At 38.4% G+C, this 72089-nt stretch overlaps 2 protein-coding genes across 2 annotated transcripts; one reads left to right on the top strand and one right to left on the bottom strand.

Moving 5' to 3' along the window:
- Positions 1-4234: 4234 nt before the first annotated feature.
- On the bottom strand, positions 4235-5870 carry LOC132073666 (forkhead box protein D3-like). Its single transcript, XM_059472854.1, has one exon. The coding sequence runs from the start codon at positions 5763-5765 to the stop codon at positions 4920-4922; it is 846 nt and encodes a 281-aa protein (XP_059328837.1). The 5' UTR covers positions 5766-5870; the 3' UTR covers positions 4235-4919.
- Positions 5871-12686: 6816 nt separating this feature from the next.
- PPP1R3A (protein phosphatase 1 regulatory subunit 3A) lies at positions 12687-40306 on the top strand. The gene is made up of 4 exons (XM_059472419.1): positions 12687-13504; positions 34008-34066; positions 34173-34309; positions 36523-40306. Exons 1-4 carry the CDS (start codon positions 12711-12713, stop codon positions 39010-39012), a joined length of 3480 nt encoding a protein of 1159 aa, XP_059328402.1. The 5' UTR covers positions 12687-12710; the 3' UTR covers positions 39013-40306.
- The last annotated feature ends 31783 nt before the right edge of the window (positions 40307-72089 follow it).

Genomic DNA, 72089 nt, shown 5'->3' on the forward strand with positions numbered 1-72089 from the left:
GAGCCATATATAAGAAGGTAGCACAGTAGAGCCATAGGGAAACTTGAGGTGGGAAATTCAGATTGGAATGAAAGACAACAAAGGAACAAAGAAACAGAAAGACAGAGTAAATGCTAAATGACCATGAGGAGGATGAAAGGCTGACGTAATTAGTGCTGATGACCAGATCTCGGTTGTACTCGGAACAGGTAAGACACAGAGGAGTCGTTCAGGGACATCATATCTAATGTCCTGTTAAACATTTAGGACATTTTAATCTGTGTAAATACAGACTAAAAGAGTTTTAAAGGCCTCAGGAGAGTCTGACCTCCAACTTTTTTTAGTCACATCATCTATGCCAACATATCACAGGGGTAGGGTGGTCCATGGCTTCTATGGTGGCTTTCAACCATTTCAGTAGCCTGTCCGAGGACATTTCTCGGGATGGTGGGATGCACCTGGTCAGGAGTCAGTATTGGCTAAAAGTTTCAAAACTTGGTCTATGGTACAAAAATTGTGTAGTTTGACTCATGTCTGCAGGGTCCATTTGTCATGACACTACCCCTTACACAGAAATAATTAAATTTGTAAGTGATTATTGCTATTTCGTGTGTAATATAAATAAGGAACAGCTTAAAACTTTTTTTTCATATTTTTAACATCGACACATCAGATTATACCAACCTAGGAAGATCCTAATTAAAATTACACTACCAAGAAATTAAAAGAATTAGCTACAGGAAGGCACACTTAAATCAGTCTGTGTCCTTTATTGATCCCAAATCGTTTTGGTGTGATTGGAACATTTTCATTTTCGTAACCTCATTTCTGATTAGACCATCTCTCAAAGAAGCTTTGAGTGTTTCCCTTTTTTTCTTTTTTTCCCTCACGGTGTCACTACAGGCCAAACCTGACAAATTCTTTTTGTGTCCATGTGCATGAGCCTCGGCACACTGGATGAGGCATTTCTCTTCTACTGCCTCCAAAGGTCAGCTTCTCTAGCCTGTTCAGGGGGCACAAGACATGGATAACTGTTGGGTGAGCATAAGTCAGTGTGCATAAGTGAGTGGCTAGAGGGCTTGTAGGCCTCCCTTTCTACAAAGCTTTCATTTGTGCCCCTGGACAGTGGCTATTTTCAATATGAAAGAGGACAAGTCTCAGAGTCAGAAGTCTTGCTGGGGAGCAAATGTATCAGAAATTTGACTGTGTACTAATATTCTGTGCTTATCAAGCAGAGTTATCTTAAAACTTAAGTTTTAGAATAAATATTTGTATAATCTGGTGAAGGTCAATAGCAAAGTTAGTGTTACTATCTGGCTTAAAACTGTTACCTATGTATTGGTACCCAAATTAAAGTTCTCATGTTCAGGTCCAATTCTCTTAGTGCTCCTCATTAAGACATAGTTTATTTAAGGTGTTAGCAAATGTTCAAAATTTTATGTAGTGCAAAAAGAAGATGAAAGAAATTGACAGTTTTTATTTCTGAGAGCATTTTTGACCTCCATCCCAGCTATTTATATCATACACTGGCATTGCATCTGTGGATTCCTAAAGTAGATCTGTGTAAAAAGATGACCTATGTCTTATTTATGGGTATAACAGAGGATTATAGTCAAAATGCTAAAATTCTGTCTTCCTGACATTGTTATCAACCCCAGTAATACATTTCAGCTGGAAAATGCTGAACTTGTCAACATTCAGTCTTTAGATATTGTGTTCTTGTTGGATTTTCTGTAATTCAGCATGTGTAACTGTTGGTTTTGCTTCTTAGGGAGTCTCTTACACCATAAGTACTGCCTCATAAATTCCTGTACAAGCATGTAATTAATCTGTTTAATTTTCAAGAACATTTCTGTCTTCTCATTAAATGGTAATTTCCTGTATCAGAAATCCAATGTCCTTTCTAATTGGAGAATTATATTTCAAGATCAGAAAATTATTTCTTTTTCTATGCTAAGTGTATTTGGGGGTTTAGATTCATGTAAAATACACAACTTGATTTTCTTTTCTTATTTCTTTGAAATTTTTACTTCAAGTTGTTTTCAAATTATTACTTTGACATTTTCATCACAAAATTACATACTAATCCTACTCCTTCAGCTGAAATTTAAAAAACCGCAGTATTATGATTGCAATGTAAAGCTTTCAGACACTAGGGCAGGGAAAAATGGCATGTTGTCTAAATAATGTATTCACAACTTGGCCCTTACCTCAGTTGAAGGCATTAAAATATTGCCTGTAGATGTATAAAAAAATCTGGTGTTTTGCCATATTTCATATTTCAAAGGTCCAAGGTGGACCTTTTTTCTATATTAATTAAAAGAATGCAATGAGGAAATTATGGGTATTTTTTGTAAAATAACTTCAAATTCTATTGGAATTTACAGGAAGAAATAGTGTTTTCTCTTTTATGGCAGTTGCAGCTTGCCTTGGAGATACGGATTTGCCTCTTTCATCTGCTGCAGGACAAGTTGTTGAAATCGAACTTATCAAGTTGGTCACTTGCTGCCATGTTGCTTTGTGTTGTGGCAGGATTCTGAACACTCAGAGTGGAAAGCCAGGGCAATGGGAGCTCAGCTGCTGGGCATTGAGAACAAAAAGTGCTAAACAGTGGTGTCACAAACCTGTGTCCAAAGGGAATGTGTACAGTTGACCTCTGACTTGTAGTTCTGTGCTTCAAGATGTTCCTCATCTCTCAGGTTATTTTGGAAATAAATTATTTTATGGCTTCAAAGGATAATAATATAATAGTGATTGAGTAATTTTGTCTTCAGAGCAGGGTTTGAACTATGCACAGTTAAAAAGCAATGGATACCCACTGACTGATGAGGATAAAATAAATAGTTACTTATGACTTTAAAAGAATCCTCCTCCTATGTGGCATGCAGTTGCTGTGCAAACAAACAGAAAGCTAAAACACATTGAATAAAACAAAAAAAAAAAAAAAAAGAAAGCATATGGACAGCTACATGATCATAGTGGAAATATTTAAGATGGGAGTTTTCAAGCTCTGGTATGTGTACCACTAGTGGTATGAAAACTATTTCAAAGTGGTCTTCAAATAAAATCTGAGCATCTCAGCAGAGGAATGTCTCCTTCATATGATTTACTGTTATTGCATTCCCACAGGAAACTGAAACAAAGGTCTGGAAGCATAAGTAAGGACTGATGCATGCCACATTTCCACCATCACCACTAATCTGGTAAAATACAATTCCTTTTCCCAAGCAAACTAAAATGGTTACTTCAGGCATAAAGGAAAACCTGGTAAGTGATCGGCCACAATAGCGCAAGCAGTGTGTCATGTTGTACACTGTAATACCCTTCTCCAGCTCTTACACAGCAGGGAAGATGTTGTTGAATGACATCGTGTCATTCTGGGAATATCCTCAGGTGCACTTCACAAGCTTTTCCCAAGTAAGCCCAGTGAGAAAAAACAGGAGCATCTTGTTCTCATGTGAAATTTTAAAGTAATTTGCCGACCGCTAAAGAACTAAGAATATTAGATTTTATCCAATACATAAACTATAGCAGGCAGAGGCTTTTCCCACCTACTACTCACCAAACCCGCCCTGACTCTTATCCCTAGCTTTCATTGTCATCTGGTTATAATTGCCTGACATTCATAATTTGTGCTCCTTGGGCTTCTCACAGGTCCTTGATCAAAATGTCTAAGCTCTTCGTCCCAGCTCCAGTTATCTCTGTTTCCTCTAGTCAGTCTCCCCATCCCACCTCCATCCCAACTTCTCCACCTTTGTCCAGTTCTCAGGTTTTGTCCACATGCAAGGGTATTTCATGACTGAGGCACTGCAGTGCCTTCATCTTCAGTTTTGTGAGCAAGTGTGTCAAAGGAAGTTCTTCTAGTTTTATAATTTAGCATAGCTGGGTTTTTTTCACAATAATGCTTGTTACACTTCCCTGTGTGAAACTTGAGAAGTTTCTGCTGCCATGAGGTTGCTGGATAGATGCATTTTAAAAATGTATTTAAGTGAGCACTTTATAACATCATACACTCTCTAGCTATGTACATAAATGTGACTAGGTAAACTAAAATATAGATATAAGCCTAAAAAATAGGTGAAAATATCTGAAAAATGAAGATTTCTTAAATGGACTATACCCAGCTAATGGATAAACTCATGATTAACCATGTTGCCTTTAAGTAATCATTTCAGTATGTTAATTAATGTGTGGCTGTGCATTTAAAAAGCAGATTTGAACTTAAAAACATATTTTAGAAAATATTACAGTCCTATTTCACTTGGAATATTTATTAATCTGCACAATTATTCAAACAAGAACAAGTATACAATTTAACAGTTAAAGATACATAAATATACAGAGATTTTTTTATCAATACAATGCATCAGAATTAATAGTGTTGATTGAGTACTAACCAATTTATCATATTAAATGAGTAGAAGAATAATTCAGTATTGCCAGCAGTATGGGATGTGACAAGTATAATTTCAAAGACATTCTCAAATGACAAAGGAAAAAATTATTAATCCTTCCTATTCAATATAATGTAAAAGTAAATATATGGTTGTACATATTTGAGTATATAGTTATAAATACACATACATGTGTATTAATTTGAATCCAATAGAGCAGTAGTATACAGTAATATGATTAATACAGAACAATTTAAAAATAATTTCATTAGGCAGTCATTGCGAATGGATTTGCTTTTATACTGAAGTAATCTACACCTGGCCATTGACCAGCAGAATTATTAAAAATTCATTGTTATGGTTTCAATGCCAATACACTTAGGTAATAATCATGGATAATCAGTGGCCTATGGTGGACAGCAGTAAGCAAGCTTTTCTGCTGTCTTTAAACATATACAACACTAAAAATTGCACAACATCTATATTATATCTTGACAGAGTCCCACGCTGCCTGTGAAGTTATTCAAGCACTTCAAATACTTTCTACTACTTACAGATGTGTCTGAATGCTTCACTTTGTTGTTGTTTTTGAGAAAAGAATAAAAGCGAGTTAGGTAAACATGGCTGAAAATTTAGGAAAATATTCTGCTGCATAACTGAAGTGGCAGGAGATCCATAAAACCAGTCCCCAGAAGTGCTATGGGGTTTATCAGTCTGTAATTGAGGTGAAAACTTGCCTATGATTAAGTGACTGTTTACATTCCACTTTTGGTATTCATGCACAAACTGCAGTCTGTCAGCATACAGAAGTTTCCACAGCGGATCCAGAAAATAATGTGTTTGGTAAAGCATATTTGGTGCTGGGCAGGAAGGATAGTGTCCCCATGGTGTGAAATAATTCCCAGCAAGGCAGTGCTCTATCTCCTTTTGGTGCCCTCGCTTTCGTGACCTTCGGTGTTGCCTGAAGTCCCCGTGGACAAAGTCTTTTAAGTTTGATGGGTGAATACTCCAGTAGTTTCCTTTGCCATCCTCACATCTTCCCACCTTGATGAAACAGTCATTTAGTGAAAGGTTGTGCCTTACACTGTTCCTCCAACCTCGACCTTTGTTCTTGTAAAAAGGAAAATTATCTTCAATATATTTGTAGATAGCAGCTAAATTCAGTTTATTTGTGGGGGAAGAAAGTATTGCCTTTGCAATCAAAGCTATGTATGACAGAGGTGGTTTATCCAGAAGTCTTCGTTCATCCACAGTCACAGGAAGACCCTTTTTGGCATGTATGTGAGAGCTGGGAATTTGGGGTTGAATCCCTTGAGCCAGTTTTCCTTCTTCTTCTCCTACTGTACAGATGTCTAGACTTCCTTCATTGTTTTCAGAAGAGTCTTCATTCATTATAGCAGCCTGAAACCCGGCATTTATTTTAAGTGTTCTGATAATTTACTGCAAGTAGCCAGTTGAATAATTCATCCACTGAATATAACCAGCAGGAGAAAAGAAAGTTGGACTTCAAATGTGCTGCTCTTACATACCCAGATTTCTATTTTATACTCTGTTAAATCAACATACTTAACAACGAAAACTGAACTGCCTATGTTTACTAAAGTCAAGGTTCAAGTCTTAGCTGAATGAAAAAAAAACCCTAAAATAATTATACTATGTTAAGTACAAAGATAAACAGACCATGACGTTAGCCTCTCACTTCATTATAATCTGAGAAAGCACCCTTAACTGTTCCCTATTGAAACATAATGATTAATGAGAAATTTATAGATAGAGTTGCGAAAGGATCAGACTTTCCAGTGATATCCAGAACAAACTGAAACCAACATGTTGGTTCCTGTGTTCTACACTTAGTCAAACATGTTGTATTTAGTACAATAAACATTTGTTTTACCTGCTAATAGAAAGTACCGTGTGAAAGGAAACTACCTGCCAAATTTTATAGCTGCAGTGTAGCTATTCTTGGTGAAATTGAATTAAAGCAAAAAAAAAAAAAAAACCCAAACACAAGTTGCTCCCCTTTTTTTCTTATTAACTCTCTGATAGCAACTAACTTTCATTCTGAGTGTGCAAGTGACCAGTTCTGCCAACCCAAGAAACCGCTTGAGGGAGCAATTACCACTCAGAGTCAGAGAGTTCTGTGCTCCGTCACCCCCAAAGCACAAACTGTCACTTGAACTTTGACATAGCCCTCAGCCTCCTGAGGCCTGCACTGTTAAGGAGAAGAAAATCATCTCATCTTGGAAAAGGTTGCCCTGAAAAGTTGTGGATAGTCCCTCCCCTTAAGTTTTCAAGGCCGGGTTGGACTGGGTTCTGAGCACTCTGCTCCAGTGGAAGGTGTCCCTGCCCATGGCAGTGGGGTTGGAACCCCAAACCTTTCTATGATTCAATGATTCTATGATGTCATGAGATTAGTCTAGAAATGTTATTAAATATGTTGAAATTTGTTCTAAAGTAAAATGAAATGTGGTGAAAGCTTTGAAAGAGGATGTATCTACTTTTGCATCACTTTCAATGTCCAAAATATGTATTTTCAAATGAAGTCTGTGTTTTGAGCTATCGGAATGGCATCAAAGATTTAACTTTACAAGGCTGAAGTTGATGCTGCTGTTCAGGTTCTTTTAGGTTCTGAAAATGACCCTTGGTTGCTCCTTTCAGATGCTAGTTCTGTCAAAAAGAGAGGGACATGAGGGTATCTATTAAAGTGATCCCTTTCCTCCTGATCTTGAAGATCATGCCCTGACTGATCGTCTTGATTGGGCCCTAGTAAGCCTTGTCTCAGGGCTTCAAAGTGACCAACCAATGTTTCAGTTGGCAGCCTGATGTTTTTAGATTAGAAAACAAGACTCATAATCCAACGCTACAGGTACTATGGGCTGTCTGATATTTCTGTGCCAGAGTAGAATTGCCACCTGCTTGCTTGCAAGATTTATTAGAACACTTTTTGAGTAATCACTGTGAATGGGATGTACCTGGTATTTTAACAGTCTTGGCTGTTCAAAAATCCTAGTGATGATATGATGAGCTATTTAACAGGTTTTTTTCTTGGTCTTTAGTCTCAGCAATCATTTCTTTTAAAGGCATTCATTTGACCTGCTCTATCCCTACTAGAAATTTTCTCCCTGGAACATCCTAAAGTTGCCCTCATCTTTCTGCTACTGGTAGTTTTTCATAACCTTCTGATGACTAATTTACCCAGTTTTTTCTCCTCCTCTCTTATTTGCAGCTGAATGGCTGTCAAGTCATAGCAGAAATTATTGAGATTATCTCTGAAATGTGTGATCTGGCATGTTAGACTATTTATTACAATCATGCCATTTCTGCTGTTTCTACTTTAAGCAGGTTATACCTAAAGGGGTTCCTAAAATAACAACATAAAAAACTGGATTTTAATTCAGAATACCAGATTCTCTATATTAGGTTCTTTCTACTGAAATTTATGTTTTTATGGAACACTGCAGTTGTAGATTGGAGAAGGAATGCTGCTCATTATGATTGCGTGTTCCTTTACACATAGCTCCAAGAAAGAAACACAGAACCAACCATATGTTCTGCTATTTTAGTAGTGACTTTGTAAATTGAAGGATTGTAAAGAAGGACAAGGCATAGAACCCAGATTTGGAGTGCCTACAAATATACAAATTAAATTAAGAATAAGGAAAACAATATTTATTAGGGTTTTCAATTTTAAGGAGAGGCTTTCAGAAACTGAGGAAACAGAAGTTATTAAAAGGAGTCTGAAGAATTAGAAATTTAAATGAAGTAAATGATCAAAAGTCAAATGCATGATACTTGAACTGAAATCCTATAAAAGAAGAAAAATTGTGCTGAAAGGTCTCCATATCTGAACAGATGAACAGTTCTTTCAGTAAGTGAAGGAAGATCCTACAGGGAATGAAAGACAAAAGGGTGAGCAAAACCCCCTACATTTGGAAGGGCTGCATCTCCAAGATCACAGTTTTTGGTTTTCAGATATGCCACCAAGGAAGATATTAATCCCAAACTCCTGAGTGTCTTGTTTGTTTCTTCTTTCTGCATATTATTTCTGAAGTTAGCTTTTATTTTCCTCTGAGTCTTATCATTACAGATGAAAATTCCTCCCTTTGCCCAAAACAAGATGCCAGCTAAAAAAATAAGACAAGTTCCCTGTTTTATCCTTATTCTTTGTGGGAACCCGCTTGCCACTGCTTGAAATGTTTACAAAGCTCTTACATTAGAGAAACAGCCTTTACTAGCTCAATGTCCAGTTTTCTCTGAAAAGAAGAATGAGAGACAGGGACAGCATACTGTGTATTCTTACTATGCAAACTTTTTTCCAATCTGAGGAAGCTCATCCCTCTTCAAATGTCTGCACATACCTTACTAAAGCATCATTTTTGTTGCCACATTCTCTTCAAAGCTGCTAAACCACTGCATGGTTAGAAATCTGAGATTTCCCACAAAGCACCATAAAAATAAGGGACTGGCTTTATCAGCCAGACTTGTTCAATAGTTTATCCTGTAAATTTGTCAATAAATGATGTGTTTTGGAAAGGATAAATGAGGCTAAAAGAGCATTTGGAAATTCTGTTCCAGTAATGTAATCATAATAATCCTTTCACTGTACAAGGAGCGTTTTATCCTCTCCTCTTAATTTAGGTTCAAGAGAGTTTTTCAATGTCTTAGTATTGATTGTATGAATCCAGGTATCCCCTTACAATAATTCTAATGTTTCTTTTTCTATATATATATTTACAAAGCTTGCAATTTTTCTGCTTGGTACTGGGAAAACAAGCACATGTTATAGGAAGTGGTCTAGTTTCTATTTTGGGTCACAGAGTAGACCAGTTGCAGTCATAGGACAAAGTTTTGTTAAGAAGTCTGACAGTGCATACAATCTGTAACAAAGAGCTGAAAACAACTGAGGGCAGCTTTTGTCCTCATTCAGCCTTTATTACTAAAATTTAACTACAGTCATATGGGATTTAGAAATAAAATATTGCTCAAGTGTAATACTATCTTTTCTTTCTTAGTTTGACATGCTTTAATGTAGAATTAAAGAATTAATTGTTGTTTCAAAATAGCTCTCAAAATATGCCATCAATGTTTCTTTCTAAAGTTTATAACCTTTAAACTATTTCATCTACCTCTGGTTCAGCACTTTTGACCATTCAACAGTCAGCTAGAACAGCCTTCTCTGCAAGGAGAAAATATATTTATGCCTTATCCTAATAGATTTATTTAATAGCAGCGCAGAAGGTAATACATCTCATACCATTTGCTAAAGAAGTGCAGTTTTCTAGGGCACTGGGGAATGCACTGTTTGGAAGCCAAGTGGAACCAGATTTTATACTGCTCATCTTTAGTCCATGCTTAAGACATAATTGTTTTCCACTTGTTGCAAAGGTATAGCCTCTTTTCTTCCAGTTAAGGCAAAGAAAGTGCAACTGGTTAGTGCTAATAATATATATGACAAAAACATTTGACTATAGTTCTGTTGTGTGTTTAATTAGGTCCAAAGCTTGCTAATTCTGTAATGTTTTTCCCTCTAATGTTTACTATGCTGTTCAATAGAGCAGCTAACCCATGTAGAGCTGTCTTATTTTCTACACATTTTTAATTCTATCTGTTGTTTCCACCGTTATTTAAACAGTGTTTAAGGACACATGGAAACTATTTGTCTTGATTCAACATTTGGTTTTGATGTGTTCAGAGGAATGAGGCTTCATTAAAGAAGTTGTCCCATTAAAATGTTCTAAAATGACCTGCTGCTGTTATTCTTTGAAAGGAAATGGCTACTCTGTTGCCTGATTTAGGTATTTTAGAACACCATTTTAAAATGCAGAGAATAAATTATATTCTTTTTCATTAATTTTTTTTACAGTGTTAATGCAATCTTTATAGGTAGATGTGTGCTTGATTTGGTGAAAGTCTCTCTGTATATTTTTGATAAAAATATGTGGACTTCTAGGAAAAGTTTAACTCAGTGCAAACTGTTCAGAAAAGAGCTAAATTAAATGGAGAGCAGATGCAAACCTCTGCCCCTCTGCACTGAAGAAGATGAAGCTAGTAGATAGGACATTGTTTTCAACTAGAGTGTGGTCTCCCTCTGTTCCCAGTTGTGCTTGTTGGTCTCCCTCATAGCCATTGGTATTTCTTTCTTGTACAAAGGCAGAATCTTTTCCCTCTTTCACATTATTTCATGTACACCATTTTTCTGTTTTCTATTTTAACTGCCCTTACTAAGTAAATGCTCTTTCTCTAACTGGATAATGGCACAAGTCTGGAGACTTTGTCCATCAGTGTTCACTTGGATGTCAATCACTTAGACTAAACTAATAACTACACCTTTTCTCACCTTTTCTTCCCATCTCCCATACTTATTTACACCCAGGACAGAAGTAAAGGATTTGAACTGAGTGAATACATGATGGATAGAGATGTACAGAATAATAGCCATTAATTAATGTCACGGACAGTAATTGATTTAAACAAAAATATGTCTTTTATACGTCTTTGTCTTCAGAACATTCTGCAACCTATCATTCCTTCCTAAGTAGTCCTTGTCACAGCATGATGGAATTCAGTGGTTTGTTTGCTGGCTTGGGCATAATATCTAGTCTGACAGCTGCTGAAGCCTCTGGAGAGGTTCTCCTTGACTGAATTAGTGCTGCACTGGGCCAAGACAAATCACCATTTGGTTTCACAAGCATTAAGAATAGAAAAAATTGCAACAACATTAATCAATAAATTAAAACTCTCTTTAACTAGTTTTTAACTTATTTTCATGCAGTCTAGAGGCAAAACTAGTTTCCACAAGTTTTCTTTTTGTTAAAAAATACAGCATTGTAAAGCACTAGCTCAAAGTCAGTAATATTAGTGGAGTGTAGGAGTTGTGTAGTGTATGGTGAAAAGCTATTTTTAAAATATCTTCTGATATTCCTTTGTCTCAAAGTATGATTAGGGAATTAGGAATGTTTTTGCAATAGCAGGTGGGATGGCTATTGAAGGTTTTGACGGAGCATTGGTAAGACCTGGAGATGGAGGTGATGCTTTATCAGAAAAGATGATTTGTGGTAAGATGCCATTTACCTTATTGTCTGGAAATAGACATACCTAGATGAGCTTTAAAGTTACCAGTGGAACTATACCAACAAGAGGAAAGATTCAAAGTTTCCTAAATGAAGAACTAGGTTTCTAAACTGTACTGAAATCTGTGATGATGCTACTAATGCTGTCAGCCTCTGTCATGGTTAATTTCAAGAGAGTCTTGCTATATATCCTAACCTGTACTATGAGATTATGGTGTCAGCTTATCCTTTGATATAGTCAAGAGAAATGGGAAACATTAAATTATATGATGGAAAAAGGCGACATTTTGAGATCAAGATCTTTGTTTTATAAAGACTGAATCTTTCTATGCATGGAGTGCCATGAAAGTGAAAGTCAAATGCTATCTGAAAAAGTTGGTTAAGAAGCCTCTGTTTCGTTTCATATCATGGGAAGATGTCCTGCACAAAGGTTGAACACACGTTTAGTTCTTCCTTCCTCCTGTTTGTAGCTGTGTGAAAGAGGTTTATATTTCAGAAGTGGCTGCTAAAGTTAATTCTTTCAGTTGCTTTTCTGTCCATTTGCCTGGATGATGCTAAATGCACTTTAGCACAAGATAATTTCATAATCTAATTAATGGTGGGCTCAGCCATATGTACAATGGAACATCACAAGTTCATTTCCAGTGTATTCACCTCAATGTTTTACTGCATTCCTGGTTCATTGAAGTGGTGACAGCCACATCTTAGCTAGAAGAAGCTGACATAGTCCTAGTATCTGGCTCACTGGGTCAGAATGGTATAAAGTTGGGGCAGATGATGACATTGCATTTTATCTGAAAATATTGCAAAAATGGCCCTGAAAATATATATAGGAATATTTTATGAATATAGTAACTTTTTATATTAGGATGTATAGTTCATATTGTGAAGTATACTTCCTAATCAGAAAAGAATAGCTCCTCATTAGTGCAATATGACAATTTTCTTGTGCAACATAAGTTGATCAAGTTAAAATAGCTCTGTGCAATTTATGCAAAGAAGACAGTCTTTAAATGCTGTTCTTAGCACATACAGCCACATAAAAATAGGAAATACAATATTTCAAATGTAACACCAAAATTGTAACATCTAATACTGTCAGATGGAGAAAGGCCAACATAGCTCGCACACCATAGCATCTATTAATAGACCTGACTCCCTTTTGCCATGTCAACTGTAACATTAATCCTTGTTTTAAATCATAGTATCTCAAATAGCAGCTGCTACTAGTTGTATAGTTCTCTTTCAGTTTATATCAGAGAGCCCAATGGAGTCTTTTGAAGGATCTCGTCAGGTTAACAGGGCGAACTTCCTACAAGTCCCCACGGGAAATGATTGCACTTCAGACGATGAAGATGTTAATATTGACATTAAACTTCGTTTTTCCCCATGTCCCCGAAGACGGAATTCTTCAGCTTCAGAGGAAGAGGAGGCAGATACTCCCACCAACATCTCAAGAAAAGTTTCATTTGCTGATGCATTTGGGTTTGATCTTGTGTCTGTTAAAGAGTTTGATATCTGGGAATTTCCTAATACAGGACAAGAAAATTATGTAGAAGATGAAGTTTTCCCTCAGGATGAATTTTTTTTCTCCCAGCATTTTACATTACCTGCTTCTCAAGAAGAACTTTTACAAAGAGTGCGAGAGCAGAAAGTAGTGCTGGAGTCAGTCGTGCTCCTGCCTGGAGTTACCTGTATGAACGGCATTATACGAGTCCTCAATGTATCCTTTGAAAAACAGGTGTATGTTCGAATGACATTGAATAACTGGCTCACTTACTATGACATCCTCGCAGAGTTCATGCCTAATTCTTGTGGTAGTGAGATGGATCAGTTCTGCTTTAAGATTTCTGTGGTGCCTCCTTTCCAGAAAGATGGAGTTAAAGTGGAATTCTGTATCCGCTATGAGACATCAGTTGGTACCTTCTGGGCAAACAACGATGACAAAAATTACACACTGATCTGTCACAAGAAAGAAACTGTGCCCAAGGTGGATAATAAATCCCAGAAAGAGGCTACAGATAGGAGCCTTAAAGGCTGCTTAAAGACAACACAAAGCAGGTGAGATTGCACCTTAATTTTTGGTAATTTAGAATATAGCTGGCTATTTCTGACTTTCTATGTGTGCTTACTTGAGTCAAGACTGCCCATGTTATTTTCTTCTATTTTACTTTTGTTTTGTAAATGAAAAATTAGACCAAGACTTGTTTCAGTAAAGTGTTTGTATATATCAACCAGTGATTTTCTGCAGACAGATTAGCTTAGATAATAATATTATGCATGGCATTCATTTGAAAAGCAGTGTGAGGGTCTATAAACCCTCTATGCACTGTGTACCAATTCTGATCTCTGTAGTTTAGAAACTGAGCTGATGTCAATGGCATGGTTGTTCCAGACTAAGGTAGCTGTACAGTTAAAAAAATTTGCATCCATTTCCTTTGTAAGTCAACAAAAATTTAAAAGCAAAACAAAAGCAGGGTTTTCACACAATTTATTTCATGGTTCTTTCTCTACATGCAATTATTAAATCAGAAAAGGTACTGGTGGTTCATGAAGCAGAAGTGGATAACTTAGGGAAGAATCCAGAAATTAAAATAGCTGGTACAAACTTTTCTGCATGTGACTGGGCTATTCTGCAAATTGTATATTAGGGCTATAATTTCTTTTCCCTGCCACTGGTTCATGCTTCTGTTTCACAAATGGTGAAATGAAGTATGTTTTATAAGGCAGAATTGGTAATATATTAAAGAAAAAATGTTCAGAATTTATCTTCTATATACCATATTTTTCTGATTAAATTTAGACAACTAATATGTTAATTATAAAGTGGCAGTTGTTAACTTATACTTTAATAGCATATAAAGAGAGACACTTGAGAATAGTCACTTCTGTTCTCCTAATGTTTTTAATTATGTTCTTTCTGTTAGCAAAATAATGTTGCATGCAAAAATCTAATTCTCATTTGTTTTCCTCCCCAAATTTACTATAAATCATTTGGACTTCTGCAGAATTAAATCTGTATTTTACCTGCAATGTCCTTTTCAATACTCAGATGTCAGAACTAAGTTAAAGTTGTGGTTTTGAATTTTTGTTGGGGTTTTAGTTCCCATACTCTTTCCAAATAAGACAGTGCTGTTTGATTTTGCTGGTGCTCTTCCACTGGCCTGAAGTGGTAGGGAAGGGGGAACAGAGCAGCAGTAGTGGTGAGAACTTAAGGAAGAGGGAGACAGCCAGGGCTTCCTCTGTGCCAAACCTTCGTTCCCAAAACCAGACTTGCTGTGCTGGGAACTTCTGCCAGCCCTAATCACACATTAGCCCTGTGAGGAGAGCTGCACAGTAGAGCTTAGGGCTTGTATCAACACCACAGGGTAGGAGCCACCCCGGGGCTAGCCCAAGGTCTGGTTCATAGCCAGTCCACAAAGCTCTCCTGACAAGTGTCCTTTGGGCCAACTCTGGGGCCCTCACGATGATACTTCCATGAAGGAACGTCCCAGTATGTTAGAGCAGAGGGAACGATGCTTTTACATGTCCTGTGCTGAATTCCTGACATTTGTGTCTGATTTTAAGGAGTGTCACATGGCCTGTTCTGGATAAGAAGGATAACCTGAGATGCTCTGCAGAAGGGCTGTGATATCAAACACCATAGGCATGACTCCAGCCTGAGCTGAGCTAGCCCACAAGGAACACATGATGGACATGGAGAGCTGAGTCTCAATTTAGTGAGCCCTGGGCTACCAGATGGTTTCAGGAATAACCTGAAAATTTAGGTACCATTGACGTCTAAGGTCAAATGACTTCTACAGGTTTAATTCCCTAAAGTTTCTCATGACAGGCATAATGCTAGCAAAAGTTGTAGAAGCCTTCCTTCTGGGGAATATTCTTTTATATGGATATACTAAATGATTTATGTGTAAGTCAGGCAGGGCGATTTTAATAAATGGGAAAGAAGATAATGTGCCTTCTTCTCAATATAAAATTACTTTATCTGTAATCAGACTTTAAAAGTTGTCTCCCTCTATGTTAGACTGAAGAGGAATGCATCTATGTGTATGTGTTTATACATACATGTATATATATGTATGTATGTATATATTTATGTGTATATTTGTTCATATAGACATATATACACATGTATGTTTAAAATATTTAAACCAAAGTGGTCAAATTCTTGTCTACATTAGGATATACTACACATTTCTGTCAAACAATTAACAACCATGCACTTTCAAGACTCTCTTCAGTGGCAGGAAAATGTACAGAGACCTTATAGAAAATGCAAAAATGAGCTGCAAGTATCTTTGGAATATTGTTTCAGTGGTCACCAAGGCTTCTGACAGACAGTTCTGTCAGTATGTAACCCAGGACTAATTTTATGCTACAGGGACTTCTTTGAATTCACAAGAGTCACAGCTTTTGCCAGTGCAAATGAGGTCAGCATCAGGGTCTTTTGTTTCAAAAGAACTAAGATGCCAACTTCCATTGCTCACTTGTTTTTCAGAGTGTCTTTGTACATGTTGCCCCTTTGAGTGAGGAGGAACACCCTGCAGACATCTGCAAAAGTACCTCATTATTCTCCTTCAGACCCTCATTAAAACTCCTTTGCTTTGATATCCCGAAAAAAGCACAAGAAAAACAAACCCCCCAAAACTGGCAAAGGGAGGCTGCTGATGTGCTGTTACTCCTTCATCTTGCATTGAGCAGTGCTGCCCATTTACCAGCTCTCCTCCACCAGCCCGTCTCTCTCTCTCCTCCTAGCTTGGATTTTAAACTCTGCAGCATTTCTATGTGCTATGCTGGCTGCTTATAGAACATTTAGCAAAGTGGGGGAGTCATCGAACATAACCAGCTTGTCCTTGGAGTTGCAGCATTACAAATAGATAGAAGTAAAAGCAATTTTATCTATGATTCTCACAATAAAGTGACAGGTAGGGAATATTGCTATCCATACCCATGAGTTGGACATCCTAAATTAAAGATTTCTTTATAGCAATCTGAACAAAAGGATAATTTTAAAGGACACTCATTTAGGGCTCAGTATCAAATTTAGAAACTTGTAATAACATTTTAATTTTTTTTTAACTCCGGGCTCTGAGATATTTATACTTTCTCTTAAAATGTGCAATTTACCTCTGCAGTTATAAAATGAGGCAGGACAGGATCATGGTTTTTAAGCAGAGAGTCTGATCCACTTTAGGGCATACTTGTGTGGCTCATTAAATGTCATTAGCAAGGATTAGTTGTGTTAGTTAACTGAAAGGAATAATATTCACTTTCAGAGGAAGTTACTGGGGAAACACAATAATATGACTATTTCAAGTTACAATTAAGAACATGATCCAGGACTAAGATGAGTGAATGAGGCTAATAGGCTGTTCTGACACCATTATTAAGAAATAAATTTTAAAAATGAGCTTAACCCTCAAAAGTTGCACCTGAAAAAAAATTATAGTAAAAAGCAAAACTGCATCAAATAATTAATGCTGAAACCTGTCTATATTTGGATATTTAGAACCACATCACTTAAAAGTCTGCCTCTTCATTTCATGTATCATTTGCTTTTGCTTCCGTGTCTAGGTATGAACCAATAGTCTTCTCTTAAAGTTTCATAAAGTATTTGGTACTAGCTATATTTTAACCATCTGAAATTATTTCATTATAAACTTTAACAATTTTTATGATATTCAAAAGTCTTCAAAGGATGCACAGGGACAAAATACAGTTTGGGGAAATAATGTTTAAATTAATTAACTTATGCTTGGGTCTGTATGAAAGTGTTTGCTTAACTTGTACATAGTCATAGATATACTTTAGGAGAAAAATTGAGTCCTAAAATTGTAAGACTCACTGGAAGAGGAAAATCTTCTACCAGTAAACAGGCCTAATTTCCATCCTATTTATAAATATAAATAAAATATTTACACATAAAATTACATATATATACATACACATACAAGTCAGAAAAATGTAAATTAATTGCATCAGCTCCACTCTTCTCTCTTTTTTTGACTCTCATGCTTTTAGGATATGGATAGTGATTCTGAACGTGAATTCTTTCCAATCCTCAGATTTAGACCACATGATTTTGTTGTGGACACCAGGCTCCTGCATTGGTCTGATCAGACAGGAGGTGGTTGGCTGCTGTGTGAGGCAGACTCCTGCAGATCATGCTGAAAGGTGCAGAGATAGAATCATGGAAGCCATGTTCCCTGTCACTGAGGATGCTACATCCCATTTCTGTGTTTGGCCTTGGTTTGCCATCTGTCAAGAGCACAAGTGACAGCACCAGGAAAGTGGCTGATAAGCATGAGAATTGTTTTACAGGAGGGTATCAGGTTTGGACTCCTGTCCTCTGACAAGGAAGGGGAAGGCAAGCATTTTTGTCACAACTGTTAGAGTTATCGTCCCTTAGCTCTCTGAGCCCACAAATATATCACACTGAACTGATCCACAAGTGTATCACTGTGATCCAGCTGATATTGATCCTATGCCTTTTTTTTGTAATTGCTGAACTTTACTTTTTTGAGTGATAGTGCACCAATTCCCATTCCTCCATGATGCCACTTAGAAACACAACAAGAATAGGGCAATGGCTCCTACAAGAGCTGCTCTATGAGCACAATGAGAAAGAAGAGATTAAAACCCATGTCTGTAGGCTGCCAATGCCAACTTTGCCAGCATATATGCTGAATGGTCTCTAAGAAATTGTCCGTGAGAAAAGTTCTTCTGTGCATGAGTGCTTTCCCTTCTTCAAATGCTGATCATCTCTTTCTGATGGGAGGCAAAGGAAGTAGAACTTGCTGAAGATGCAGCTTGGCAGGACTGCATTGTGCTCACTGTGTTCTGTCTTCCCAGGCAGATGGCAGACCAGTGCCTAGGTTGTGCTGAGAAATGCAGTTTTGCTCCTCTTGGCTTTTCCCACAAGCTCATGATGAGATTAAAAAAAAAAATCAAAGGCTTCTGACAAAGATGTTTGGAAATAATCTCTCATGCACATTGCTATGAAGAACAACTGCATCATTCCCATCTGGTCCATTTAAAATATGGCATTTGAATTACATTCCCTTTTAATCCTTTTTCTTTTGATTGTGTGTCACCATAATCAGGAAGGGAAAAGAAGAGCAGGAAAGGTGTTAAAACACACATCTTCTTTGTGTACCTCTGTTTAATCTCAAGGTTGTTTCTGGCATTTTAAGTCACGAGTTACATCTTGATCAGCATACAGATATGGAATTTGACTAAAGTTTATTGCTATTAATAGGAAGTGACTGCAGTCACTGTTTTTACCAGGGAGCAGCTGCTGGAGAAGCTATCCATTCACAGGGAGCCAGCTATGAGGAACACTCCTCTCTCTGTGTTTAATGTGACTTAGTATTCCCAGACCTTCTCTTGCCTCCTGGTCACTGCCAGCCTTTCTCAGCTGTAGAATTAGGTAGGACTGGAACCAAAATAAGACTTTTCTACATACTTGAAGAGCATGATTATCAGGGACACAAGATAATTATTTAAGGTGCTCTAAAATATATTGTTCAGACAAGTGGGATAAAAGCAAGCTGGGGAACTGAGTTTGACTCAGCATTAGGAATGCTTCTAAACAGCAACTGAAGGGCTATCTTTTGAGGAAATTGCTGCAGCCTTACTCTCCAAAGTAATTTAAAATAAGCTGAGATAAACCACTTGAAAAATATTCTATAGAGAACAATCCTACTTGGCCAGAAACTATGATCGATGTTTCTTTTCTGTTTAATCATAATATTTCAAAATCTGGACATGTATACTATTTGAAATATGAAACTTATTAAATACCCTGAAGATAGATATTTAGGTTAATGGCTTAAGTCTATGAATGCTATCACAGAAGTGTTAAAGAAAGAGGTGGAACATGTGGATTAGAATGGCATGCACAGACAAATAGACACATTCTTCCTGTACTTGTGGTCTCCTAACTTGAGCATACCTGAAAGCTGAAAACTTGTCACATTTTTGCTTTTGGTGGTTGTAAACTGTGCCACCCATCTGCCATCCATTTATTGCACAAGAAATATTTAAAGAAGCTTCTAAAACTTAAAGGAACGATACATGAAAATAACATGTTGTTGTACTGACAATCCTAGCTGAGTATTTACACTGGAATTTATTAGTATCAGTGGTTTCTTGTTTATTTCCATGATCTACTTTAAAAACTGCTCTCACCAATGCTACAGAACAGAAATTTGTGTTCTATTGTGTAGGAAATATTGGTTGTTACAAAGCTTTTTCAGTTGTTTGCATGAAATCATATAAAACCAGTGCTCTGTAATCTGGGTGTCATTTCTCAGCCATCATAAGTACTTGTATTATCCATGCATTGCTTGGCTTTACACTTCTAAGATTTTTTTTTCAGTTGCTACAATTTCATCAGCTTATTTAAATATACCAATACTGTAATTACTATGGCTGACTCTTACAACTCTTAAATTCATCAACTGGCTGATCCTGCAACAAGCATAATAAATAATTTAATGAGCATCAGGAGTCTCAGTGAACTTTGTAGAATTCTTCATGTGTAAAACTATCCTTGTATGTTAATATTTACAGGACCAGATGCTCTTTCAGATTGCTGGTTAAGGACCTTTGGAAAAATAGAAGTACATTGCTAAATGAACTCCTGTATGTTCAATGATTCTTTTGTTTAGGAAGATATCTATTTTGCAAACTGAACCAGGCTGTAAATGACCATTTCAATACCCTCTCCTGTCCACCATTCAGGTACTACAATTCATAAATGTTTACTTGGAAAAAAAATTGTTCCATTACATTCAACTTGACTCTTCTAAATGTTAGTCTTGAAAAGATGTTTAAAGTTAGTGCAACATTAGCTGAGAGCACTGGAGTCATATTTAATCATTGCAATGACTACCAGTGTCATCTGAGCTGTTTATTCTGCTTATGAACTTTAAGCTGTGATCCAGTCCCAGCACCTTAACTCTGACATTGAAGCAATAGATTCAGCTGCAGTATAGATCCAGAGAACCAATTGCCCACGGTATTTTTAATTTAAAATGTGGATTATCTTCTCATCTACAAAAGGGGAGAAAAATGGTCCAAACAAATACTTTAAAAGTTAAATGAAGTCCCTGCCTTAGGGCAAAGGAGAGGGTAAGACCTTTTAAACACTGTGGGAGAATGTTAGAAGTGGTTATTTGATCCCTGGACCTTCAGTGACACGCACAAGTATTAGCTGACATGCCAAAGCATAATAGGGGGCTTGGTTTTCTAAGTGTCTTTCCACTCTCCTCCTGATTAGTGAAACCAGCTGATACTCTGACACTAAACCTGAAGATTTATTACTGCTGGTTACAAACTAGTCCTAAAGGACGCTGGGCTACACAATTGAGTGGGAACTAGGGAAACCTGGCAGGTTTTTCTTACCTTGCACTTAGGTGCACCAAGTGGGTTGACATTTACGTTTTGTTTTGATGCACAACTGTTGTCCCTACAATAACATTTATAGATACTGGGTGATAAATATGAGATTTACTAGGCTGAAACACTTCATATTATGGTAGAGAGTTGGGGAGTTTGTCAGTCTCTGCAGCTACCCAAGTAAATATGGACCAGTGTCTCCTAGGTATTTTCCATGTCTTCTTGATAGAAATATTGATACCTATCACACAGCTGCCTTCTTGCTGTGTGGTAGTAAACTTGTGAAAAATGAAAAAAAGATTATAAAAGCCTCTTGTCCTCTTGTCTGATGACACCTGGGATTTTCGTCGTATCGAGATACTTACTGAATTTACAATTGCTTCCCGAGATTTAGATCATAGTTTCCTCCCTTAAGAACAACTGTCTAAGGTTTTGTTTTTGTTGTCATCCTTTCTGTTTTCCTGCCCAGGAGTGGCATCTGTGTCTTAGTCTCACCTGGCTGCCATCTATCTCTCTACAGTCTATCTAAGGCACTTCCCACCTTCTTGTATATGTGCCTCAGCACACTGCAGGCAGCCTCTTGGAAAATACTCTCTCCTGACATGCCAGGAAGAGACTGCTCCTTCTCCATTTCCCCTGTGAGATTCAGAAAAAGACCAGAGGCAACACAGGTTAATGTTTTTCTCCTCTCAGATTTATCCAAAATAGACACAACTTGAAAGTTTGTTTCCTCCAGTATTTTAAAGCAGTGGGGAAAAGGAGCATGAGAAGAGCACTGGCCCCAGCTCCTTTCTATAAAACAATTTTGATATTTGATCATACCTCTTCCAGACAAAATAGTGACCTATGAAGCATATCCTCTCACATTAGGCCAAGCCTAGCCCTCAGAAAACTTGACTGCTCACTCACCTTTTCCTCTTTTTCAACAGCTTGGCCCTGGAGATAGATATCCAAATAGAAAAGGCCTGCATTACTAATTCACAATGGATCTCTCTGTAGACTTTGTAACACTGCCCTGGAGAATCTTTTGGAAAGAGATTCTGTGTTTATGAAATACTTAGCCCATTCTGTCAAAGGAATCAATAAATTTTCTGACCAATCCACATGTAAAACAGATGTGTAACACTTCTGAATAGGTACTGCTTCAACATGGCTACATGGATATCACAATGAGGTACAGCAATCATGACAGAGCTATGAAATGATCTGAATAAAGTGGCAGTGTTCCTGTTTGTACTTGCTATAACTTAATTTGAGGTATAACTGACTTCTTATGCAATGGGCTCTTCTGCAGTCTTTATACCTACAGTCATGAGATTTGGGGATAGCCAGTGCTATATCAAAGCTATATTTGAGCCTGGCACCAAACTGGTGTTGGGCTCCTGGTTCAGACTGAATGGCACTAACATCTTAAAATGGACATATACATTCTTTTTAATACATCTGTGTTTAAAAAAAAGTATGAATGTATTGCTATTAAAACTCAAGGTCTTTTTTAATGAGCTAGAAAATAAAGACTAATTTCTTGGGACTTTGTTTGCTTTGAGGCAATGATTATTCTCATCCCAAGTCAGGCCAATGCATTTTGTTCTGTGCCACCCATGTCCCTGCTTCAATCATAAACTAAGACTGAAAAATGAAAATATTAGTAATTGGAAAATATAATCCCCTGGATAACACCAATCCAATAATCTTAATAAAAATAGATTTATTACAAACATTGTCTGAATCCTACTGGGAATTATCTTTGCAGGAAAAATGCTTAAATTCCCTTACAGCTGCTCTCTTGATCAAATGTCCCCCTTGATACTATTAATCATACCATATATTGCTTATTCTGAGCATCTCTTTCAACTTCACTTTCCAAACTTCTTTTCTAATTTCTCCTTGTGTAGAAATCCTTCTAATTTCTCCTAAAGTTACTGAGAGACCTTTATTGTCCTTTTTCAGTCTCACCTTTTGTCCTCTTCTGATAACAGTCCCTTTTCTTAGGTGAGAAGACAAGAACTAAGGGGTATTTCCTCAAGGTGAAGAAATAGCACTGTTTAATATTGTCTTCTTCAAAATTCAAATATTTCAGTGGAGGTTCTTTGTGGCTCTGTTTTCATTCAAAATGCTTCTGAAGTTGGCTTGCCTGACTCTCCTGGAAGTGAAGTCTTCCATTCCCAGGGTGGTTTCCAACCAGCAGCTGCAGCGCCAGCCTCCTTTGCCATGCCAGGCAGCAAATGCCCTCACCTGCTGCTCTAACAGTGAGTGCACCACGCCACCTCCTGCCTCTGTCCTCTGCTTCCCGACTATCAACAAGGAAGCTAATTAGTGTCAGTCTCATTTGTTGAGTGACACCTATTTACTAAGAACTAGGTTGAGCTTTCTCTAACAGTGCTGGTAGTTGAAGGTCATATAAGAAAATCAGTCTTGCCTAGATTCACAATTGGGGCTCCTATTTTACATACAGCTTCATTTTAATAGGATCAGTTGTAATGGCAATGCTTTAAAATATTATTCAGTTATTTCTGCTCAGGGTTCACACAGCTCTTCATTTATAGACGTTGATTTTGTCTGCAATTTTTGCTTCTGAATCCTTTCCTTTGTGGTCTCAATCAGTTTTGAATCTAACATAATTTTAATTTATGATTACCTACATTGTTTACATTAAATTATTTTTCTGTTTGCTTCTATTTTTTAAATACCTCCTGAAACAAAATAATCGCATAAACAGACGGCCATGATACTGCCACACATGACATATCATAACAGTGTTATGGTTCAGGCATGTATAACATGACATCTGCACAAGGAGGGATCATGTGAAGCCAAAATGCTTTTAGGTGGGAACTGGCCATATTTCAGGTAAAGCCACCTGGGAAGTCAGAATTCAGGAGTGCCCATTAGGAGCCTGGAAGCGAGGAATGGTGCTGGCTCTGTGCAGCCCCACAGTTCTATGCAGACACACTGCTCTGTGCAGGCTTGGTTTGTCTCTAATTAGTGAGGCTGCTGGCTTCTGCTATCCTTAAGGTCTGGTTCCCAGCACTCTGCCCTGAGTTTTGGAAAGAGGCAGTTATTTCAGCCTGAGGATGCAGCCACTGCCCAGGCCCGCAGCTCTGCCCCTCCCCAGCTGTGCTCCCCAACCCCTCCCTGAACTTCAGTGCAGCTCCGTCGAATTCCAACACAGCTCTGACACCCCTAACTCATATTAAGATCATCCTTTTTTAACAGTATGTAAAAGCCTGAAAACGACCTAGAGCATTTCCCTGAAAAGTATTTTAGATGAGTACTTAGTTTCCTTGCAACTTGCTCTCAGAGCCACTTTAGAGCTTTTTCCAGCTTCCCCTGACTAATGGATTTGGTAGTTTAGAGCTCACACAGGCTGCTCACACAAACTGCCCTTTGCTCTGCTGCTTATTTCATCCTCTCCTCTAAACCCTGGGAAGACCCTTCCCTGTTCTGGTTTTATGTGTTCAGTACCTCTGCCTTCTTGGACAGCCATAATTCTGTGTCCAGTTGTTTAGCGCTCTCCCTAGGGTCAAATATTAGAACTTTATTTCACTTCCTTTTATCCCTATGTCTTGTCTCTTAAAAAAAGAAACAGAGGACTGCTTAATATTCTCAGGCAGTAATGTCAATTTTCTTGCATTTTCTTTATATATACCACAAGTTATTGCAATACATCTCTTGGAAGGTGCACATCTTTTTTTTTTTTTTTTTTATGCATCCTAATCTTCATACACTCCAAGTCTGGTTTGAATTCCTGAAATTCTTTAGCAATCGTAGCAATAACCTTTTTCTGTATTTAGATGATTTCTAAGAAAAAAAATATATTCCCCCAATTTCTGGCAAATTCCTATCAATACCTTTATATACAAGTCGCTATAAAGATTAGCTATTCTTATCTAATTGTTTCTTGGAGTTTAAGACAGTCTCAGCAGGAGTTGCTGAGGGATGAAACTTCTAATGATGATTTAAAGCAGTGAAGTGTGTAGGCTGAAACTGAAATAATTATTGCTGTAACCCTCTAAGCACTCCACGTTCCTCAAGAGAAAATACTTTGTTCAGAACAGACCCTGAACAACAAAATGCGAAGAAAGTAAAATAAAAAAAAACCTCCAACCCTTGAAGCAGGACGATAATTTAGAAATAGAATCAGTATAATGTGTAGATGTTCTCAACAACTGCTCACAAATGCATCAGACATCACAATTAAAAGGAAATAATAATTATGGCCCCATTCTAAAGTAAGGAATATTCTATTCCATTCAATAAGTCATGAACACTTTAAAACCATCAGTGTAATCTACAAACCTATATTTACAACATTAAACTGGATGTTCTGCCTTTTCAATAACTGTCATCTCATCTCTATTATTTTCACCTCAGACTCTAATTGTTTCTTTTATAGGAGCTAACCTACCAGTGTCCTTGGCAGTACAGTTTATGGCTCATGCATTTACAGTAATTGTTTGGGCAATTTGCCACACAGTATAACAATCTTCACATCACAATCAGTTTTTATAATAAACAGCATTAGTTGTGAAAAATACAAGTGATGCATGATTCTTATGGTAGATAAAGGGCACTGAAGATGCCCTTTAGAAAAAGAAAGGAAAATGCTCAAGCCTTGAACTACTTGAGAAAAATACTGGTGTCACAATAGAGCTAATTAATTTGATGGTACAAACAAGAGGGGGAAAGGGCCTTGCATTCATTAGTGTCAATTCCAAATGAGAGCGTACCGTTCATAAAAATAATATTCTGCCTTCATTTGGATGGAATATGCAGGTAAACAGATAAGAAGCACCAGGTCTGGCAATAACAATGATTTTGCTCCTTAGCTATATCAAGGCTCTTTCTTTTCTACCGACACAGGGGCTCAAAGCCTGGGCAGACACAACTTGCAGGTAGAGCTCTGGAGAAGGCCAGATCCTACTGCCCCCCAGCTGGCTGGCTCCAGTGAGGCCAGCACTGCCAGGCACTCTGGCCACTGCAGCCTCTGTGCATAGCTCTGCTCTGCCCCTGGGAAGAGGAACATGCACTTTATGGCTTCTCTCCACAGCACACAGGTGGTGGCACACAGACGTGTCTCACTGCACGCGTCTCTGCTGCAGGCGTTCTGTGGCCTCTCAGTTTTCAGGAGCCCTGAAACAGGAGCTCAAGCACTGATCGGTGGTGAGGCCATTGGACACACCTCCAGCAGGCAGTCTTCCATGTTAGAAACTCTCCAGAGGAGAAATAATATATTTGCCCTCTTAGGCCAGCACCCAGACAGGTAATTCTCAGCGTCCTTGTCACCCCCAGCCACATCAGGGACCCTGGGTGGGGCTGTGGCACAGCCAGGCAAGGCCCAGCAGGCACAAAGGTGGCTTCAAGCCAGGGCTCCAGCTCCTCTTCCTGAGCTCTGCTCTGAATTCCCTGGCAGCACCAGGGCCTGAGAATAAGAACTGCATGTGATAATAAATTGTGGAGTGGTTGTATTCTCAAACTGTAACTTCAGATTCTGAGGACACACATGTAAGTTTAGATTGGTAGGGAGGCTTGTCCCTGTAGTGAGTTTTGAACTGAGCAATATGGAGGCAAGGAATGAGTTTGTCTATACTCATTAAATATTTAGTTCATATATTCAGTCAGTGAGATAGAATAAAATTAACCATGGAGACACCATCACAAAAGAAGTCAAAGTCTACACTTTGAAGGTCCACATCAGGATCTTTGGTGGCTCCCAAACCAGAATGAAAGAATGAAGCTTAATTTTTAATTTTTTTTTCTATTTTATTTTTGATAGTACCAAGGGTTTTTTCCCTTCTTGCATTTTTCTCTCAGTGTGAATTGGTTTTGGAATATTTTCTCTCCTGTCCAACTGGTATTTTAGGATCAATACAAATAGAGCAATATTTTAAAGCAAGCCAATGTTATGGGGGTTATGTTAGTAAGAAAATACCTTGAATTCTTATCCTTCTGAGCCTTACAAATAATTGAATAGAATTTTAAAGCTCTGCTTAGAACTTTACACATACAAAATCTTTCTTAATCCTTTCCAAAATTCTTTTTTCCTGAGAAATTCATTCTTGTTGCATGTTTGTGGATTTTGAATGATATTGCATACAATGCTACTGAATTTTATACTTACAGGTGGAAAACCCTTTCTCTAGTTTCTCGCCCAGATCTTCAAGACATTTTGCAGGCTTTCTGCTTTTGATGTGCACATAAACATTTAAAAATAAGTTTTATTGTTGCTTGTTCAAATTCAGATATTTCTTCTCTACTTCTTTCTGAAATTACTGCTGCTAATGATACAAAAATAACCAAACTAAGCTGCCTGCCCTTCCCTCCCCATATTCCCTTTCCCTGCTCCATAGGGTTGCAGTTCTGTGCAGGATTGCCTGTTTGACTCCAGTGACAGCTCAAACATGAGTACTTAACTGCCCTAATTTACTTTTTGCTCCTCTGCTTCTCAATAGAGCACTGCTGACACATGTAACTACTTCATTTCAGGGATCTCACATGTTGTTTACATCCCAGTGGCATCATTCTTCAGCAAGGCTGGCTATTTTTGGCACTAGATCCAAAAGCACTGGTTGTATTGAAGGTTGCTGCTGTATGAGGCTACAGTTAGGCTTAGAAATCTGTCCTGAAATTAAAATGTGGCTATGGTTTGCTTAACAACTTGAGTCTTGCCAGCTCTTTTCATGAGGATATTTTAGCTTTACCTCAACTTCCATACATTCAATTCTACCTTCAGGGTAGAATTTTGATTTAGTTTGAGTTTGAATCTACAGTAAAATCAGAAGCATGAAAGAATCCACAAAACCTAAGACTGTTTTGAAATAAAATAGTGTTAAATTTTTTTCCCTTTTACATATTTTAACTAAATATTGAGAAATACATTCTTTGAATACTTTAACAACCTCATATGTCTCTGAATTTCAGACTAAATAATATTACCCACGTTTTCTTTTAAATATGAGGTAGTATAAAATTGTTCAGGTTGCATTAATTTCAGAGTTTTTCAGGTACATTTTAATCTCTCCATAATCCAACAATTTTAGCCTTGCTTTCACATTTTTAAAAATAAATATCACATTTAGATAGTAAGATCTAGCATAAGTAGATAAAGCACAGAAGAAAGTGACTGGTACTGTGAGTTATACAAACATACAGACACATTTTTAGCCAAATATTGGTGTGTGAATTAAAATCATGACAAGCTATGATAAACCCCACCCAATATGAAGTTTGTTACTCCTGGCCATAGTCCCAAATTTATTTCAGGGAGACCAAAACACCTCCTGCCCCATAGTTAAAAATCCTGGAAGCATAACTCCCAGGGCATGTAGCTGCACAGGAGCATTTGAAGTAGGGCTGGACTGTGACTATAGGATCATGAAGTCTTATTCCCTTGGAAAATGTGTTGCATAATCTTGTTCACTAAAATATATTCCTGTTTCCACACTTGAAACAATTCCTTCTCAGTTTCTTGTGTCTGATACACTGATAAACTACAGGATATTCTTTTCTAATGCTTACAGATCTTCTTTTAAGTTTTAAAAACAAATGTTTCTCTCGACTCTTTATATTAATGCATTAACAGTCTTGCTGGGTTTTTTGTCTTTTGAGTATTTACCCGTTCGCTGTATCAATAGAGGGCATTTATTCCTCCTCTCAGGCTTTATTTTGTTATGCTGAAAATAGAACTACTTAATCTGTCTCCTTCATTAAAATAGATTTTTCATCCTGCCAGTCTTCCTCTAGTCCTCTTCTGAACATGTTTTAGTTTGTATCAATCTTTCTTGGAAATTTTAGTCAAATTTTCTAGAGGAGTTATTATTGGTGCCTGGTGCCACAACATGGACATTTCTTGGAAATCTTTCATAACCGGGACGACCTTCCCCTTGCTGCTGAACGTTGTTTGCCTTTATATCACAGTGCCTATCTCATCTCGCACCAGTGGCTTGGAAACTGTTTCTGGCAAAGAAACCCTCCAGTTTTTCTTGTTCACCTGTTTCTTCCAAGTTCTAAAGCCTAGTTTTGTGGCATAAACTCTTTTTAGTCCCTAAATGTTTAACCTGACACTTTATAATTTTGAATTTCATCCCTTAACTATTATTCTGATCCTCCAGGCCACCGGTTTCTTTCAATCCTCCTCTGTGTTGGTGATGTCTCCCAACTTCCTCTCTACCACGGATTTAATTTAACTGTGACTTCTTGTGCTTTGGTCTGTAATAACATGACTGAGTAAGTCTGATTACATGACTTGTCCTCTCTGATTCCCCAGCCACGCCTGCCAGCTCCAGAGCCCAGCTCCTGGGACCCTGCTTGGCACCAAGCCCCTCTCCCACCGCCCAGCTCTTGTGCTCATCTCCCTCTTCTCCTGTTTAATTAATAAATTTCCCATGTGGCTGCACAACAAATGCTTTAATGAAGTCCAGATAACTGATTTTTAGACAAGGGAAATGTAGTAATCTTATCAAAGACAGATATTATCAGGTGAGTCTGGCATTTTTATGCCATTTTCCATTTATCTATATTTCTGTTCTCATTTTTGTTTTAAGTCTATTGTGAAAACTTTTCAAAGACACCTGGGCCTGTAGTTGCCTTGACACTATTTCTCTTCTTTTTCCTAAATATAGCTTCTATTTTTCAACTCTTCTGATATTGTTACAGTATAGGACCACTTGAATAGATCTGAATAGCAAAGGTTTTAAATGAATATGTATTTTCCTCTGTTGAGTCTCTCATATTTGGGTTGGAGATTATCTGTTTCTCTTAATTGGAGCATATTTAAACAACAGGTTCTGCTCCCAGACTGCATGAAATAATTAAATTTTCTAAATTGCTGCTCCTATCAGTTATGCCCTGCAAGATTTCTCTTCCTATAAGAATCTGTCCCACCACTGGCACTACGGTAGAAGAATTTATGAGAAGTCTTTTGTTTGTGGGGTCATATATAGATTATCTGAAATGTTGATGAAACCTCACTTCTAAAAAATTCTTATTAACTTAAAAGGGCTAGTTCAAAAGCTTTGATATGTCCGAGTTTATCCCAACTCTTCATGAAGTCAAAGAAATATTGTTTATTGCTAATTTTTTTTCTTGTCACTTAGATATTTTCTGTCTACTCTTCACATTTTTAATTTAACATTTCCTCTCTGGGACGCCAATTTCGCATAACTTTGGGACTTCTGAACTCCTTCACATGTCAGTCACATTTTCAGTTCTCTCAGTCCTACTAATCAGCCCCTGAACTTCATATTTGTTCTTTCTACTGCAAAATTACAATGTAACCTGTTTTCAGTCCTGACTTATTTTTATAACTCAATACAAGTGAATGATAATTTCATCAAGACTGAATCATATGAGCATAGGTTTTTAAGCTGGTAGAAATTCAGAAGTTCCTGTTGAACTTTATGAAGATGTGCCCCATTCAGCTGAATGAGAAAAAGCAACAGAGCTTCTGCAGGCTTATGGCTACTTATGCTGGAATGGAATTGCATAATCTGACATAATGGATTTTTTCCCTAGTTTGCATTGTTGTAAGAATACCTGGATGACTTAAAAATAAAAGTTAACACTTTTTAACAGAATAAAAATGTTGTGTCTCTCATCATCTAGGCAAATTTAGAGCATACTTCACAACAAAGTGCAATAATTAATTCCTGAAACAAAAACTTAATTAATATTCTAATTTAAAAATCTGCTCATGAAATTCTGACACTGTGCTAGGACCTTTTCAGAGAAATATGGAGAAAAAACTTACAAACTAGACAAACACTTTCTAATTGCCTTTGTGTGATGAAAGGGCTAATTTTTATTGGCTTTTGGGAAGTATTTCAGTCCTTAGGATATACAAATAGGTTTGAGGTTGTCCAAAAGTTATATGCACCCAGACCCTCAAAGTATCATTTCTTAAATTGAAGTAGTGATTTAAATTACTTTTGTTTTATGCTCATTGTGATCCTCAAATTCTACAGTATCAATATCCTTAATTTAAGCCAATTTTAAATTTCCCCTGAGAACAATTATATGAGGACAGATATTTCTGATCTAAAATTAAATTAAGTAAAATAACTGTTACATTGACATTCCCTGTACTCAGCTATTTGCAGGGCAGGTGTGCACAAACAATGGGGTATAAACCAGAAATCTTTATAAAATTAAGTGAAATAGGAGAGAAATTATGCTACAAGCCCTGCAGTGTAGCTGTGAGGCTGTGTTATCATTGCCATACTTCAGCTGTGTTGCTGTTGTGAAAAGAAACTTGTTGACCAGGGCTGCAGATGCTACTAGAACAAAACTTAAGCAAAAATTCTGCTTAAATCACAGCGAAAGTAAAACTGGGGGGCTTGGATCACACATACATTGAGTGTTACAGTCCCAGCCACTGAAACTCCATAACTACATTCCAGTCTGAATTTGGAGTTACCAGGTGAGAGTCATGCAGCTTTAGATCACGGCCCAAGATGTAGGTTCAGGTTCCCTTCATGTTCAGTCCCTTTCAGAGGTAAAGAAGTGCCTTCATAGGATGTGTCACCCCATCTTGCTCATGATTCCCATGTTAGAGGGAGTGAATCTCCTTTTGGAAGTGATAATCTTTCACCTCTGATAATAGGGATGATATACAGGACTGCCTGAGCACAGATGCTTGGAACAATAAGGCTAGATAAGGTAACACCATCCTGGCACATACCCATAATTATTCATTTTGAAGCATCTTTATACCTGTACATTTAAAAGTCTATAAAATAGGTACTCAGCCTTAACATCCTTATTCAAACATTGTGCCTATATTTTTACCCTGAAAAATTCTATTAAAAAAAAAAAAAGATTACTGTATAGGTAACACAGGAAATGGGGCAGAATTCAGTTTCTCCTTTCTCCAAGGTATGAAAATTAAGTTAAAGAGTAAGGATCCTGCTTGTACATCCAACTCCATCAAGAGTAGGCCAATCTGCCCTCCAGGTTTTCCCCAGATGTTCTGTATTCTGGTAGTCTGGGTATTTTTTGCATTAATGATGTGCAGTGGGGTATTTTATCACGTGAGGGTGTGATAGAAGCTGAAAGTGGCACTGCTACTTGGATGTCACAGTAGTTGCTATGAACTCTAGCTAGCACGAGAATGTTAAGCAAGATATAGGCATTAAGAATTGCCCTTCTTCTAGGAATGCTTCTTGAATGAAAAAATTGTCAAACTCTTGTTCCTTTAAGAAGTAGACAAAAGTCCCTTCTAGCAGCAGTGGTGCCATCCCTGCTTTCCAAGAGCTGTGGCATCCATATGGCTGAACGCTGTAGGCAGTCAGCTGCATTGAAAGAAATGCAGACACTTTGGAATGCTATTTTTTTCCCCACTGGAAAGCAGTGGAAGGTTTCCTGCTGGGCCCATGTTGTTTTGGGATCACTGTTTTGGGGTGATGATTCAGTTCATGTGTTATACATGTCTTGGCTCCTCATCTGGGGCTTTTGCAGACACCCTAACAGCACCTAAATGTTTTGATGCGTCTGTATCGTGGTTAAACCCCAACCTACACAGTGTCCAGATTTATGGAAGCAGGTGAGTGAAAAAGATACAAAAGGGCAGAAGAAAATTGGGAACTAGATGTAACACTAAGCCAAGCCTTTGAACAGTAAAAAAAGCCCAACCAACAAACAAAAACCAACCAACCTCCCCAAACCCCTGTGTATAAATAATAAGCACAAATGGTTTACCTTAAAACCTCCACAGATCAACTAAAAAAAAGTGGATCTGCCACATTTTTCAGAATTAAATGCAGATTGTAGCAACTGCAGTCAGGGGAAAGGACAACTCATTGTGAGTGGAAGAGTGAAAACCACATGGAGGTTATGCACATACCAGAATTCAAGAGGGACATGACATTCATAGAGATTGCAAGAATATTTAGCATTATTGCAATTAATGGTGAAAAAGAATCCCTGAGAGAGTATTAAATCTTGTGCTTCAAGGACAGCTTCTAACAAAAAAAATGGCCGAGAAGAAATTTAAGAGGGCAGTGCCAATTACTTCAAGTATTTTCCTACAACAATTCTACATCTTCCCCTAAAGTATCTGATAGTGGCCAGTGTCAGAGATCAGATGCAAGACTGGCAAGAGCTTCTGTCTGCTTAGGCTGGCAAACCCTATAAAGACTGGTTTTTAAAAAGTTGGTGACAGTAGATGTCTACATTCTTTTAATAGTGTATAAATTTAGCATCCTCCTTCTGAATTAAGCATTTAGGTGGCAGAGTTAATGTTATATCAATTCAAATGAAAGACACCAGGAGAAAATAGAAGGGGAAAAGATTAATATTTGAAAATTAGAAAGTAATTTTCAGTAACAGAGGTGGACGGCTGGTTGAAAATCACATAAATTAAGACCTACAGAAAAAAAAATTCTCCTCATAGAGGAGTCATTAGGAGTGATACAATAATTTACATTTTACATAAGTGACATTCTCTTAACATTTTTTTCCTTTTCCACTAAAAATTAGATCCCTATAACCACACAATTTGAACTGCTAGCAGTTCAATTGATATCAGTTGATATTGATGAGGTCTGCAGGCACTCAGCATCTCTCTGTAGGTGTTTTTTGTGTTCAACCTGGCCTTTTTTTTCACTGCCAGCAAAGCAACAGAAAAAATTGCACTGGCTGAGGGAAGCAGAATTCATTCCTGCTGGCCAGGCATAGTTTAGCAACAGGATTTATACACATGCAGGGAGAATATTTTGATTTATTTCAGGTAACAAAGATGTCTTTTTCAGCCATCTCTGTAAATATATAAATATTTGAAAAACACAAGCAAGAGGGAGCCCTGGCTTCTTGAACACATATATCCTTCCAGACCCTTGCCTGACCTCAAAATTATGCTCTCCTGTCACTGACCCATCTAATCACCTTTGTGCTGCTTTCTCAGAAAAGGCCTGGGAAAACCCATCAGATTTGCAATGTTATCTGAAGGTCAACACATTCTCATTTTCTCAGCCAATTCTTTCTTATGACCAAGCCTTAATATCAGGTCACTCAAAAAGCACTACATTTTTTGTAGCTGTTATTTTCAGAATTTCAAATAACATTAAAATGTTGTGTAATTAACCAGTAGTCTTTATATTTGAGTCTAAGGGGAATTAGAACAATAATTTTTGCAGAATAACACAAGAAGTTCCTTTTTGTTTCACAGAAAAGAAGAAATATTGACATCGTCTGATGGTGGCACATGGAATAACTCAAGGACTTCAGGTACAACACCCGGTTTAATTAGTTCTTCCTTACTGCACACGTTAATTAAAAATAGTGTAGCAACCAACATCATGGAAATTATTCAACTGTTTTTTTAACTCTTCAGACACAAACATCCCAGAAATTGTTTATTCACAAGCAGAAGACAAAGACAAGAAACTAGCTAAAGAAAATATAAAAGACAAAATTGCAGAATACAACCAGGGTGATCACAAAGATGATGAAAAAGAATTAGAGTTGCTGGTAAGTGTTATACAATTATATCTACAGTATTAAATGATTTGAATCCATTTACGCTTCAAAGCTGGTGAAATGCCCCCTTTTAACAGAGCTGACTGATGTACTAATTTACAAATGTAAAGCCTTGGTCTGTACTTACACTGAATCTCTAACTGATTCAACAATAGAAGGTGCTTTGATTTCGGTATAGTGCATCAACTTTTTCTGGTCTTAAATTAATGACATATCCCTTTTACTTCTTTACCTGAGGCTCTAAAAGACAGTTCTAAGGAATTAGGAGGGTAACATTTAAAAAAATCTTCCCTCCTATTCTCTAGGATGGGAATATTTTTAAATATATGCTTTCTATTTACATTTTTTTTAGTATTTATAGTACTGTTTACTTATGAGATTTTTGAAATGATAACAATATGAGCTTAGTAAGTATATATATATTTATATTAGCAGATTCTTCTGTATCAGTATTTTACATTATTTTTTTTCCAATGAATTTCACACTCGGTGAACATTCAATCTATTTGGATTTGTGCGAACGCATGTGTGTGTGTGGTTTGCCTTGAATTTTTCAGTATGAAAGAAAAAATGGCAATAAATCAGACACATACAGCAATCCATTATTCCCAGTGTCTGTACTCAGCTCATATCATTTGGGTGCACAGATTCATAATCATAGATTATAATAGCTATCACCTGTGAAAATGTGAATGCTGAATCAGATAAGAGAGGAAGATGGGAACCATTCTTTTTTTTCTTGTTGACAGAGAGAAAAAATTCCTCTCATTTGAATATAAAATTTTCTTGTCTTTTACTTTAAAAAGTTGAAAATTGTTGCCTATTGTGGGACCTTTCACTGCCTGAAAGTCAACGTTTTGGTTCTTTTTTCTTTATGGCGAAATGTGCAAAGGAAGACCTCTAAATCCCTTGTTGTTCTCAGTCCACCCTTTTACAAAAAAGGGGATCAAATATAACCATTTGTTTATCAATTGCCAGACTTGTCCGTACAATAAATGAAGGGGGAGCTATAATTTAGATGTTAATTTGCACTGTGCGCTCTTTAATGAATTAAACAATGAAGGCTTATAATACATGGAAATAAAACCAAATCTTTGAAACACACAGGCATTGGCTCACAAGACAGCTGTGCAGTTGACAAGTAACATGAGCCTTATGTGAGAAGAAGGGGAAATCGTAAGATTTGCATATAATTATTGAGATCATGCAAATGTCAGTTATGAGGAGGGGAAAAAAACACAGGCATCTCACTGTTAAATCCTGACAGTTGGCATCACCGAAGAACTCAAATACACTTGAGCACTGGTTGGCAGAGGGTCATTAAAACAGAATTTGCAGAGACATTAGCTCCCTCACTTTTCTTTGAGTGACGTTTTACTATTAATAGTTTGCAGAAGCTTTGCAGAAAACATATTAATAAGAGAAACTGTAATGGGGGTATCTACAGCAAGTGCAAATGTATAAAGGGGTGCCCAAGAAGCTAGCCTCTAATTGATCAGCCAGTGCTATCAGTGTGACTGCTAAAGTGAGAAGAGAGTGCAGTGACAAGCAGGCATAGCTGAATAATGCAATATGATATTTGGGAGCTAGGAGGGAGAATGATTAGTTTCTGGCCTTTTACTTCGCTAATCTCATTTCCAACTCATGTCTTACCAGATTGTCTAAAAACAGTCTGGTTTGAAGCCTGTAAAATGGTCCCTGAGAGAAATGAAGCACAGATAATCCTTACAGTATTTGTCAGTGTGAAATGTGTCTTTGTTTTACTGGACAATACTGTACATTACCGGACACTGATGTACTGTATCAATGCCCTTGTTTAAGCACCAGTCCTCCCCCCTCACCCCACGGCTTCCTCTCTCCAAATCTAGAATCAAATGCATAGTGAACAAATTAGCCTGCCTTTAAGGAAATATTCTCTTCAGATTTAATTTGTATAAAATCCACTAGCAGCTTACTGAACTCATGAATAAAGAGAGAGGGTTCTGAACACTATTTTATTTCCTGCTCCTTTCAGCACCACCATAAAGCTCATTAACTATGTTAAAAAATACATGCAATGCAAATTTTGCAAATGGTTTGGAACATGTTTCCATGAAAGCTTTGTTACTGAAAACAAAACTTCCTATAATGAAATCCTGCCTCCTTCATTCGGCATATTTTTGCAAAGCACTTTTTCATCATTCTTTTCTATTCTATTGTTTCAGTTAAATCAGCACTTCACAGGAGCTAGAGGTACCTCTTCCAGAGATGAAAGGAATTTTTATACAACAGAACCAATTAATTTTCCAAGTGAAACTGAAAGATTGGTGAAAAATCCAACCAGTATAGAAAGAAGCAGTGACTTGCACCCCATGCCTATCGGCTCCTCATCTGAAACCACTTCACATGCGATAGGAGAAGAATTAAAAGATAAAGCTAAGTATTCTGTAAAAGATTATAGTAATCAGCTACCAGGGAAGGAAGTCACTGCTGGCTCAGTAAACAGCTATGGGCGGTCTTTGGAACATACTGGTACCAGTGAAAGCCTTTTATCGGCAAAACATTTTCCTCTGACAAAGCAGAATGAGGCTATCAATGTTATGGCTACTGGCTCAAACCAACAAGGAGAGAGGCACACAGATATTTCAAAAGGTGAAATAGATAGCTCCTCTGGAAGTAAGATGGTGGAGAGGCTATTCATCAGTGAGGATGCTGCTGGTACCTCAGAAGGGGCCTGTGAAACGAGACCAGAAACCATTTCACCAGAGCATGACAAATCCATGCAATTAAATGCACACATAGCAAGGACGCTGGATGGGAATGCTAATCCAGCTCTGGAACACCAGGCACCACAAATGTCTCACCAAACTTTGGATTCATTGTTGTCAGATGCTGACAAAAATGAAGGAAAAATCAAGATGATTGAAAGCAAAGTTCAGGTACACTTAAGCGAAGATTTGTATGCCGGCACTTTTGCGCATGCTGGTGTCTCAACAGATTCCACACAAAAAAAAGGAGTTGGTGAAATGTCAGAAAGAAACACTGATTTGGGGAAGCAGAAGAAAGTTATTGAAGTAGCAGACTTGACATCAATAGGCGAGGAGGAAGCTTCCAAGCCTTTCAAGGCACACAGGAAACACAACGCCAAAGCCCTGAACCCAGCGCCTCTGCCAGCTGAGAACAAGCAGGCACCCAGGGCCACCAGGGTGGATGAAAGGCGACCTGAGGACACTCAGGAACACAGAGGATTCAGGAGATTAAAAGACAGAGAGACAGACAACACAGATAAAGGGAGACCAATCGGAAGGGAAAACGAAGCAAATTTTGCAGAGCAGAGGTGGCAAGGAATGGGGAGTGAGGTTTGGCGGAGAGTGAGGGGGAGCGTGGAACCTCAGACCATGACTTCCACAAAGGAGCTGTTTACCTGCCAGGAGGCAGAGAGTTGTGAAAAGTCTTCTGTCTCTGAGCAGGGTATTACAGAGAAAGCAGAGGCAGGTACAGCTTATATAATTAAAACAACATCAGAAAGTGCTCCAGAAAAAATGCCTGGCAGTGAAAAAGCAGTAATTGCTAAGCTACCTCGAGAGACTGCACTAAGTGACAGGCCCACAGAGGAAAAGGAAACAGCGTTTGATACACATGAAGGGAGAAATGATGGTTCACATTATGCTCTTTGTCAACTCAACACAGTGGGTGTATTATATGACACTGAATTTGAAAAGGAATCAGTTTTAGGTATTTATAATGCAGGCGTACATGAAACACTGCAAGGAGAAACGAAATCTGTCTGCAATAGCAGGGAAAAATGTGCCAAAGCACAACCAGACAATATTCTACCTGTAGGACAAGCAGTAAAGGCTTCTGCTATGGGAAGGAAAGATTTGCAGGAGGGTTCACATTCAGAAGTACCTAAAAGTCCCCTGAGCACTCAGAAGCATCTATACCATGAGAAAGCAGAAGAGGTCTACAGGGAAGAAAGCCATGGTGATACACTTTCCTGTTTCTGTTCTAAAGCTGAAACAAAAATGCCACCTTCTGGTACAAATATTGTGCCTAGTTACCATTATAAAAGCTCTTCAGTGCCATCTTCAGAAGGGCCCACTCTGGAAGAAGGCAGGGGGCACCTGTATAGACACTTTGAATCCAATGTCATTGACAACGTTGCTGCTGAGTCAGGGTACAATTTAAATCTAACAAATGAAATAACATGTCTTAACAAAAGCTTCTCTCGTGAAGTTGAAAAAGGAGAAGTACCTTCTGCTTCAGACTCAGCAACTTCTGGAGAAGGAAGAGGAAGGAATACAGGTCAATTTTTCCATCATGCAGAGCTCCAACAAGAGAGGTCATGGAGGCCAGAAGTTTTAACTAGTAAGTCTACCAAAGAAAATGGGGGAACAGACTCAGACTCTCCAGCTGACCATTTAATAACAGGGGGGAAAACAGTAAACTGGCTTGACGATTCAAAGAAAGAAAGCCAACATGCTTCTGATTCTGCAGATATTTCTAACCAGAAGAGTGAAGCCTGTAAATTACCTAGCGAGTCTCCACGTTTAAAAAATATTGCTTTCAAAATATTCTGTTTCTTCTTGTTTCTTCTATTTGCTGCAACACTCTACCACTATGATTTGATGGTCTGCCTTGCACTCTACCTGTTCTCCTTGTATTGGCTATACCACGAAGGAAGAAGAAGCAAGGAGTCTATTAAGAAGGAATAAAACTGACTGTCAGCTCTGCTCAGGATCCATAGTCAATAATCTTCAATTCTACCAAAGCATTTTCATTGTTAAAGAGTTTATTCTTTGTTAGAACCAAAGTAAGATTTTCACAGCAGCATCTTTTATTAAGAGATTACATATGAAGTTGAGCCTTCATATAAGTAATTAAACTATGCAGGACCATTATGTTTGGATCATTAAATACCTATATGAGTATGAGTTCTGAAGCACATCAAGTTAAAATGAAGTACAGCTGTTGCTTCTTAGCAAAATATGAAAAAGCAATGCTTCATGTCTCTGTAGTACTTAAACCCACCATTTACTTGCTTTAATTTCTTTTGCATTAAAGCTTCATATTTTTCTGGGAATTTTTTCCCAAGATTCTGTGTGGTACATAACAACACAAGAAACAATATAAAACCTAAGTCAGTATTTTGGTGCTGACATTGCAGTTGATAATCTGCTAGTGTAATTAGCCAATGCTCTAAGCAATTCATCTGTTGATAGTTTAATACAATTTTCCAAATTTTTATTTCATTATTTCGACTTAGAGCTTCAGCAGTACTCCTGTTTGAAAAATGTAAGGCTTTGACTTCAGTAACATCATGTAACTTCCAGGATGTAACTGCGTAGCAGAATAGATGTGCTGTTTCCACCCTGTAAAGATTGAAGGTCATAGCCACAGGCCTCTTTCTGATCACTCACATGCACAAAAGTTTTTGGGTTTTGCAAATGAGGACAGAGAAACATGACTGAGAATTTTACTGAACTTTTATTCTGGGCAAAGCCTTTGAGTGATATTTTTCATCAGAATGGCTTGAGCATATCTACAAAGCATTAAATAAATTTTACAAAGGAATGCTATAACTGTGTGGAGCATGTCTGAATTAGATTTACTGCTTTTTTTCCTGTGGCTCGCGACCTAGAGCTAATCAAACACCAAGAGAAAACACTGGGCATGACCCTGCTGTTCAGTGAGGCTGCTTTGTCTGGCTTGGGTGAGGCAGAAAAGACTAGCATCTGCCCTAGGGAGAGCCCAAATTGATCTCGTGCAGCAGTCCTGTGGGGCAGACACATGGGCAGCTTTGCTGCTCCAACATTGCGAGTGTCCCACACAAGATCAAGCCCAAATTTTGTCCAGAAAGAAAGGAATGGCCAGGTTATGATGCTCTTCAGCCATTTCCCAGAAGATGGCCACAGATGCTACCACAGGTAGGATATTAAAAGAAGCACCAAGATTGCATAATGTTGCTGAAGCCATAAAAATTAAGAAATAAAAAAGAGTTGTTTTAAAGCTCTGTTTGTTTCACTTTTCTTACTGCCACTGTGAAATACCAGAACTGTGAAAGTATTGGTTGCAATATATGGCTGAAGCAATGTAATAGCAAAATTATTTCATTGTTAGCTTAGCTCCTAAATAAATGTTTTAAAGTCCATGTAAAACTTATTCACACGTTTCAGGATGATAGGGCACTCTGATACAGGAGGCACCTTGGCATTCCTGTTCTGCTGGGGGGAAAATCTTCCAAACATTTTCACTTAGTAGTGCGTTCAGTGGGGTGAGCAAGTATGTGTGTGATCCACTGCTGATTTGTGTTTCGATGGCTGGATACCTCAAAAACTTGTGACAGCAATCTATGAACGAGTTATAGCGATGGACTGGAGGCATTAAGGAGCTACATGGAAGGCTGTGTCCAGATGTTCAAAGGTATATATGAGGAAAATATTCATTGAGATAAAGAAATTAATTCAATAGGCATTAGGAGATGAATCCAATAAAAAGCTTAGGCTTAGACATAAAGCAGGATTGAAGTTAAATCAAAGTAAGTCCAAAGTAATGATTGCAGACCTTCCTTTATCTGGAGACAGCAAATGCTGCAAGAACCTATCCTTTTCATGATGTTTATACATCTTCAAAAGTCACAAGATTGCCATACTTCTGGTAGTCCATTTCCCACAGTATGACAAGTCCCTGGTCTAATTGGATCAGATTTTCAGCTTGACTGGGATAGAGACATCAGGTATTGCTTTACTTCCCAGTACGGTGGAAGCTCTGAAATAACATCTAGTATATTCTGACAGAATCAAGGTCCTCAGATAGAGGGATAAAAAGTGAAGAAAGCATCTTGCACCTGTCCTGCTGAAAGTGTCACAATGCAGTCAAGTATCAGATTCCTCAAGTGAGAGAAATCAAAGACATTGGACCCATTTCAATCTTACAGTTAAAACAACCATGGCAGAAATTAGAATCTTTATATTCAGTTAGCTGTTAAAAGTCCCTACAATCTAATTTACCACATAGCTCTTTAAAGCAAAGTTAATAAACTTCAGAGCAAGGACCAAAGTCCAGGTTCCTGACCAGTTATGTAAAAGCTCTACACACTAAGCCACAGCATTCAAACCCATGTTTGAATATCTACAACTTTACCAAACCCAGGCCTTTCATCCAGCAGAATTTAGTTTACCATTGGAGGAGTATTGTTGTGAGGAAGACTGTGGTCATCAGGGTTTGGCAGTACCACTGTACACAGATGGGTTCCTACGTTCTCAACTGACTTAAACTGAACAGAACAATAGGTAATTTTTTTTCCCCCACTTGAGGGTAGAGACTCATTTGATACTCCCAACGCAGAGGATTTGTTGGGCTTTTTTTCCAGAACTTGTAATGTCCATTTTTTATAGGGGTCTTAATCTGACACAGTCTAAATCCCTAAGCAGTGACATAGCTAAAGAACTTTAAATAAAGCATTGTCTTGGACACATGCCTTATTTTAAGCAGAGCTGAACTATTCAGTCAGCATGGAGGTAGAAAAGCCTGGTTGTGTTTTTGTATTGAATCTTGGGGATTCTAAGTGGTGTGTGTTTTAAGGATCCTTTTGCTCCTTCACATGGAAGCATAGATATCCTTGAACCATAGTAGAACCGTACATTTGTGTGGTAGTTGCCTGTATGTAATCTGCAAGGTGAAAATTTTGTTTCTCCTGCATTTCAACCCAAAATATTTGGTTCATTGTCAAAGGCTCAGCTCAGCTGATTGGAGAGCACGGAAATGGGTTAGGGATGATTGATGGGCCCAGGACCATGGATGGAGGAAAGTAAATGAATTGAATCAGTCTCTGGACAAAAAAATGTTACAGAGAGCTCAAGAGAGACAATATGACCTGAAAAAAATGCAAGGGATAAATAAAGAGGATCTATTAATACAGACATTCATTAAAAATTAGTGGGCTTTTAATATGTGTCACAATATATTTTTAACAATTCCTAAATATCAGCTAACATGTGGCTAAATTACTTCAGTCTCTACAGAAATTGTGCTTTAAACAGCTGTATTCCTGTATCCAACAGGTTAAACATTAGAGTTTGCCATTTTAACACATACAGTCATTCAGAGCTGGAATTTAGGGTAAATATTTGAGTGTTAGAGTAAGCATATTTCATCTCCACACAAGTGGAATACTGTTAGCATTTCTCAGATTTGGATTGGGATTTTATGTTCTATATTTAAAATATTTAATCAGTATATCATACCTTGTGATTGCAAAACAGGACTCTAGACTGATCAGTGAACACAGGTGCCCGAACTTTAAAGTATTTATGTGCTTAAAACAACAAAGCAAGTAATTTTATCTTTTTTTATTTATCATTTGATAAGCTATCTTTCAAAAATCCTCTTACTTTTGTTTCTACTATGGAAGAAACACCTTTATAACATTGGCAAAATATTGGGTTTTACTTCAGGGAATAAGTGGTGTGTTGTGCTCTTGCAATGATTCATAATAAGCTTGCCTACAAGGTAGCAGTAACATATTTCTAGTTAATACTTTAATTTCTAGTAGTTTCTAGTTATTTCTTCAAGCAATGCAACAGAAAGGTGTGATGCTATATGGTAGGGTAATCCTGAGCTCACAAAGGGTTCAACTCTAGTAAAATATAGTGATCAAAAAAAATATAATTGCAAAAGTCTTTCTTGCATTATTGCAAGGTATATGAGGTGTGGCTCATATATTCCATATCATGGGAGGTATGTCCCATGGCTATTATCCAAACTGCACATGTAACAAATAAATTAATTTCCATATTGCAGCATGTCTAATCTGTTGAATTGGCTTAAATATAAATTCAGGCCAGAAGAGAGAGGAGTGAGAAGAATTTCTGCATTCAGATTCATTCTGCTTGGAGGCAGTCAGAACAAGATACATCATTAACGACCTAAGCACTTGTTGTTGCTAATTGCTTGCTGGTTCTTATCAGTGACTTTTGGCTCAACAGAGGACAGGCTCTGAAACAAGCTACAGCCTTTAAAGGCCTAGTTAATACTGGAAAAGAAAAAATAAAGAGGACAGAGTATGAACTAGATCCATAAAGGAAGGTTAATAAGAAAATTTTCTGAGTCACTATACTAAATTTTATATGCCCAGTGGTATCTACACCCCTAAACAAAACACCTAAACTCTCTAGTCATTGAACATATGAATGAGAATCAAAACAGACAATGTGTTAAATATGGAGCTGCCACAGTTTTCTAATAAAAACCCCTCATGGCAGAGTTAGGTCTTACATGCATGCCCTGCCACTGGGATTTAGTTGCTGGATGGCAGGGACATGCTTTTGTCAGGTCAGGTTCCATATTCTGCAGACCTCTCATGCACTGATATACCTAAATAGCTGCCTTCAGAAAAAGGACTCTTTGCAGAAACAAACAGAGTTTTGTGACTTGAGAAAGTTTAAATCCTTAAGCCATAGATTTGGGATATTTGGATATAAACTTTGTCCCAAGAATAACTCATGCATTTTATGTGAAATTCTATTTAGATAAAATACAAAACCAATAACAAGACCTTTACATATGTTCAGTGAGGTTTACTTCTTCCTTTGACTATAAATTTACTTTTCCAGGCCTACATCATTGCCTCATGAACCAGGACTGGGAAATTGTTTTAGCCATGAACGGTGAATTTCTCTCCTAGACCTACAAAGGTGCTTCAATCCCAACACAGTTCCACTTCAGGCAATCATGCCCTTTTGTGACTCCCAGCTGAGCTTTCTAACACTCGCAGCTCCTCTGAGAGCACTGACTGCAAAGGAGACCTTAGAGCTATAGGGATAATGGCAGGACTCAGGATGTTTTCTGATCTAGGAGATCTTGATGCTGCTGAGGATTCAGAATTCAGGTAGGTATCAGGGGAGATTTTTTGACCAAAACTACACATGCCTGAGTGAGGACAGTATTTCTCAAAAACATGGGGAGATTGAAGGGAATAGATAATTTCTGCATTCAGAGTAGGCATGAACTAGGTGAGCTGAGATATCCAACAAGTGTGATATGTGTGATTTGGTGGTACATATGTAATATGTGTGTTGATGAGTGTATGGGTGGCTCTAGGAAAAGGGAATGGAAAGGTGACAACTAGATTCCATAGAAGAATGGAAAAGAACTAGTAAACAGAATGTCTAATAGGAAAGTTTCTGAACAGCCTTCTCTAGAGACGTGAAAGTTTAATAAGTTCTGAGTAGGTTGGACACATAACACAAATACGTTATTAGTTATATAAAGTATAAAAATTGAAATACACACTAACTTCTTTTTGTAACTTATCAACTGCCACTTAATGGAATTATAGTGGAGAATATCTTGCCCTTGACCTTAATATTCAATGATTCAAGACTAGAGCATTGCTCTGAGGACTAGAAAGACAGCCTCCTTCTCAGGATGTTATAATCCTCCTGGGGGGGACAGCCTCAGGCTGGAGCCACAAACCTGCCTCATGGCTGTTTATGCAGGTCAGTCCCCAATGACATGAGCTATGTGTGTCAGGAGAAAACAAGAATACATGTCAGCCTGTGCTTATTAGTGCAGAAATATAAAACTGTCTGCGAATAGTTAAGCTCCCACAATCCCTGTGTTTTCTGGTATAGTTCAGAGCCATGTAGGATCTTCTTTGATTTTCTAGCAGTATACAGGGCTGCAGGAGGACATTTAGATTCCTAAGGACCACAGGGCATGAGCATGTCTTGTGTATGTGTGATGACAGGGAGATCATAGAGCATACAGGCTCATTTAAGCCACTCTGCAAGCTGTATCTGTGTGGAAATTTCTGTTCCTCTCTACCAGTGATTTTTCTGGGGCTGCCAGCTGCTTGTGCTCCTGGCACTACCTTCTCCAGTGGAGGACAGAAGGCAGCTCCATACTGCAAAACTTACAGGGTCTCTGAAGGGGAAATGAGAACTGCTGAGGAAAAGACAAAAGCTTCCTTATTAAGTAAGTTCTCTTTATTAGGGTGTAATCTTTTCTGCTTTTAGGGCAACCATGGACAATTAGGAGTGGCCAGGACGCTTTAAAGACAAAAAACACAATGACTGGTTTGGGGGAAAGTCCTGATTAAGCTCCTCAGAAACTCCTTATTTATTCATACAAGGTATGGGCCTGCCTGTCCCTCTGCGCCGTGAATGAGCCAAGACCCGTGGCTGATAAAGGACAAGAGTAGGAGGCCTCTTGTGCAGGTTTCATACCTCCTTCAATGGTCTAGGCTGATGAATGGCTCGGGGCAGTTCAGCACACTTAGCAATGCCTATGAGAAGTGTCTCAGCAGCCACAGAGGGTCTGGGCTTGCACCGGTGTAAATTCATGTTTTGGGAGACAGAAATCAGGCTTTTATAAGAGCTTTATAAGATTAGGTATGAAAGACAAATACTACTTGATAAACTACTGGTTTATCAAGCAGTTTTATACAATTTTGTGATGTAATTTTAGTGTGTAATCCCTCTATATAAAGCAGCATTTTTGTAGAATTATGCCAGAATTACAAATAAAACTTACAGATTAGAGGAAAGGATGGAAGATAAAAATTGCTGGAACAGAGAGAGAGAAAGAAAGCAAGCAAGCACATGCCTGCACTGTTCCATAGTAGACAACAAGAGATTTATTAATTGGAAAGTTATCTTTTTCTAAGTTCAGGTTGAATTTGTGATCACCACATCACTGTTCTTTAAGCCATGCTGCACTCCAGAAAAAGGCACAAACACAGAAAAGTCTTTTCATTTCCCTCCTGGTATGTTAGCAATAAAAAAAGTCATCAGTATTAGAAAGCCAGTTAATAAAGGCTTTGTTCCTGGGGGCAGAGGCAATGCCTCTGTTAACCTTGCAGGTGAGGTGGGCAGGCTGCTGTAAGTGCAGTGTTTGGACGGTGTGGCCAGGACGTGCTCACAGTCTGCTTTGCTGGGACTCGGCTCTGTGTGTTTCACATACACCCTCTCATGTGGCCATCAGCAGCCACTTCAGCTACCTGTGTCCTTGCCTTCAATCTCATGCTGGTGTGCATGGTAAACTGCATGTACAACAATTCACTGTGTTATTCATGACATGATATACAATTTGTTATAAAGAAATGTTTAAATAAACTGCTATTATCTTGAAATTATCAAACATTGGAAGACATACAGTGTAAGAAACTCAACACTATCAACTGCAGTCATGACCTTTTAGACTAACTAATCTGAACAGACTTACACCTGTAGCTGTACATCATCCTTTAATGTAGACATATCAAGTGAGAAACAAACATGGTGTTTTTTACAAAGTGTGCTGTCTGATATTTCATAAGGCAATAGCATGACTTGCCATGTGCTTTCCTTTTAATTCTCCAAAAGTCAAGAATTTATACATTCAATAAAAATTGATTTTAAATTAGATTAATGACAACTGTAATCTCATAAATAATATTTTTAATAAACCAATGCTGAACTGTGTTCAGTTGAGTGGATACAAAGCTACATTTTCTGCTATGCACTAGGCATCACAATTTTCACATTTCTTTGTTCCTTGAGATATTTAGGCCAGTCACACTGTTGTGTGTAAGTTTTCTTCACAGTCCACAGGGCTTGAAGCAATGCACAACTCAGGTGCGCATCAGCTGGAAGTGCAACCCTGAGCCCTGAATAACATTTCTGTGCTCACTGTCCAATGCAATGGAAAATGAGCTGTTCCAGGGTGACATCTCAGAAACCAACTGGACGTGGACTCATCCCACTTTTGAACAGAAAGGTACTCAGGGAATGTAAATAAATTCAAAATTAGGTAGAAGCTGCAGTCCAGTGTACAGAGTGTGGCTGATGTGCCAATACTCTGGGGAGTCCCAGCCCTAGAGAGCTTCCTGCTCCAAATTCCAGGTTGGGGATGACTGGGCCACCCCATCACTCCTTTGCACATCTTCATTTTCTTCTCTGGGGTCATTGAGAGGAAATGACATCAGTATATGCGAGCTCTCCTGATTAGGGTGACCAGAAGATCATAACCTGGGGCACTCCGTGGACCCTGCCTTCCATGATTCACTGGATTATGACCTTGGCTTTACATTACTCAGATCCACTTGGTTCTTGTTTTAAGCATTTGAGACCTTAATTATATTTAGATAAGCATTATTTGGCTCCAGTGCATGAGAAGAGACAGTATTTTGAGAAAATTTAATGGTAATTTAAGTTAAATTACTAACAAAAACTTTCATCTGCCTTTCAATACCTAACTCGTCTCTTTCTTGACCTTATTTGCCTCTTGTCTGGCATTACAGCTATAATTAAGACAAGTTCCTTTTCAGATGCATAGCTGGTGAAATATGGCTGGGGATACAATTAGAGGAAACCAAGAAGTTTTATTCACATCCTAATGTAAATTATAATGCTATAGAAATTATAAAATACAGTTGCTGGTTCCTGGATGGAATGAAGTTGGCATGCTCAAAACTATTCCATGATGATTCCCCACACCACAATCTGCAACCACAGCACCTGCCAAGGGGAATGGAATGGGTGGGTGGAGGAGAATGGAGAGACTGTGGCCAGGCTCTGCTGGAATCCTTGCAGGGATGTACTTTGCAGCTGAGAAGCTGCATAACACCTGCCCACCAAGGGAGATAGGGGATGTCTTGCTGTTGAGCAAACAACGGTGGCAAAATCACTCTCCTCAGATTATACCCTAATTGCAATCCTAACACACACCTGCCTCCCAAAGTTACCCCACCTCCAAGGTATGACCACTCATCACTGGGCATGCACTCCATATTCTTTTTGACTGTATCTTTAAAAGTGAAGTGGGAGAAATTTATACTCACCAGTAAATAAAGAATTTATTAATAAATTCACTCAAGCTCCACCTAAATACAAAGAAATGGTATAAAAGTAATTTGAGAATAGGGGGAAAATTAGAGAAGGCTCCATTGCAACTGCTGAGGTCAGTCAATGGGCCTGTCTTCTTCCTTGTAGGGATGTCTATTGACATCCCTGTCTGTGCTAAATAATTTTATTGGAGCTTTCCTGTGTATTGCTTTGAATGCATTTTTGCAGTCAGCTACTATCACCGACAATCCTCGAACCTTGACCTGTCACAATTTTTTATTAATAAAAAGTGTTACTCTGTCAGTGTGAGTCCTTCACAAGCACTGGCAGCTGCTGGCAGTGGGTTATACTCAAATAAGAGAAAGATCCAGAGGGGTCATAAAGTGGAAAGAGCTGCTGTGGGGTCTCCCTTTAGCTGTTGGTGTGTTTCCCTGTCTGAGTCAATCAAACTACCCTCTGAGCCAGCAGCACTGCTCAGTCAGAATGCTGACACCTTGTTGGGCACAAGGGCCTTGCCTTTCCTGACAGATAAATTAAATATCAAGGTTCAAGTAAACCTCCCCAAACTAAGGGTCCAGGAAACATTCCTTTTTTGCATGTTACCCATTCTTTAGTAACTATGTTGTTCTGTTTGTATTCCACAAACAATCCCATTCATTCGACATTATAAAGACTGCATTAGGGGTTTTTTGCTTTAACTTAGTACAATGACATATTTATGCAAATATATGGCAGATAATTGACTTATTTACAAATAAAACTATATCATAGTATAAATTACTATTACATTAGTGGCAAGCAAATCATGGTTGAAAGTGGATAGCTGCAAAATACACTGGTGCTAGCAGTCAGGCAGGTAGAGTTCTGCTATGGTGAGTCTAGACAGAAGTGAAAAAAAAAAAAAAGCAGAGAATTCAAACTGAGCCTGGAACACCTATGGAATGGTTTGTCTTCTAAAGATACAGTCCTACAGTTGCTGAAGCTTTCAGGGAAAACCTCTCTAATTGCAACATTTAAAATTGCAACTCCCCTCCAAAAACCTAGCTTGCTGTATTATCAATACTTTTCCTCACACCTGGCATCACAGACAAAGCTGTTTATTAATCACTCTGTAATTGCTCCTCCTGACATGAAGGCTCCTGCAGCTGTGCAGAGATGCAGGTGTGTCAAACCAGTGCACTGCAGGCGAGGGGAGGCTTGGTCTGCTCATACCCTGGGTCTGCAGAGGCTGCTCTCCTGATGGGCAGAGGTGGTTGAGCACACTGCCAAGTCTCATCAGTGAGCCCTCCCTGGGATGAACTGCTTTGAACTACTGAGATGGGAAAGCAGTCTTTGGTTTGCACAAAGGATGGCACAATGAGCCTGCATCTCCTTGGAGGAAACAAAGACATAAATACATACATAAACTGGGTAATGGTGAAGGTGCTGAAGAGGTGAAGGTGGATGGACAAAGTCACGCCAACCAAATTATTCCACAAACCTGAGTCTGAAATACATAAATTTTAGACAAATTCTTCACATAGATTTGTTCATAAAACCTTAATGGTTTCATATAAATTTTAAAATATGCATAATTTAACTTTCATTGTGTCATTTTGCAATGTCACAAATGTAGTTTCAAGAAATTGATGAAAATTTCATAGTGATGCTTACAATTGAGTCATTCAAATTCATGATGGTAAATCCTTCCAGTAAAAATTTGAAGATTGGACAACAGTGACAAAAAAAAATCTTTTTTAAAAACCACATGCCTAGGACACAACCTGTGGAGCAGGTTTATGTTACCTGAGAGTGAATGGAAGGTCTAACAAATTGGAGGCTTTTGGTAAGTTTGGCTACAGTCTTTTTTATATGTTACAGTTATAAACCATTTTGTTATACCTTATTAAAAGCCTCTCCTTGCTATTATTTTTTGTGCTCTCTATCATGAAGAGTGTGTATTTTGGGCTGAATATTTTCCCATATCAAAAATATTATGACTGCAGCTACATAATCATCTCTTGTAAATGAGTGGAAATTAAATACACTGAATAAAATGACAGATACAACAGGGATGTTTTCTGAGGTGCCTGCCTGCTGCCTAGGTGCAGCAGAAACCTCCCCTGAGCTATGATTTCACAGAATCATAGAATAAGGTGAGTTTGGAGGGACCCATGAGGATCATTGAGTCCAAGAGTCACACCATGTGCCTGTCCAAATGCATGTAGAACTTTGACAGGCTTGGTGCTGTGACCACTTCCCTGGGGAATCTGTTGCCCAAACACCTTTTTTCTAATATCTAACCTAAACCTCCCCTGACACAACTTCAGGCCACTCCCTCATGTCCTGTCTCTGGTCACCACAGGGAAGAGATCAGTGCTTGTCCCTCCTCTTCCCCTCATGAGGAAGTTGCAGAGCACAATGAGGTCTCCCCTCAGTCTCCTCTTCGCCAGGCTGAACAGACCAAGTAACCTCAGCCACTCTTCAAAAGGTTTCCCTCAAGGCCCTTCACCATCTCGATTGCCTTCCTCTGAACACTCTCTCATAGTTTTATATCTTTCTCGTATTGTGGCACCCAAAGTTGCCCCCAGCACTCGAGGTGAGGCTGCCCCAGCTCAGAGCAGAGCAGGACAATCCCCTCCCTTGCCTGGCTGGTGATGCTGGGCCTGATGCATGACAGGACAGGGTTGGGCCTCCTGGCTGCCAGGGCACTGCTGATTCACATTCAACTGGCCATAGACCAGGACACCCAGGCCCCTTTCTGCAGCACTGCTTTCCAGTCTCTCATTAGGCAGTCTGTCTGTACATCCAGAGCTGCCCCATCCCAGGTGCAGAATCTGGCACTGTCCAATGTTGAACTTCATTTGGTTGTTGATTGCCCTGCTCTCTGTGTTGTCAGGGCCTCTCTGCAGGGCCTCCCTACCCTTGAAGGAGTCAACAGCTCCTCTCAGTTTTGTATCATCTGCAAACTTGCTCAGTATCCCCTCCTGTCCAAGTCCTGTATGAGGATGTTGAAGGGCACAGGGCCAAGGATGGAGCCCTGTGGAACCACACTGGTGACAAATCACCAGTCTGATATCACCCCCTTCACTGTAACCCTTTGGGCCTGACTCATGAGCCAGTTGCTCACCCATCACATAAAATGTTTATTCAGCTGTGGGATGGATATTTTGTCCAGAAGGATCCTGTGACAGACAGTATCAAATCTGTGCTGAAATCCAAAAGGATTACATCAAATGGCTTCCCTTAGTCAGCTGGGTGGGGTTACCTTGTCATGACTTGTCATGTCAGGCTTGATAAGAAGGACCTTCCTCTTGCTGGTTGTAAACAATGACTGCCTTGTCTTTCAGGTGTTTTTCAATACCTCCCAAAATAACCCTCTCCATAACTTTACCAGGCACCACAGTGAAATTGACAGTCAACAGACTACCCCTGTAGTCCAGGATTCTCCTTCTTGTCCTTGAAAATTGGGACAATATTTGCACCATTCCAGTTTCCAGCTGGGACCTCTCCAGATTCCTTAGACTGCTCAAAAATCATCAAGAGAGGTTTTACAATGACATCATCAGCTTTTTGAGGATTCTTGGATGAATCCCATCATGCCCCATAGATTTATAGGGATCCAGCTGGAGAAACAGATCCTGCACACTTTCAGGGTTGACTGAGAGTTGATCATTCTCACAGCCATGGTTCTCCAAATCAGGGCAATGGGAACCACTTGGTCCATCATCTGTGTTGAAGACTGAGGAAAAGAACATGTTAAACACCTCTGCCTTGTTCATGTCCCTGTTTGTGAGGCAACCATCCTCATCCTATAATGGGTCAATGTTAATTTATGTTAATTGCCATTAACATATTTGGAAAAAATTGCTTTTATTGTCCCCCACAGTTCTGGCAGCTTCAACTCCATTTGAGCTTTCGTTATATGAATTTTCTTCCTATAGTGGCAAACAGTATCACTGTATTTGTCCCATGTTACCCAACCTTGCTTCCACTGGGCACACACCTTTTTAATTTGCCTTATTTTCCAGAGAAGAAATCAAGTTCAACTTTCTGCCTCACCTGCATGACTTCCAACATTTGGGAATTGCCTGTTTCTGTGCCTTTAGAAGGGGATGTTTAAAAAGTGATCAGCACCAATGGACTTCAGCACATGCAAAAACATTTTTCCAGGGGACCATATGTGACCATGGTCACAAGGGTTTTCAGGATGAGAGAGAGACGAGAATGTTGACTTTATCATCAGAAGGCTTGATTTATTATTTTATTATATAAATACTACATTATAACTATACTAAAAAGGAAGAGAAAGAAAAGTTCTCAGAAGGCTAGCTAAGAATAGAATAGACAAGAATGATAACAAAGATCTGTGTCTCAGCAGAGAGCGAGAGCCAGCTCCGCCGTGAGTGGTCAGTAAATCTAAACACTCACAGGAGACCAATCATGGATCCACCTGTTGCATTCCACAGCAGCAGATAACCATTGTTTACACTTTGTTGCTGAAACTTCTCAGCTTCAGCAGGAAAAATCCTAATGAAAGGATTTTAATGAAAAGATGTCTGCGACAGACCATACTTACTAATTCCCAGAGCAATCCGAAGTCTGCCCTCGTCATGTCCAGAAGCTGGAGTTTTGCTTATTTTGTTCCTGTCAACAGAGTTTTAAATTCAATTGCTTTGGTCACTGTGGCCAAGGTGGCTGTGAATCACTGCTTCGCTCAGGAGATCCACTCTGTTTACAAGGAGCAGATCAAAGAATTGAGAGGAAGGGAAAAGACAGAGAAATAGCAAAAAGGAACTGTCTCAGCATAGTCCCACAGTACCTGAGTGGATTTGCTAGCAGAAATCTCTCCCTGGATTATAAGTACTACTTGGGCCAGCAACAGCTTTCCCATTCATGATCTATCCTCCTGCAGAGCCTAGAGGATACAACACAGGTAGGCTGGATTTGAGTGACAAATCCCAAGGCAACTGGCCCTGTCCTTTATTGAGTGCTGACACATCCCATAGTTATTTAGGTGATGAGCAGGTGGAGTCTGCACCCCCAGCCAGACCAGCAGGGATGAGAAATATTTAGGGTATAAATGCAGAAAACTGGAGTAGAATTTGGTTCACTGCTTTGCAGCATATATGTAAGCTGTCCATGCATAGGACCACATTTAATTCACAGCTTGAACATGAATATTCAAGTCTGAGAAGTAACAGCAATGTTTTTAAAGGTAGGGATAGTGAAATCAGTGAAAGATGCTTAAAACACCTCTGAATTGGGCTCTTAGAGTTTAATTAAATATATCTATTTTTTTTTTTCCTTTTGCAAAATATTTTCAGAGCAACTACAATATTGCTTTCATTCTAACAAGTAAAGAGGTTTTGAGATGGAAGACTGTACTAGGGACAATGTGAAAGCTACAGACCAAATAGGGATAAATATCTCTAAAACTTGCTCACTGTTTCATCTGCAGGAAAGAGGGATTGCAGAATGATGGCAGCTGTCAGGAGCCAGAGCTCAGGGATGTGCTATGTGACTGTCCCAGGAGCCAAAATATTCTCTGACATCTCTAGCAAAAAATTACCATCATTATTACAATCTCTTGCATAGCATGGATCATGGAACTTCAAATAAACGATCCCAGAATAAGAGACAGTGTCTTTTAAAAACAGACTTACTCTTGATTTAAGGAGAGTGAATGAGAATGCTTTGTATCCTTTGATAGTCTCTTCCAGTGGTTAATTATTCTCATTGTCAAAAATGCATGTCTTTGTTCTTTATTTGGATGTATGCTAATTTCAAACAGGTGTTTTCTTTTGATTGAGCAATTAAAACACTGTAAAGCAATCTACAAGGCACTTCAGACAAACAGAAATTCTAAGAAACTTCTTTATTGTAAAACTTCACAATTGTATAATTATGATAAAACTGTTTTTCACTCTCCCTTTAGCTGGCTTGTAATGATTTTTTCAAAGAATTTGGCACTTTTAAACTATAATTAGGATGTAAAGTTGTAAGACATTTTTATTTGTATAAAAATATAGGTTTGATTTTTAATTGGGAAAAATACTTTAAGGTAGTAGTTTATTACCAGCTTAACTGCTATGAGGCTACATTTTTTTCCAATCCTAATGAGACTGCACTCTGTGAGATAAGCCTTCTGAACCAACCCCAAATATGAAGCTAGTTTCATACTCTCACTTCTCAAAGAATAAAAATGAAAAATTAAGTTGTAACAATTGAGACCCACGTGGTGTTGCTACACTGGATGCAGATTATGTGCCTGATCCAGCTCTCCATAACGCCCTTTCCCCTCATTCATGACCTTCCAGCACTTTGGCTGTGTGGGAGTGTGCTTGGCGAGTTCTTGGCAGTGCCGCCACTGCCTGCTGGCACACCCCGCACACAGCCCCTGGGCCCAGCTCCAGGGGAAAGGCAGAACAGGCCCGTGCTGAAGGCCCAGAAGGAGGCATGAAGATCAGCCAGGATGGCTGTGATGGTGGTGGTGGTGGTGATGGTGGTGATGGTGCCACCACTGCCTGCTGGCACACCCCACACACAGCCCCTGGGCCCAGCTCCAGGGGAAAGGCAGAACAGGCCTGTGCTGAAGGCCCAGAAGGAGGCATGAAGATCAGCCAGGGTGGCTGTGATGGTGGTGACAGTGGTGGTGGTGGTGACGGTGGTGATGGTGGTGATGGTGCCACCATTGTCTGCTGGCACACCCCACACACAGCCCCTGGCCCCAGCTCCAGGGGAAAGGCAGCAGCAGAACAGGCCCGTGCTGAAGGCCCAGAAGGAGGCATGAAGATCAGCCAGGGGTGGCTGTGATAGTGGGGGTGGTTCAACTAGAGCCTGCTCACACCTGGAGTAGCACAGGCCCCAGTGATGGGAAGCACATCTGGTGGCAGTGGCATGGCATGGGAGGACAGCACTATGGCCTCAGTCTCTGCCTTCCACAGGTGCAGCTGGGGAGAAGAGGAACTTTGGTGTGCTGTTTGATGTCTTGATTATTATAACTTCTCTCACCAAAGCCCAGCATTATGTCCTCAAGTGTATATCCTAGCATATCTCACACCGTGTATTTCCTCTGGTTTTCACATGCATTATTAGCAAGAAGAGCTTGAAGCACCTGAGAAGACAGCAGAACTCTGAATGTAGCAGAATCTGCCTCTCAGGGTTAAAAAGAGTTCTGGACATATAGTTCCTGTAGTTTGGACCAAATTTAATTTGTACTGCTCATCTCTTTCCTTGCTGTTGTACAAGAAGTAGCAGAGAAAAAAAGAGCAGAACAGGAAGCCAAACTCTACTTGTTTAGAAGCATTTCCTTAGTTTCTTAAATTTCTGTGGCAGCTTACGTCTGCTGCAGCACGAGGTCTTTCAGCAAGCTGTCAAGATGTGACTTTAAGCTGCCCAGTGGGAAGAAGTGATAGGGCAGCTCACAAGTGAAATGTCAGGAAAGACGCATAACATTTGGCACATTTCTGAAATTGCCTTGTGATTTGGGGTGCTCAACTGAAGCAGAATATGGGCCAGATATCTTAGATGGACACAGGAGCTGCTTTTAGAAATAGTATCTGCAATGTCTCATACGTGCTGAAGTCAAATCATAGCCAACAGGGCACAGTGGGTCATGACATAGCACAGAATTTGCACCTGCAGTGTCTGCACAGAAGGACCCACAGGTGTGCTGTTCTCCCACCTATGTATATCAATAACTTTTCCAGGATTTAAGATGTTGACTTGTATAAAATGAGAAACAAATAAGTTCATGTAGTGAACAGTAATTGCAAAATTCTTGAGTTATTACAGTTTGCACTGACATGACAGCATAAATTGAAGTTTGCATCGCTGTTTTAAAAGCAGTTTGATATTAGATATCACATTTGCTAAGTCCAAAATAAGCTAAATAAGAATGAGATTTGCATACAGATTTTTAAATACTAATTTTTCATTTATTGTTGTTTTTATTTCACAAATTATTGCCACATGCTGCTGTGCTCAGAAAACTTATTTTATAAAAGTATTATCTTGTTATGGTGAGAGTGAGTCACTCTACAGTGAGAAAAACAATGCTATATTTGTCAGTCCAGCAGCACTGAAGTAGCTATAGAATAGAGCTGTGTCCTGGGCACTGCATGAATCTTTAACAAGGCTATCAGTACTCCACTTAGATGCTATAGTTATGGTCACATTAGGAATAACAGCTAAACCAGCTAAATGTGGCTTCCAAATCATTATTGCTAATGCTTATGTACTAGATTTGGCAGAAATAACACAAATTGAATTTTAAATGTCCAATACAATCAGGCTGAGTTGTCAGTGAAAAAAAAAATTGCTTTTGACCTTGTAAAGTGAGCACATAATTTTCTTTTGTGAATTTATTCAAATTCTGAATTTAAAATAGCATATGCGCACCTAAAGCTGCCAACATTAAAAGTAAGAATGTAAGAGGAAAACTAAGAAATGGTGGAATGGTAAATGACGCAGGTTTCTGAGGTCTAATATATTCCTTTCACAATCTCACAACCACCAGTTCTTTTTAGTTCACCACACCAAAGAGAGTTAGACAAAGTGAGTTAGTGAATTCTCCATCATTCTCTTCTTTACGTTACAGTGAGAATCAATAAATTCCCATTCAAAGGGACTGAGTTTAACCCACTCATTAATCCTGCTCATAGAGATTCTAAAATATTATTTTCTTTTCTTTGCCATCACCTTTAAGCATTCAAAATGCAGTTTATGGAAAGTGAGAGTTATACCAAAAACAGGTTGATGGAAGATTAGGTGAGTGTTTATATGCAAAAAATATTGAGAGCTCATCGAGCAAGTCTTTATATAATCTGTGGCTGGGTCACTTGTAGCACTTGTAGCTTGGAAATTTTTTTGCTCAGGGACCTGGTTTCTCTCTGTGCACAAGAATTTGTGTTGCTTCACAGACAAAAAAAAAAAAAGTGAATGTACATAGCATTTAACAACATTTTTGATATAATAAACTTTGAATATAGAAAAAGGACTGCTCAATGCATCAGACCAAATTCAGTAAACCCTTTCAGAGCACTAAGATCCTCTAAACATCAAAGAATTGAACAACTGTGGCAACTTTCATCACTTGTAACCTTCTGTGAAACAGATTGCAATTCATTTATGATTTCCCACCCAGGCTTTCATTACTGGGACTCACAGCACTAGGTGTTCCAGCTGTTTGAACAGTACTGTACAGATTGGCTATCAGGAAGGTCTGCTTCTGTTTGATTTAGTGTTTATTTTGGCAAAAATCTCTAGAGTTAATGTTTGGTACTCTAAAACAACTTTAAAACTTGCTTGGGAGTGGTCCACTCAAGGTATGTACAAACATACTCAGACCTGGGCTGGAATACAGCTCTGGCCTGGAACAGGGTATCTAAATGTGCCTGAGCTAATAACCTACCTTGGAATACAAACTGATTCTACAAGCTTGATTTGGTCTGCACCCATCTACTCAGATGTAAAATCAATTGTCACTCATACCAGGGTCTACCTGGAATGCCAGAAAAAAAAATAATTTGCTAACTGAACTCAACTGACTGCACAGAAAGATACTCCATTATGAAGAGAGGAGGGAAACATGAAACTGGGACTCTGGGGGAAGGCAAACTGCCTTTCCGGCAGCAATTCAATCTAAAACCAGCTGACAGCATGCACCCTACAATCTATACAAAGTGAAAGGTTTAGTGCAATGTAACATTATAAACTAAGCATTTAAAAATAAATGCACAGAAAGTCTTAATGATAATGTATTTTTATTTCCTTGAAATTGGTATTTTTAAAACCTTTAAGATTCCAGCTTTCCTGGAGAGCCAATTTACCAGAATAGCCATAATTTGCATTTTATTTCTGTGGAAAGTTGGTGAATTTGTAGGAAAGTCAAGGCACATACCCTACCAAGTGATAGAGAAGTATGTATAGAGCTTCTTGTCTCAATAATTCATTGCAGTACCCATCCTATTCTGTAATGTTAATGGGATACTGTGCAAGACTACAGTGTATAGGAAACCACTCTTAAATACATTCATCTCCTTTCCATCACAATCACAAGAAGAGAAAGACAATAAAAGGATGGATTTTATGTCTATTCAGTTACATTTTGTGCACAAAGAGAATACAAATATATTGTTAGCCTTGCTCTTTATTAATTGCCTCACTACCTATTGACTCAAGCCTAGGTGGTATATTTTCAAAAGCATTAATAACCTCTTTGTGTTGTAGCTCAGTCTTCCTCAGTCTTTTCAAGATGATAATTCCTTATTTCAAGTCAATATTACAACCACCCCTACATTTATTGTAGAGTAAGAGTAAAAAATGTTTATACATGGTAATACAATGAGCTGGTTTAATCCAATGTGTGTTGAAAGAATGGTTATATACATGCCTGAAAATAAACCCTGAATGGTACATCTGGGGCCTCCCTACCCTGAATGTCTCTGTGTGGGATGTGACCTATCAGTGCCCTAAGAGATACGCATATTCCTTATCCATACAAGAGACCAAGAGAGATCACAGCCCTTGTCCCAGTTGAGACAAAAACAAAAACCAAACCAAACCAAACCAAACCAAACCAAACCAAAACAAACCAAACCAAACCAAACCAAACCAAACCAAACCAAACCAAACCAAACCAAAACAACAAAAAAACCCCCAAACAAACTGCGCCAGGTTGGAGAACTAGGAAGTGCTACAGAGTATTTTGATTTTAGTCAGAAAACTGTAAGGACTGAAACAGCAAGGAAGAGTCAGTTGTGGTGGTTGGTAGGAAAGGATCTCTCAGATGTCAGGTACACTGATGGTTTTGACATCCTGAGAGTTATTCTGGGACTACTGTTCTTTGACATGGGTTCTACTTATCCTTTAAACTCTTTGCAGACCCACTAATTTTGCAGTCACAAGCTATCACAGCATGATGACACAGCACTGCTGCAGGCAGATGGTGGCTGCTGGCTGAGGACATGTCTGGTGTCCAATTCTGTATTTCTGCTCTTATTTAGACAGCCCAGCACTCATTTTGGAAACAACAAATACATGCAGGCTTTGTCACAACTGCAGTGCCTCATTTCTTCACCCCTCAGGCTTCAACCAGCCTTTCGATTTTGTGGAACCTCTGAAATTTTCATCTTCCAGTCTAATACTTGTGGCACCAATTCACTGCATCACCTTGGCACACTAATAATCTGTTTCTGCACTTGAATCCTTCTCTCCTTGAAGGCATTACAGGGCAGCTGAGCCATTTGCCAGTCTTTTAAAACCATTAATTCATTATCATTAATTCCACACAAAAGCATGCTGGACAAGTAATGGCTTCCCACCTCTGAAATAATGGGCAACCAGTGCTTGAACTTGTATGAAAACTTAGATAAAATAGCTGAAGAGACTACAGGCACTGCGTTATCTGTCCAAGAAAGATGAGTCCAGCTGGGTTTACTGGTTTTCTTCATGTTTCTGGACTTTCTCTGGCTCCCACAGAGCCAGGAATGAGCTGTGTGCACCTGCGAAAACCTGGGCAGTCTTCTGGGCCTGAGATGGTTTGTGTGACCTAATAATACTGGGCCCAAATTAAAAGTGTCCTTGCAGGGAAAGTATAAAGTACTGTGGAGTGTGAGAAAATTAGTGCAGCAACATGGAATCTGTTCAGACCCTACATGTCCAGAGCAAATAATTGTGGTAGGAGCCAGCTTGATCCAGGGGGATCAGCTGAGTGTTGCTGTGACGTTTGGGAGTATTTCCACATCTGAAAGTGCCTTGCAGGTTTGCATGAGCTTATTCTCTATGGAGCCAACTAGACTTATTTAGTCCATCTCCAAGGCATATGGAGAGTAGTCAAAACCTTCCCAAAGCCACATGCCAATGCTGGAAAGGGATGTTCTCCCATGCCTGCTGGACCAAAACTGTCACCCATATCTGGGGCACAGACAATCCACAGCCAAATTCTATCATCATGGATAAAAATACCTCAAAAAATTAAAAAAAAATCATAATATATTAAGTTCTCTCTTATCTTTCGTATCCTGATGAGTCCAAAGTACTTCAGGTATGGTTGCTTGGTCTGTTTGTCTCCATCTTGTGTTTTCTAGTTTTAGGTGCTGTGTGTGTGACAGAGAGCACAATCTCAGATCTCTTTAGAATTTCCCCTGTGCAAATATAGGTGCCTCCTCTTCAGGAATGTGCCTTGCTGTGACCTTTCAGAAAGCTGGTTATCATTCCTCTTTGGCTGCTTGGGATTTGCCTTTATTTACTCCCTGCTGTCTTTAGGAACTGCAGTAAATGCTCCTTGTTGTGGCTGCTCAGGCAGCAACCTCAGAGTCTGCAAGGCTCCAAAGACAGGTTTGCAGCACTGTGCCCATGGTGTGTCCAAACAGTCTTGGATTCAGAGTCTGCAAGGCTCCAAAGACAGGTTTGTAGCACTGTGCTCATGGGGTGTTCAAGTAGTCTTGGATTATCTAGCACAGGTTTCACCCATTTCAGGAACATTTCACCCAGGCATCAAGGTACTTACAACATGATCTTTAAGTTGGAAATACAGCTCATGGGGTGTGGCTTCAAAGGTAATTCCAGCTTTTATCAAGTCAGATGTTTAGTTTAGCACTGTGTTGCTCTCTGTATGGAAAACTTAGTATAGTACTGGGTAAAACAAATTCAGATATAGTGGAAAAGTATATCACTGTTCCCAAGATAAGGAGAAATACAGTTTCAAGTGCAATATTTGTGCTCAGATCTATTTTCTGCCTTTGAAAGAGCAGTGGGTCAAAAGACAGATAAAATTTCTTGAAGTGGGTAACTCACAGATCCTTTATGGTTGTTATTTTCTGTGTGAAAACATCATATGAAGCTTATGCCAAAATATTACATTATCCCAGAAGGTTTGTATGAAAGTTGTGCTGCTTTAGACTGAATAAAAATATTGAAATTATTCCTTATCAAATATCTGGATCACTGTAGCTAGAACTTAATGAAGAATGGTGTACCAAAAATAAAATAGAATTTTATGTTATAGAAAACTACTTGTCTAAAACCAGTTTACAACTACACAGTGTATTATTCCATCAGCATTTAAGAAGTGCCATGACACATTTTAGATACCATCAACCAAGCTGGGGTTAGTGTTATGTCTCTAGGGTATTTTAGAAAAGGAAAATAAAGGTAAATGTATGGTGCTGGTTTGGGGTTTTTTCCTGTTTGATAGGCTTCTTCACATTAGATGATTGTCTTAATTTGGCTGTTAGGAGCTTTACCATGGCATAATTTCTGCATCCAAAAGGCCTTCAGGATATAGGAAGTCATAGTGCAACAAAATAGAAACTGTACCACAAAATGTAAATCCAGTATGTGCAGGTGAAACAGTGATATACATGAATAGAGGGGACATGAAAATTGCCACAAAATATGATAAACCCAGTTTCAAGGAAAGACTCACAAGTGGTTATTTCCTTAGTGAGATATGGAGGGTTCCACATGACAGAGGAAATCCTGTCTAATGGCTGCTCATTAACATATCCTGTTTATTCATAGAGCATATCTAAAAAAATGTGTATTTCCAATTAGGTTGGTACTAGGAAAAAAAAAAAAAAGAACAGCAGAAAATTCTCTAGAACTTCAATTTCTTTGATTGCATAAGTTCTTTTCACTAAAATGAAACTGTGTCAATACAAAAGTAAGAAAACAAATCAAAACCAAAAATTCCTTAAACTTCAAACTCTTTTCATGTATGAAAGATAAGCATAGTGAAAGTATGCTGATTTTAGAAATTACTTGGTAAGGACAAAAGCAACATGTCTGCATAATGTCTGCAAGCTTTTCCAGCATCATGTTCTCAGCTTCAAAGACAGGCATTTATGGCAGTAAGAGCAGGTTGTGAATCTACAGTATCATTATGTGGAAAAAAACTGAAATAAACATCTATTTTATGTCTACTAAGAACCATTTTGAAATCAATAAAACCCAACAAATGGTTAGATCTACTATTATTATGGAAGTGAACAAGATAAAGGCAAAGAAGCTCCTCATAAGAGTTGGAGGCTGTTGAGACCTCTCTCAGCTGTCCTCTAACTCTGTTTAGTAGAGGCTGCTACATATCAGTAACACAAATGTTCAGTTCACAAATAAGGAGATGATGTGAGATCCTCCATTAACTTACTCTCATCTGGTTAGCACCTAGCATCTGAAATTTATTCTCTCCCAATAAGTGTAGTGGGACTATTTAAATAAAACCCAGGAAATCTTGATTTTTTTTTTTTATTCATTTCTGTTCCATGACATTTTTCTACCCTGAAAGCTGTTACATGAAACAACTATTACTCATATTCATACTCTTTTAATAGAATAAAAATGGAATAACAAGAGAGGAATTAGAATTTTTGGCACAATTTAGAGTAACAAAATATTCAACAAACAGTGAGATTCTTTTGGGAAAGATGGTTTTAAATAGTGCCGGTGTGCCTTATTTCATTATTCTAAGCATTCTAAAAAAATGTTAGGGTACCCTTTTAATACATGCTGGGGCAATGTATCCTTTTACTAATATCAGTAAAATTCATATTTTCAAACAATTTTCACTGCATTAATATGTCGTTTTCCCTCAGTATGGGTCCTAAAAAAAAAAAAACCAAAAAACAACCAAACTATGGTAGTTTGATAACGTTGTTTAAGTTTGAAAGGCAGAGAAAACTTTCATAATAAATCTCACATCATATCCTCAGCAGACAGAATATTGTTTGGGCTGGCTTGCTGCACTCTTAATGGAGGGAAATGCTGTCTCTGTGCAGTCCCTCTTCTCACATATCTGTCTCAAAAATAACATCAATAAAGATGTGATATGCCAGTAACATTCATTAGGGCAGACCTGAAGCAATTCAGACTGTGGATTAAATTTCTAGATATTGAAAATCAATCTAAAATTCTGACACTAAGTAACACTCACATTAGCATCATAATATTTGTATCTGAAAGGTCCCAGCTAGGAGTGATGTGATTCACTGGCTGATGCCCATCTTGATGGACAACACATAAGACTTACTGATCAGTGAAACAGGTAACTCAGTGTCAGGAAATGTGTCTGGTTGCTTACATTTTACATTTTTCAGGCATGGAAAGCCAAAACCTCGATGAAGAAATTAAATCCTAGCTAAAAAAAAAAAAAAAAAAAATTAAAAAAAGAGGAAAAAAAAAGAAAAACAAAAAAGAACATGCATGCTTTCTGCATGCCACTTTATATGAGCAGTCTGGCACATTTTTTTTATATTTTAGTGTAATTTGCTGCAACACAGCCTGTACTACAGGGAAAGTAACACCCAATTTCATATATAATCGATACTGTACCAACCCAGTTCAAAGACAAGTCAGACTAACAATACTTCGAGATGGCTGGCACATTATGCATTCTGGAAATTCTAATTTTATGTAAATTTGGAAAATGTATGCATGTGCCAGAGTTTCTCTTTGTTCGTGCTCTGTTTTAGCATGTGTAAGTAGGAGAGGCTGCCATACAACATGGGTTGCAAAACAGCAGATGGGGGTGATTTAGTCTCTGAGGATCTCTAATTTCCTCTGAAAAAGTACTCAGGTTTGTTATTTCATTACTATAGGGACCTATATATTTTAAAATATATTAACAATTAGTGCTTGTCTAGTTGGAAAATATCTCAGAATTCCTTTAAGAAATAGTTCTCTCTGTGGACACTAATTCCTCTGTGGGAGTCCACTGTGAAAATGGATTAAGCTAAACTGGAATAAACCCCCAAAGTCTTAGTGTTGCAGAGCATCTACAGAGAGACTTACAGCATAGCAGTTATTGTGCTTGAAATTCATGCCCTGACATATTTTGTTGTAACTTCCCCATACAGACAGACCCACACTTCATTGCCTCCAGATGCAGTTATGAAATGATACTACTTCTTTCTGCAATTGCTGATAAAATTCTACACTGAGGACTGATTAGGGGTGACTAAACTTTGCAGTCAGAGGTTGAATAGTGCATCCCTGAAATAGTCATTTTATGCAGATTTAAAAAAAAAATACATTTACAATGGTTTCCTCTTTGTTCTGCCACTGTTCTGGCATGTCAGATTAGTGGTAGATGCCACACAGCAGGAGCTAGGAAATTCTGTCTGAAAAAGAGAGGGGTTTAAAGTAATTTTAGTTGCTGTCAAGACCAGAATTCCCAAGTAAAGGGACATGTTTAATACTGTTGTAATCAGGATATTTTGAACATTTTAAGAGTTCATGTTTGTGTTGTCAGATTATTTGCTGGAGTTTCATACCCAAGCAACTGTGTGCATGTGGTGAGGGTGTAGGAAGAAAAGAAGGTTGTGTTTACTGTGCTCTTTTGCATTACTTCAGTCTCAAAAAAATTGTGACTAACGCAGTTTTGATGTGTCAAACTGATATTCCCAAAGTGTTCATTTTGGTTATTACCTTTCAGATACAAAATGCAAAGGTGGCTCTAGGTCTTGTTGGCAATAGGATCACCCACCAATTGCCTGAGTTTGTGTAAAAGTTCCCTCTGATTTCAACTGTACAGAATCAGATATTTATGACAAATGCATGGTGTTTGGGAGGAGTGTGCTTAGATTACAGGTCTACAAAATTTGATTTTTGTAGAAAGCCCAGATAAAAATAATACTATATTCAACTAAAAGTCCATGATCTGCATGTATTTAGGATCTTCTGAACATATTAAGTAATAAGAATACATTGAATTTCTTTGGAAAATATTCGTTTTGAAAAGAAAAAATGAAATATTTTCCAAAAAACAGTCACAAAATTTTCTGTGGTGATGAACTTTTAGTGATTAAACGGCTGGCTTGGTTTCCCGAGTTGCCCCACTAAGCATTTACTTGACTTTCAAGTTGGAATCCACGTGCTCCCCTGAATGATTTTTAGCTCCTTTTGCTTAGGTCAGCCAAATAGGATTGTTCTTTTCCTTGGCCTCTGGCCCATATCTAGGCCTAGAATGTCCACAAGGTACATCTCCAAAATGAAATGAGACCCAAATAGCCAAGCAGCTGAGGCCCCAGGAACAGTCCTGCTAAGTTTCCCTGGTGAGAAAAACATTTTTCCTCAGAGTAACTCTTTCGTGGAGGCTTAAAAATATGTTTCAAGGAAATTAGTTTTGCTTTGCAGGGCTCTAGGAACACACATATGGAGTCAGACACCACATTTCAATAAAGCTACCAGATTTCAAGAGACAGTATCACATTTAGCAGCTATGGAAGTATATGGGACCATTTTCATCTTTCTTTTTAAGTCCAGACATGTATAGCAGGATCCCGATCTTGAATCTTTTATTCTGGTGGATGCAAGGACCCCATTACCCTTATTGTGTCCAGCTATGGAGAAATAAGCAGCATACTTCGGATTTGTGAGAGAGAGAGAGAGAGAGATTCAGCCTGTGGGCTGGGATACGGAAGTGTTTTCATTTTTAGTTTTCCTTGGTGAGGATTCTATTTTATCCTGTTGCTCCTTATAAATCATGCAAAGAAATTTGAAATCTGAAGCTTGCTGTTGTTGGCATTTGAACCTAATGTCAAAATGCTTTTGCTGCCTTACTTGTGAAGTAGACAACCTGTGTTCAATGTCCTTGAAATAGTAATTTTGGTAGGCTCTAACCTTTTTCATGCATGGCAATCTGGGTAAAGAAGCACAGGTAAACCAAATATTCTTAACATTCCCTAGCAAACACTCTCACCTTTGAAGAGAGGTTAAAAGTATCAGGTTTAAATTATCAGCAGGAGAAAAAAAAATAATCTGACTGCCCTTCACAGTCCAGAAGTCTTGGACCCTAAAAGAAAGAGGTGCAGAAACTTTACTTGTCCAGGAGCAGCACCAAAAACATCTGCCTCATAAGGAAATGCAAAATCTGTCCCATAACTACTTCACTAAATACTTCTGTGACACTTATAATATTAGTTTTACATAGTGAGTAAATTATATTTTCATGTTTTCACAATTGATATGGGCTTGGGTCCAGTCTTGGTCCAAACCTAATAAGTTTACCAGTGTGTAGCTTCCCTGTGTATTTTTGCACGGCTAAATATTCACAAAATAGTCAGTGAAGCTGTGGTTCACATTAATTCAGAAACAGACATGATCCAGAGAGACCCTGCAGAACATGACATCTGACTCTCCACAACGGGCAGATTATATTAAAGTCTACAATATATCCTTCAACACAGATACAAGCTAAGAAACTGGCATACTGGTGCGACTGAAGCAATGTAAGTATATATAATTAGCCTACCTATTTTAATAAATATTAGTTCTTCTCAAATTAGTAAGATATGTTTCCATAGTGGAACAGTGAATAAAAAGAAAATATAATTTTATCTCACCTCTTATACATATTTACATTTTGTATTAGTCATACATTCCTTTTTTCCCTTGCTTTTTTTTCTTCCCCGCCTGATGTTTTACAGTTACATCCTAACACCAACTTCTTTCAGGCAATTTCCACAGCTCTTTTTTTTTGACCCACTTATGAAGGATGTATTCTTCACTAAAAAAAAAACTTGTTTGTCTGTGATATTTCATCTCTGGCAGCAATGTCCAGCCTCAAGGATTCACGTAATCAGTGCATGCCCTATCGATGCAGTAAGTATACATTTAATGTTGCAGTGTGTATTAGGGCTCAGCTGAGGTTTTGGGCTGTGTTTGCACATATACAAACTTGGTTCCTAAAGAGATGGACTGTGCAAGAGGTTTTACACCCAAAAATGCTGTATTTAAACTCTGCCTGTCTTCTCAGATGAAAATGGCAAAGAGTGGGTGACAGGGATGTGTGGGTGTAATTGTATAATTAGGCACATGCTGCTGTATTTTAGCACATACTGTCCCCTGCTGGGAATAATCATATTACTGGTAAAAGGGAAGTTGTATGCTCATCCTTCCATTCAAAAAGGTTGGCTGGTAAGGCCTTCTTTGTCTTTCAGATAAAGGTGTGGTTTTCCTTGAGCGCCACCATGCCAAGAATGTACACATTTCCATTTTTTGAGGAATGCATTCCATCAGGTGGTATTGCTGTATGTAGGATGCAGCTGCAGGCACTACAGAGGCTGCCACAGCAGGGCAATAGCATAGCTTGATCTTTCCATGGGATGGGCTGCCATGTGGCCACCAACATGTATGACATTCATACTGGTTTCCCTTGGGAAAAGCTTCTCATACAGTATAAGTGACTGCCTGCTGGTGCCCCACACAAACCTCACAGAGCTTCGCAAACATTTTATTTTTTCAGAAAATGTCAAATGGAAAGGAGTCCTCTCTACAACTCCCTGTTTTGTTAGCTGCATTTTATTGCAAAAGTGCAAGATGAACTCTTGCATTCCCCTCCTGTCAGCAGAGGTCAAGGCTTTCCTTCCCTACAACCAAGTGGTCAGTGGACATCAAAGCTCTGGGGCAGGAGGGCAGCCTGGCTGCTGTGCCCTGGGGTCTGACAAACATAACAGGTCTTGTGGCCTGACCACAACTCATGCCCATCCCTGCCCTTGCCCATCTCCAGGTTGCTGGAACTCCCTAGCCAAAGGTATGCAAGGATATTTCAGTGCCCATGCTCTCAGCAGATGCACACCAATCCAGTCCTCTCAGGAACGGCAAGATTGTTAATACAGAGATGGGATTCTTTTTTTGCTAAAATATGTAATGCCTTTTTTGGTTATGTCTGGCTATTCAATTTAAAATGGTTCTTTTGATTAAGCTATGCTAGACTTCATGAATTAGTTTAATTTTCTCTTTTTCCTCTAAAATTTGACTTGTTAGCTCTTTGTACTTGAGGTATACTCTTGTCATTCATTTCTGCCTGGCAGTCATAAGAAGTTTATAGGACTGCAGCCCCATACATCCTTCATCAACAATTTTTCTATTTTGCAAACTGAATTTCTGATATTTAAGGTGGTATTTTCTATAAAACTTAGCAATGCTTAGCAATATGATAACTGTCTGGTGAAGGTCTTAAATTAAGTACATATTGACAATTATGCAGTCTGTGTGTGACTTTCAGAAACCAAGACCAATTTTTGTTAGCTGCATTTTATGTTGGTGTCCTTCTGTTTATCAATTAACATATTTTTATCTTTCTCAGCAGCTGTTCATCTTCCCTTTCAAAGGGTAGACTGTATCACAGACTCAATGTGTTACCAAATATTTGTTTTTCTTAGAACCTCAGAACTGAGGGATTTGGATAAGAAAATTTTTTCACTGTGAGCCATTGTTCATATTCTTTTTCAACACACTCTATAGCTAATATTAATAAAGCTATAAAATAATGAATGAGTAGGAGTCCCCAACATTATTTTTTCCCTTATTTAAAAATAAAGCAACAAATCAGAAATCCAAATTTTCCATTGCACATTGATATTGGCTTACAGTGTTAGCCATGGGACCTGCTGGCCCATTATATGAACTTTACATAAGTTCATTATTGGAGGATGCACATACTTTTTTTATCAAACTTTGGTAATTTAACACTGCAGGCTAGAAAAATTAGATCTGCAGGAGGGAAAAGAGTCTAATTTCTGGGACATTTTTATTTAAGTGGGTTCTTTCTCTTTTTTCTTGATGTCTCATCTCAAATATTTTTTAACCCTTCCCTTTAAAGATTTTTAGTTCCTAGTTTAAAAAAACCCAAGAGAATAAAAAATACAAGGAAAATGAAAACAGGGGGGAAATGCAAGCTGTGTGCTGCATATTTGCACGTGGAAAATGGGCTCTCTATGGAACTCTGTCCATACAGGAAGTATTGGACAAAGTCTCCTCTCAAAACCCATCATATTCTTTAACCAAAACTCCTTTAGAAATATTTTCCTTTACCTAAAGTATTAAAGAGTTGTACAAGGGATTTTAACACCCAGCATGTTCCCAAGAGAGATTCAAGCCATAGATAATTGTGTAGCAGAACAGATAGCTTCTCTTCTGTGTCCTTCCTTAAACTACAGGTTCTTACGCACCTTGCCTTCAGATTGTATTGGAAACAAAAAGTGCAATATACAAGTGTTGTTTTTCAAACTAAAAATCTAAGCATTAAAATCACAAAAAGAAGTGGTTTTGAGGAAGATGGGGTATATTGTTGTGGAAGGTAAGACTGGATTGAGCTCCTGTTCTCGCTCCAAGCTGCTGGAATGGGTTGGGACTCAGGCTGGAAGTTGTAAAGCCATGCAGAGATGACCCATTGTCTGTGTTAATGTGCATAAAGATAGGTTATATTGGTCTGCACACTTTTCCAGTGTTGTGCTCTTCTGGAGCTGAATCATTCCAGAAGATGTGGTGACGCTTCACTGTAAAATACCTTAGGCCCTAATTATCCTTGATGCTTAAGATTTCCTCCTGGAAAGCAGGACATGTGAGTTCATCTTTCCTCACCAGGTGGGTTTCCTCACACTGTATGTTTGGTGCCTGAGGAAACTCGCTGGGGAAAGTAAAGGATATCAATGATACTTCTGAAACATAAACCAAGCCCCTAACACCACACTATCTGCCTTGCTTGGAAATTAAGTTTTTTTAACAGAATTAGATAGTTTCAGGTCTAAATCATATTAAAACCTTTGTATTCAACTATCCTATACTTCTGCAATCTGCACACATGGTATCTCCTCCAAGGCTTTCATTCTCCTCAGGCTATCTCCTAATGCACACTACAGATCTACTCCAGGGTCAAAATAAAATGCTAACAGAGTTAGAGATTTGAAGATGGAATTTTGGATTTAGAGTATGAAATTTGAATTCAACACAAAGGACACTTCAATTATTTTATGGTAATAACAAGCTGACATACTCTAATTTATTACAGTCAGGTATAAAGTTCTTAGGGAAACCTAGGTGTATTTTAGGTTAGTAGAGAAAAATTATATTTTCTTCATAAAGAGGACGTGTTTTGATTCATTAATTTTAAGATACATTGAGTAAAAGAAATATGCTTCACCAAACTTCTGAATCACTGTGAGGAAAGCAGGCTGTGGAAAGCAGAAAACATGTGCATCACTGTTTTGTGAAAGAAAAATGTTGAGGGTATTTTGAAAGGTTCAGTTAGAAGCTCGGTGCTTTGCTGTCACTCCTGACTTTCAAGTCCTTCCCCAGAGATTAGCAGTGCCTCCAGGACAGGCAAGGAACCAGGTCACTCCCCCCCTTCTCCTGAGTGTGCTGAGAGATGTTCCTGGGGTTTAGGCAGAGGACAGGAGTGACAGCATGAGAGGAGTCGCCAGCTACCTAATCTCCCTGGTTTTAATACAACCATTTTTGAAGTGAAAACGTTTGTGTGAGAAAGACATCATGAGCTGTAGCCAGGCTTTGGCTGGTCACTAAAAACAGGAGCATTGACACTCCTCTGTCCTGCTTGGGTTCCCTTTTTGCAATCTAACCTTAAAGTCAGAATGTTCTTTTTCATATTTGCTCTGAACCTACAGCTTTTTGAGGGAAAAATTACCAACATAAAATAGAAAAAAAAATTATTTTTGCAGGAGTTCCCTTTTGGTTTAAACTAGACTGGAAAACATGAAAAATGAGCTGTTGTAGGAGAGGTATCACGCCAGAGCTACTTTCCTATTTCTCTTACTGAAGAAAGAATTTTCGTCAAGAAACACATGCAATGTTTAGACTCGTACTGCATCACCTCTCAAAAGTAATGTTACCTTAAGCAATAGCATCCGTGTCTGCTTTTCTGAGAACTCTACTGGTTAGTACATTGAAATCTATGTAATTAAATACGCAAATTTGTAATTAAACCAAATGCACTATGTAAACAGTAGCAAACCATCTTTACAAGAATACTATCTTGATATCAAAACAGCTCATGCTCCACTTTTTGTCTCTCACATTTAATACAACACGCAGTGGTGACAACATGAATGCATGCATTGCACGGCTTTCTTCCCATGCCTTGTCTAAGGCAGAGGCTGATGGAGTCAGGAAAATGTTGAGTTTTTTGGAAAAAAAAATTTATTTTTTTCTTGGGCTTATGTTGATTTTACTCATTAGTAACAGAATTAATTCATGTTAGTGGAATCAACATTTGGTATTTAAGTAAAGGTCAATAAAGATTCACAGACATATTGAATGGTTTTCAGAGAAACTGGAAGTTTTTTATGGGTTTGGATAAACATATGTTAATTTAATCATCAAAATTAACTAAACATCTTTGTTATGCATATTAAAACAAAGAGTATAAAAGTATGGATTTCCATGGGGTAGTTTACCATGTTTTTCCCTTTTCAGAGCTTAATAGAAAAGGTGCACTATGCTGTATAACCTGGTTCATTAAAAGCAATGCTATTTTTTGCCCTAATAAAGACTATATCTGACACTTTTTTTGTGGGTGAGCAGTATTTATTGAACCAGTCTTTCAAGTCATCTCTTAAACACAATACATACAAAAGTAGTCACTAGATTTAAAATTAATGGTTACAGAAAAATAACATATTTGCTATATATGGATGTAAGGCCTTGTAAGAATGTAATCCTTCCAGATGCTGCCAATTCTAATTATTTATTTGTTTTAAGGAAAGTCAACTATCTTGACCAAGTCTGGAGTGTTAATTAAGCTGAATAATCTGGCAGTGAATCCAGTGCATTTTGGCTCATACTGAGCCATCTGATTCAGGTCCTGCAGGGTGCAGTGCTACCTTGCTTGGTGAGCTGAATAATTATTTATATCTCAGTGAACACTAATATCTCTGCTTATCTAGCTTTACACAGGCTGTCAAGTTAGCTGTTTCTGAAGAGATCATTCAGCTGGGCAATGTTGTCCCACCCGGTGGGTCAGGGTCCAGCTGGCCTTTTCCCATTCTGTGGGGGTGGCTTGAAAGTGCTGGAACAATGGTTTTACACCACATTGATTTTATAATCCCTAATCCAGTGTCTCCAGGGGGACTATAATTCTTTGTAACAGGCATAAAACAAAGAGATAAATGTGAAAGTTCCTAATGAAAATGAAGGTGCCAAGGATCCACTGAGGGTCTCTGTGTTTATTTTCAGGGTAGTGATTCACA

The sequence above is a fragment of the Ammospiza nelsoni genome, chromosome 5 (genome assembly GCF_027579445.1).
Source record: "Ammospiza nelsoni isolate bAmmNel1 chromosome 5, bAmmNel1.pri, whole genome shotgun sequence".
Taxonomy (NCBI): Eukaryota; Metazoa; Chordata; class Aves; order Passeriformes; family Passerellidae; genus Ammospiza; species Ammospiza nelsoni.

What these genes read in the sequence shown, in the direction of transcription:
- LOC132073666 (XM_059472854.1), bottom strand. Translation starts at nt 5,765, where the DNA reads ATGAATGAAGACTCTTCTGAAAACAATGAAGGAAGTCTAGACATCTGT.
- PPP1R3A (XM_059472419.1), top strand. Translation starts at nt 12,711, where the DNA reads ATGGAGTCTTTTGAAGGATCTCGTCAGGTTAACAGGGCGAACTTCCTA. An exon ending in TTAAAGACAACACAAAGCAG is followed by an intron (nt 13,505 to 34,007) that starts GTGAGATTGCAC and finishes TTTGTTTCACAG; the next exon opens with AAAAGAAGAAATATTGACAT. An exon ending in AAAAAGAATTAGAGTTGCTG is followed by an intron (nt 34,310 to 36,522) that starts GTAAGTGTTATA and finishes CTATTGTTTCAG; the next exon opens with TTAAATCAGCACTTCACAGG.